This window comes from Crinia signifera, chromosome 8 (assembly GCF_055691185.1).
Source record: "Crinia signifera chromosome 8, ASM5569118v1, whole genome shotgun sequence".
NCBI classification, from domain to species: Eukaryota; Metazoa; Chordata; class Amphibia; order Anura; family Myobatrachidae; genus Crinia; species Crinia signifera.
In genome coordinates, this window is record NC_139224.1 from 60,045,497 (window position 1) to 60,110,570 (window position 65,074).

The 65,074-nt window shown below is 43.6% G+C and overlaps 1 protein-coding gene across 1 annotated transcript; it reads left to right on the plus strand.

Moving 5' to 3' along the window:
* Window positions 1–22,664: 22,664 nt before the first annotated feature.
* Window positions 22,665–59,786, plus strand: CBX7 (chromobox 7). Its single transcript, XM_083156520.1, has 6 exons — window positions 22,665–23,583; window positions 24,729–24,772; window positions 42,115–42,180; window positions 45,223–45,289; window positions 45,400–45,763; window positions 57,449–59,786. The coding sequence occupies exons 1-6, from the start codon at window positions 23,515–23,517 to the stop codon at window positions 57,604–57,606; spliced, it is 768 nt and encodes a 255-aa protein (XP_083012646.1). The 5' UTR covers window positions 22,665–23,514; the 3' UTR covers window positions 57,607–59,786.
* The last annotated feature ends 5,288 nt before the right edge of the window (window positions 59,787–65,074 follow it).

Here is a 65,074-nt window from a genome sequence, read left to right on the forward strand (position 1 = left end):
AAATCTGTGCTGCAAAATCCAAAAATCACTCCTTCCCTTCTGAGTCCTGCCATGCGCCCAACTGGTATTTTTTGGTCACATGTGAGGCATTGCCGTACTCGGGAGAAATTGGGGCACAGACTTTGGGGTGCTTTGTCTCCTTCATTCCTTGTGAAAATGAAAAATCTTGAGCCAGAAGTGCATGTTTGTGTAAAAAATTGTAATTTTTCATTTTCACAGCCCAGTTGTACCAGAATTGGTGAAACCCCTGGGGGTTTGAAATGTACACTATACCCCTAGATGAATTCCCTGAGGGGTGTACTTTGCAAAATGGGGTGACTTGTGGGGAGGTTCCACTGTATTGGTGCTTTGGGAGTCTTGCTAATGCAACATGGCACCCACCATTCATTCCACCAAAATCTGTGCTGCCAAATCCAAAAATCACTCCTTCCCTTCTGAGTCCTGCCATGCGCCCAACTGGTATTTTTTGGTCACATGTGAGGCATTGCCGTACTCGGGAGAAATTGGGGCACAGATTTTGGGGTGCTTTGTCTCCTTCATTCCTTGTGAAAATGAAAAATTTTGAGCCAGAACTGCATGTTTGTGTAAAAAAATGTAATTTTCCATTTTCACATCCCAGTTGTACCAAAATTGGTGAAACCCCTGGGGGTTTGAAATGTACACTATACCCCTAGATGAATTCCCTGAGGGGTGTAGATTGCAAAATGGGGTGACTTGTGGGGGAGGTTCCTAACTTTTAGCACTTATGGTGCCTAGAAACCTACATGGTGCCTAAAAAAAAATCTCATAAAAAGGAGGCTCCAAAATCAAGTAGGTGCTCCTTCTATTATGAAGCCTGTGGTTTGGTCAACGTGCACACTAGGGCCACATATAGGATATTTTTGAAAACAAAAGAATTGGGGGAATCAATTTTTAGTCACATTTCTCTAGTAAAATCTACTGTATTCGTTAGAAAAATGTATTAAAATTGAAACTCTGCAAAAAAAAAGAAATTTTGAAATTTCACCTACACTTTGTTTTAATTCCTGTGAAACACCTAAAGGGTTAACAAACTTCCAAAATGCTGTTTTGAATACTGTGAGGGGTGCAGTTTTTGAAATGGCATCATTTATGGGGGTGTCTCACATAAAAGTCCCTCAAAGTCACATCAGAACTGAACTGGTCCCTAAAAAAATCAGTGTTTGAAATTTTCTTGAAAATTTGAGAATTTGCTAGTCATATTTGAAGCCTCCTAGTGTCCAAAAAAATGAAAAGGAGGTTGAAATAATGATTGCAACATAAAGTAGACATATGGTCTTTGTTAGTTATTAACTATTTTGAGTGGTATGATTATTTGTCTCACAAGCAGAAAATGTGACATTTTGCATATTGCTAAATTTTCCATTTTTTCACGATATTTTGGTATTTTTCACAAAAAAACACAGACTGTATCGACCAAAATTTACCACTAACTTGAAGTACAATGTGTCACGAGAAAACAATCTCAAAATCACTGGGATAAGTAAAAGCAAAAAAAAGTTATCCCCACTTAAGTGAGACATGTCAGATTTGAAAAAAAGGGCTCTGTCATGAAGGCACAAACTGGCTCTGTCATGAAGGGGTTAAAGCACCTGTCAGCAAACATATATTTTTTTAAACTCATGTATGTTCATATATAATAGCATGGAACTCCGGATAAAATCTCACGATCCCAGGGCGCCTTACTCCTCAGACTTGTAGGGGTATATTTACTAAGATGGGAGTTTTCATTGAAGATGGGATGTTACCCATAGCAACCAATCAGATTCTATATATTAGCTTCTAGAAGCTGCTAAATAAATAAGTAGAACATGACTGGTTGCTATAGGCAACATCCCATCTCCAATAGAATACCCATCTTGATAAATGTACCCCATATACTCCCTCATGACATTCACAAGACGTAGGAGAAAGAATTCAAGTGTCACTCCACTGACTACAAAACTCCATTATATTTAATTAAAGTGTGATTTATAAGCCATATAGCATGTCAATGTTTCAAGGCCGTAGCCTCTTCATCAGGACAGGTGGCATTTGCTAGTGCAAACCAAAACTTTTGGTGAGAACTTGCACCTTAATTCTTTCCCCTACACATTGTGAATGTTCTTGCTAATAATTGTAGGTGCAACATTAAAGCTCACACCTTATATTACCAGGGCTGCCGAGAGGGGGGCGGGCTGGTACTAATTACCGGGGCCTGGGTTTGCTGGAGGGTTCCGGTGGTGGCCCTGGTCTGCCCCCCCACCTTCCCCCACACATACATCATGTGCTGTGCTTACAGCAGGCTCAGCATGAGCGTCTCACTGACAGTGTGTGGGCTCAGGGGGGACAATAACACCCGCCCCCCTCCTCAACGTCAGAGTGTTTTATCAACCCCTAAACATTTTGGGGCATGGCCTAATCACAGGAGGTGGTCACACTTCCCACAATTAGGCCACACCCCCAAAATAGGGTTGCAAGGGCAAATATTTAAAATAGACCTATAATATATTATCCCTCTGCCAATTACACAGTACACCCTCTTTATAACCTTGTAGTCTGCCACCACCTGAGGTAAAAGGGCCACAGCTCCACAGATCACTTTAGTTGCAAATTGATTTTAATCCCCAAAATACTGAAACTGGACCCATACTGTAGTTTTTCAATACCTTCTAAAATCTATCACACCTCCCTAGTGATGTCATACCTTTCCAAATGTACTACGTCTACTTCCCCTCTCTTAGAAGCCCTACACTGGCTCATCTTAATCTTTTTAGTTCTCACCCTCACAAAGCACTCACTCATTTACATCTCTGACTTATCTCCCTTCACACTCTCACATGCCCTCTTTGCTCCACAAATGCCTGCTGCCTCTCCTGCCTACTGATTACTTCCTCCTTTTCCTGCCTTTAAGATTTTGGCTGTGGTGCTCCCAACCACCTGGAATTCTCGGCCACTCCCTATCAGACTCTCCCTCTCTCTAAAAAACTTATAAAGGGTACTTAAGACCCACTTCATCATACGCAGCCATCTCTCATCCCAACCCTCTGCTCCATGCTCACTGTTGACCTCACCTCTCAACACTGTCTTCTTTCCCTCCCTTTTAAAATAAAATCTCTCACGAGCAGGGTTCTCCTACCCTAATTTGTTTTCCTTTCCTAACTTAGTGCTCCTTGAAGACTAGGTGATAGACTTAAGCCCGTACACAAGGGCCTATTTCAGCTATAATTGCTGGGGATATGGTCGCTGAGTAACCATATCCCGAGTATACAGTGCAACTATCGATGGAAGCGCTCTCCCTGTTATGCTGGCCACCTAGGCGCTGGTAGTAATTACTGAGGACAGGGAGCTGGAAGTCAGGCGTGAGCCCGTAGCCAGGACCGCTGGTTAGAATGACCATGGCGAACTCTATATACTGACTCTATTGAGCACCTCGGGCAGATGACAAACCCCTGTGAAAACTAGTCTTCACCTGTGACCACCACATTCGAAGGAGCAATTTAGGCCAGCTCCAACCCCGATGCAGCCAGGTCTTAAGGAAGGAAAAAGAGTTTGCGATCGTCAGAGGTGGGCTCAAGAGGATACTCCAGCTAATGGGCCTAACTTAAAAATTACCCCTATCTGCTGGCACCTGGCCAAGGACAGGACTGCTACCCAGTCGCATGCACAAGAGGCAGAATACGGGGAGTCTCAAAACAAAAGAAACCAGAGAAGCGAATCCCCAAAACCAAACCAGGACTGAACGGGGAGCCCTACCTAACCAAGGAACTGAAATAACGGGAGATGGGGAACTGAAAGTAAAGAGCTGGTAACCACTAGCAAAGAAGACAGGCTGGGCCCACGGCGGGGCAAAGTCCAGAATTCCCAAATAAAATAAGGGGCTACACAGCCGAATAAACAAAAGTATACTGGTGGACTGCCGAAGGAATAATAAAGAATAAACAGGCTCCACAGGAGCACTTACGTGAACCAAGGCTGGGAGGAACAAACAGGATAGATCCAGGCACAAAGGAGAACTGAACCAGGGCAGGCTGGAGCAGGCGACCAGGAGCAGGATCCAGGACCGGCATAAGTTTGGGGAGAGACTATAACCGGCGCCATGTTGACTGCATCCATCCCTTAAAAGGGATAAAGCCACCAATCCACGACCGCCGCCAAAACCAGCCCCCAGCCTAAATTAATATCAGGTGGCCGAGCACGTCCCTCGGTGTCCCTCGGTGTCCCCTGTTGCCCGGCAACCGCTGAGCGTCTGCAGGGGAACGCCGAGGGCTGGATGACGCGATCCCCTGCCGGGCGGAAGCCACGTCACTCCGCCAGGCAGAAGTGATGTGTGGACGCTCGGCGGTGCCGGGCGGAAGTGCCTTGTGCACCCTCCGTGCACCGGCCCCCCGACGCCAGGCGTCCCAGGTCCTGACACTCCTATGACCCGCCCTAAGGTGGTCGCTGGTTGGAGGTGCACGCTCCTTTGACCATCGGCTTCCCCAGAAGAGAGTTTCGTTTTTATCAGTGACCATCTCTGGTAGCTGATGAAAATGGGACAGCGATCATATTTCTCCATGTGTACGGAGCTGAACTTTCCAGGTTTAAAATCTATCCATGGCTCAGCAGATGTGGTAAAATCAAATTGACTGTTGTACTAATAATGTCACCTGTGGCCAAGCATGGAAATACTTAAGGTGAGTACACACTGGTCGATATATTGTTAACAATATGGATGATATAGATTTTGTTAACGATATATAGTATGGAATACAAGAAAGTTTCAACCAAACGGTGCGCAATAAAGTACCTTGTGCAGCTATATATAAATTCACACAGTAGAATAACACCTGTAACTACTGGCAAAAAGACAATGTAGATAGAAAAGATTGTGAATTTAAAGGAACAGCGCTCAAGGTGACAATATGTAAATAATGAACGATACTTAAGCTCATATAGGTACTGGTTTAACTGGTTTCACAGGGTATAGTACCAAGTTGTAGAATTGGCTGGTTCTCCCCTAGTGATGAAACAGGGGAGACACAATACAACAAAAAATAGTGCAGATCAATTGGATAAAAAAATTTTTTATATAGTATAAAACGCTCAATATCGTTCACAATGCCCGCAATGTTAACTAACTACCCTTTTTGTCTTCTGTACATGCAGCTCAATCTAACAATATCAACAGAGGCTGCATGTACTGTATGGAGCGGGGGGCAGGTGACGTCACTGACCGATATTGGTCAGTCTGTATGTACTATATTGTTATCCCGCAGCACCACAGATAAAGTTAACAACATCAGTGGCATTAGGGATCACTAAGTGTTCACCCAGCTTTAGTGCTGTTTAAAGAAGGCATTTCATAATGATTGATATACTGTACTCCATACTCCTTACATCAGCATCTAACCCTCAGTAACTGCCACCCCTGATCCCTCTTACAGTGTTAAAGCAATAATATTTATATATCATGTACTTTTCCTGTATTGTCTTGATCATTTTGTACTGTACTTTGTTTGGCACTGTAGCACACATATTTTATTGTAATAACACTTTAACTTATACTTAAACTATCTTAACAAACCATAGCTGCCTACCCTCCTGCATTCTGCAGGAGACCCTGAAATAACAGCAATCTCCCTCTTTCATTTATTAGTCTAGCAACCTCATTTCACCTAGCCCACATTACACTGTTACATTTTTTTTTGGGGGGGGGGGGGGGGGGGGGAAGGAATGAGAGACAGATACATTTACATTGAATTATCAGCACCATTTCCCAGCACTTTACCAAGTACAGTAGCACTTACTGACTGGTTTGGGGCTCATCTACATTTGGATATTAGTAATTTTAAAAGATTGCTCTCAGATGTAGCAGTACACACCAATGATTGTAGATGCCACGTTCACAATCTCTTTTCACAATCTCTACATATATGGAACTTTGGGTGGAGCATAGCACGCCCCCTCAATGGGGCGCTGTGCAAAATTTTACTACCAACTACAATCTCCCTGAAATTAGTTTTCAAAAGTAGGCAAGTATATAACAAGCTACAAATAATGGCACAGGCACCAAATTATAGATTTAAAGGTCAACTGGAATCTATTGAATTTCTGACCTAATTTTATATTGTGGTCTATGGAGGACGGCAAAAGAAAGGTGCTACCAAACGCCAGCTCCAGTCAATAAATCTAAACCACCAAAACAGAGGATGGGACTGAACATTCGCTCCTACTGCATAACCTGTATTGAGCAGGACCCACCACTCCTTACCTTGGCAAAGCATTGACGATCCCGCAGGGAAATTACTGTTTCTCATCTGCAGGGGAAGGACACGCTCGCCTCACAATTACCACTTATTTAAACATTTGATTGATGGCTGATAGCGACTTCTTGCCCATCTGGCTTTTAATAGCTGACTATTCAAAAAATATGCTTAAAAATTTAAGTAAATTGAAACACAAGAAAAAATATCTGGGAGCATGGGAAAGGCTTCAAAATGACAAGAGGATGTCAGGGGCACCATCTATATATACCCCACTAGGCCTACACCCACAGCTTATCTGACAGGTCAGGCTAATTACAACCTATAACCAATAACAAAAAGAACCTAATGAAAAACTACCTAGCAACTGCTTTAACATTAACGAATCACACAAAATCAGTCAGCCCTTTGCAAATCTAAAGAATATAATAAAATCGTAAACCTATAGATTGTAAGCTTGAGAGCAGGACCCTCCTACCTTTGCCTGTCTGTAAATACCCTGCTTGTTGTATCACTGTCTCCTTTTGTAAAGCACAACGGAATATGCTGCGCTATATAAGAAACTGTTAATAAATAAATAACACCCACTGGCTAGCTTTTTATGACCAAGGTTGCATTCCAGCACTGCCTTCCTAGTTGTAACCACATTATTTGTCATAGTTTAAACTGTGAAAGTATCTTAAACATGACTGCACTGATATATGTGCATACCACAGGGTTCATAGAACCCCAGTATGGTAGACTCCCAAGTTATAGCAGGTGAGCTCATAAACCTAATATGTATTACAGCTGTATTAAAAATATTATTTTAGCTGAAACACATTCAATATTCAGCTGTTTTGTTCTCATCTAGTGTCTGATAGTGTCTCCGAAATACTGCCATCTGTTTGTCTTGTGAGTCTTGTGAGCTGGCATACCCTCCAACATCTTAAGGGCAGAAATCGGTACACATTCAAGAAGGGGGCATGGCTATGGATAAAGTGGGCGTGGCCACAACCCCTTTTTTCGAATGTTCACTTGGCATTTTTTGGTACCCGCCCCCACCCTCCACATCTAACACACGCACAGAAAAAACCGCAGGCACTGCTTACAGGTGGGTGTTCCAGGGAAGCTTGGGAAGTTCCTGGAGGAGAGGAAAGGAGCTGCGCTGCGCACTGCAGATAAAGTACTGTATATACTCGGGAGGCAGGCCAGGTTCCCGGCACCCGGCCCCTCTGTTAAGGTCGCGGGCGGATGACACGTCACGCCCGCGACCACACACTTGAGCCCCAGTCAGCGTCACAGCCACCCAGCCCCCCTGTGGTCAGGGACAGATGTGACACATCACTCCCGCGACCAGCAGAAACCGGCACCCACAGTCACGGAGCGGGAGCAACAGTGCACACTGTTTTAGCTCCGCTCCTCCATTCTTTGACCCCAGGAGCCAGACTCCGGAGACAATGGAGAAGTGGCAACTCCATTGGCTCTGGCAGTTAAAAATCGGTACAATCCAGCAGCTGGTTACTGCTCCAGCTCCACACACCTGGTATGTAGTTTTATATTCTCGTTGGCAGATTGCTCTGCCTCCTGAACTCTGATCCCCTAGTCCCCAGTACCATTTGGTAGGTGGGATTATCTAGTTTTTAATTCCATTAAAATCTAATAAATCAATTTCCGTGAACTGGAGATATCTACAGTCAAGCAAGCTGTACTCACACCAGAAAATTATGAATAATAAGCCCACTCCACTATACACCCCTCCTCTGCATATTAAACATCCTCTACCACCCTGGAAGTTATGGATCAGGGCCCCTTCATTCAGCCCAATGCCCCCTTCTCCCACCCCATCTCCCACCATCTGTGCAGTAAAGGGGTAATTAGTGGAAATTACTGATCCAGGCCCTACATGCTGAGCGGTTGATATATCTGCAGGACATCAAAGCGTCCCCCACCCCTACCGCTGGAGAATCGGTAGGAGCCCCAATACATTGCTATGTCCAGGGGTCTACACTGCTGTTGACGCCCCTGTATATGTATAATATATATATATATATATATATATATATATATATATATATATATATATATATATGAACGGTGAGTTTTTCTTATTGTATTGCTGCACTGACGAAAATAATCTAAAATCATTGAAACGTTGGCGTCTTAAACAGTGTCCTCTTCTGATTGTTATCCAAGTGCCGCCGATCCACAGGTCTAAATAGGACACGCTGCTTGTGTGCATCGTGTCCACGGAAGGCACCGGGCCAGATACTTTGTATGCAGTGAGTGCTGGATATATCTGTTCTAAATAGCGGGGATTACCTTGGGATTTTCCCTGCAATCTACTGTGCACCCTGGTGGATATAATCTCTTGTCAAGGGCTCTCTTTTGCCAAACTTATTAAGCGTTTGGACATTGAGTAGTGCATTTATTTGCACATTGTTTTTAACCAATACTACACCACTACCGGGATGTTGGAGGATGGAGTAAGTAGGCTTCAGAGAGAATTGCCCTGGAAGTGGGGGATATATTATCTTTCTCCGATGTTGAGGCTACCAAGATACTTTACACTGAAAAGGTGTTTGATACAACAGATAACATCCCTTTACATGATTTGTTTAGGGACTGGATGAAACTCAAACGGAGAGAGACAGATTTCTATTATTATGGGGTCACTTTGTCCGAGTACTTCTCTGCTAAGAAAATTCCACGCGGTTTCCGCATTAGGAATATACCTATGATTGGGCGTAATAACGTCCAATTTTGTAAATGCTGGTGTGCTATTTTAAATAAGTGTTCCCTGGATTTAATCCTGCTCGTGGTCGAGGAATCGACATGGGAATTAAATGTGACCAAGGATAAAATCACACGCTTTGAGGAGCTACATAAGCAACAATATGTACCAGGGCACAACTAAAATTGCCAGACTGGATGTTAATGCGAGGTGGGTCCATCTACTGGGAGCGTTCAGGAGGCAGGTAGCATCTGACTCCTGAATGCTCCCAGTAGTCGGACCCACCTCGCATTAACATCCAGGCAACGGCATCTCACCAACCCTACATACTCCCAAAAGGAGTTGTAAACATTTGTAATAAAGGTGATATACTTTTTATATTTTTAAGCGGCATGCTATACATATCCATATTATTTTAACATATTTTCTTCACACTAAACAAGCGCTCTATTTTTATATGTACCCAGATTATTGCAATTATATAGAGCTGCTAAACCAGAGTGCAGCATATACTCTTTTTCTATATAAAATTGCCAGACGGCACAACAGGAGAGGGGGCCAGTGGCGTCGGCTCCAAGGGGCAAAAACCTCCGACCCGCGGCAAGTGGACTTAATATTTAATTTGTCCACCAGTGTTCTTACCGATGATGAGACCCGCGTACTTAACAAGGATCTCAATTTCGTGCCAACAACGAAGTATGATCCCTTTAAATGGAAAACTGAAGTTTACAAATTAAATAGACAGCTCAAGTTGCAGGAGCATTTCAAGACACAGACTATTCCAAAAAAGCCAGCTACCATTCCCACTGAGCTGCTGAAATTAAAGGAAAAGTCTAATTTTGATCCAATTAATAACAATGCATCCATTAAATCATTTTCCCGTATGATGGAAGTTTCCTTGAATACATCTGAGGCCAAACAGGATAAATATCATTCCAATCTCACCAAAGGTGAATGGTTGGCGCTCAAGAATCTGTAAAAGCGGGAAGACATTGTTTTTCGGGCCTCCGATAAGGGGGGCTCGATTGTGATTCAGGATGTGACAGACTATAAAAAAGAAATCGCCAGACAGCTGTCTGACACATCAGTATACTCTAAATTGAGTGGGGATCCCACGGTCACATTTAAGCGTGAACTTGACAAATACCTCAGTGAGTCTCAACATGCTGGTAACATCCATGCAGATGTCCGAGATCTTTTGATGACTGAACATCCGATAAGGCCGCTTTTGTACACTCTACCAAAAGTGCACAAAAGCCTTGTGGATCCCCCCGGCAGACCTATAATTTCTGCCAGGGGTTTCATTTTTCACAAAGTGTCTATGTATTTAGACACCTATTTACAGTGCTCTGAACATGTGTTACAGGATACCATGTCTTTATTATTGGTATTACGTGATCTAAAAAATGTGGAGGGTGTGTGTTTGTTAGCCAGTATAGATGTGACATCGCTATATACGTGTATTCCCCATAATCAGGGTATATCTGGCCACACGCCACCTGATATCTGGGAATCCTGCTTATTTGGGTCCCAAGATAGAATTTTTTTGTGGGCTCCTTGAATTGGTGCTCACTAGAAACTATTTTTACTATGATGGTAATTTTTACCTACAATTATCGGGATGGGCTATGGGGGCATCGGTAGCCCCCCGCATATGCTAACACGTATATGATTTCAGTTGAACAGGATACATTTTTCTCATCTAGAGCAGTACGGGAGAATATTATATATTACTCCCGCTACATTGATGATATGATTTTATTGTGGCGGGGTGACAGAGATTCCCTGAATGAAATGATATCAAATCAAAATAGGAGTACCAGTCCTGTCAAATTAACTAGCACTGTATTTGATTCCACTATCGATTTCTTGGATGTTAGAATAGAACTAAGGGATTCTACATTGAATACATCCCTATATGTAAAACCAGCAGACAGGAATGTACTTTTGCCCCCCTCCAGCTTCCATCTGCTGTCAGTACAAAAGGGGTTACCCCTGTCTCAATTTCTCAGGGTGAGGAGAATTTGTAATAGAGATGTAGATGCTGACCACCAATTGGATCTCATGATCGATAAGTTTGCCAACAGAGGCTATGAGCGAGCTGAACTTGAAAAAACTAAACAGAGAGTGATGCAGAGGACAAGGGTAAGCACTTTGATTAAAAAACCTAAAAAGTACATGGGAGATACTATGATCTGGCCTAATAGATTAAATACATCTAGTTATTTAGCCAGATCGTCCGTAAAAAAAACATTGGCCTATTATTGCCTCGGACACCTCTCTAACATCACTCAAAATTAAAAAGATTATGCCCAGCTACTCTAATGGGAAAAACATTAGGGACTTTGTTGTGCATCCAGATGTGACTAACATGGGTAAATGTTCCTCTTCAATTTTGGGGGGGGACACCTAAATTAGGCTGCTACAAATGCACAGGTTGTGTAACATGTAGTTACATGCTAACTGGCAATTGTATTAAACATCCTTCAGAGCCAAAAACCTTTAAAATACAACAATATCTGGGATGCACTTCTACCTTTGTAGTATATGTACTCATTTGCCCTTGTGGCAAAATGTATGTGGGCAAGACTGATTGCCAGTTCAAGGTCAGAATGGCGCAGCATAGGATGGCGATTCGGGCTGCCATCCTGGCTGGGACCAGCAATCAGCCTGTGGCCAGACATTATGCAGAGGCAGGACCACTCCCCCACAGCTATTAAACATATGGTGGTGGATCATGTACCACCGTTGCCCCGTGGAGGTAATCGCTCCAAACTTCTGCTACAAAAAGAGACCAAGTGGATATTCCTATTAGGTTCCCTTAGCCCATTTGGTTTAAACGAGACAATGGGATTGCAATGTTTCTTGTAATGTTTTCTGTAACTTGCTGTTATCTTATGCCAATACTGTAATGTCTATTTTAGCCTGGTCTGCCCTTAAACAAGATGGTGGTGATGGTATGCACAGTGGGTGTCTACTTCCGGTCGCAAGTGCGGCTGAGTCCGTTTCCGGGGCTGGGCGGAAGTTTGGTGAAGGGAAGCACTACAAGAATTGTGAGTTTTTCTTATTGTATTGCTGCCCTGACAAAAATGATATAAAATATTGAAACGTTGGCGTCTTAAACAGCGTCAGCTTCTGATTGTTATCCAAGTGCCGCCGATCCACAGGTCTATATATTTCAAGTGAAAATAAATAGGATGCGGGTCCCGGCACTCTGGCAGATGTATTTAGCAGAGACTTAGGTGCTCTTCAATCCCGCTAGGGAGATGTATAGCAAGTGAAACACTAAAGTCACTCTAAGATTTTTAAACTGCACGGCGGCAGTAATCAAATAAAGCAAAAAACACAAGTATAGTGCAAATCTTCTGGAGTGCTGGATCATCCAACTATTATATATATATATATATATATATATATATATATATATATATATATATAAAGGTTTCCAAAACGGCACTCAAAAAACTTATATAATAACATAAAAAGATTTCATTCAGCTAGTAGAAAGAATTTCTTTACGGTCAGAACAGTCAAACTCTGGAACTCTCTTCCCAGAGAGGTGGTAACGGCTGGCTCATTAAATGCGTTCAAGGCAAAGTTGGACAAACATTTACTGGAGAAAAACATCCATGGGTACAAATAAGAAATATAAATTGTCTGTAAAATACCAGAACCTACCAAATCAGCAATGGATATCTATACCAGGTTGAACTAGATGGACGCAAGTCTTTTTTCAGCCTTACCTACTATGTAACTATGTAACAGTGGTGGATAGAACAAAATAAATGGTTCAGGTGTTGCGCTAAAAAATACCAAGCTGCAACTCTGAAATGTCTCTCCTGTTAGTTTATGGGAAAAAAAGGGAAGATCAGAGTGCGCTACCAACTGTACCACCTAGCATTAATCAATATACAACATGATCCCACAATCATTGATTTGCCGTAGTCGGTTAGAGATGTTCGATAATGAGACGTAGACTTCGTTCAAATGGTATTCTCTTTATTAAAATAATACCAACGCGTTTCGTCAACACGACTTCATTAGGGGCCACGTGAAGAATACATTTCAGATATCAGGTTTTACAACAATGGGGCATTCCTTATGCCAAGTAAAAGTATAAATTCGAATTCACTAAATGGTGGTGAGGACAAACTCAATGAGGTTAGTTTAACTTCACTCCGGACAAGTAAAAAATGGGCCGCATTTATAAGGTTCACGTTCAAAAGTGGAACCACCCCATTAAATGTCCACTTAAGAATGACAGTCCCAGCGGAATAAGGGAATCACCCATATGGATAAAATGCATATATAGAACCACCTAGATAAATGGTTTCATCAAATTTCAGACCCAGCAAGAAAAAGAGGGTGAATCTCCCACAATTGAGATAGAGCAGCTCTCTCCTTGGAGGCTACTCTATCTCAATTGTGGGAGATTCACCCTCTTTTTCTTGCTGGGTCTGAAATTTGATAAAAAATGTGCAAAAAATTTAGGGCATGTTTTTTTTTTTGGGGGGGGGGGGGGGGGGGGAGTGGTGTGGTCACATGGTAGTATCAATTCACATTATAGCACACACCGTAATGCCCAGTACACATTACAGCAGCACACACCGTTATGCCCAGTACACATTCCAGCACACACTGTAATGCCCAGAGCACATTACACCACAAACCGTAATGCCCAGTACACATTATAGCACACACCATAATGCCCAGTACACATTATAGCACACACCGTAATGCCCAGTATATATTATAGCACATAAGTGCTGCTTACCTACATGCTTGATGCCAGGGGTTATATGCTCCTTGCAGGGGTTACATGCTTGATGCCAGGGGTTACATGCTTGATGCCAGGGGTTATATGCTCCTTGCAGGGGTTACAAGCTTGATGCCAGGGGTTGCATGCTTGATGCCAGGGGTTACATGCTTGATGCCAGGGGTTATATGCTTGATGCCAGGGGTTATATGCTTGATGCAGGGGTTACATGCTGGTTGGTGCACGGGGATCGCCACAAGGGGCGGGGGGGCATTTTATAGCCATTGCCGGGGGAAGGGAAGCATTTTGTGCTCGTTGCCCAGGGGTTGGAGAAGCTGGCATGTTGCTCAGCAGGCTGTCAGCGCGGCGGGGGACTGAATGTGGCTGGAAGAGCTGACAAGCTGCTCTTCTAGCCACATCCAGTCCCCCGCTGCGCTGACAGCCCGCTTACCTCTTCTACTGAGAGCGGCTGTCAGCTTTCATAGCCGCATCGTGTCCCGTCCCCCGCGCTCAGCAGCGGCATAGACTTACATTGTGGGGGGAGGGCGGACAGGCGGCCAAAGGACACATGCACGGAATGAGTCTGTGTGTGTCTGTGAATCAACCCGATCAGAGCGCGCAACTAGAAAAACCTGCAGTGATTGGCTGCCGGGTGGCCACTGCGCAATGATTGGGTCCCGGCGGCCGCTGCAGTGATTTGTTCAGGTGCAGCACAGCGCGTCCTCGGGGACCCCTTCAGCTTTAAAAACGGAGTCCCCGGGGACAGTTTTAGGGTAAAATACGCGCTATAGCGGGTTTTTGCGAACACTGATATATATATACATATATATATATTATTATTTATATACATTTGGTCTATCTATAATACTTTAACTGACCCGGCATATACTTTGTCACCTAAGTGTCCATCTCTGTACTTTGCTCCGCCCCTCTGTAAACCTCCTTCTGAAAATCCTGCGTTTGCCCCTGAGCCCTAGCCCATAGAAGCCAAGCTTTTGTGCATGCTCAGTACCACAGCTGGTACTGCGCATGCACTGGGCCCGGTGCCTGACAACTGTATTGTACAGGGGTTGGGTCCCTGGAAGCGGGGACTAGCAGTGGACCGGTCATGATCCAGTAGCATAGGAAGAGGCAGCCCCCCTCCTACTCACTCACAGGTGGCTACTACCTGTAAGTAGAAGGGCAGCTGCAGCCGTTGATGGAGTCTGATCAAAACTTAACAGTGTAGCCTACAACAGCCCCAAAGGCCTGGACTGGTCATTTTTTGAAGCCAGTAGTCATTTACTACATTAGTTCAGTAAACTTATGTTTTCTCTGAAAAATGTCTAGTAGATGCTTTGATCCCGACATGTTTGTGAAGACGTATCTGATCCCAGGCGGCTTTTCACTGATGTCACTGATATCAGCGATGACTACTTTCAGCCTGGTTAATTAGCAGGTTAGTGGAAGCTCTAGACTGGGGCAGATGGCAGGGCCGGTCCGAGCCTAATTATTTTGGTAAAGAAATATAGATTTTAGCACCCCTCACTGTGGATATTGTGGGTAGAGCTGCAATGTGGGTGGAGCATCAATTGACACATAAAAATAGGGACAGTACACGCCGGAGGCACGCGTCAAAAATTTAGGACATTGCCATATAAATACAAATTCCATATAGTACAAATTTACATTACACCACACAGTAGAGCCCCTTTACACACACTGCGCCAGCTAGAGCCCCTTAGACACACTACTCCTGTATTACGCACACTGCAATGCCCGTTACGCATTGTGCTGCACATCATAATGCCCGTTACACATTGTGCTGCACACCGCAATGCCTATTACACATTGTGCCGCTCACCGCAATGCCTATTACACATTGTGTCACATATCACAATGCCTATTACATTGTCCCACACACCACAATGACCATTGCACATTGTGCCACACACCATGATGTCCATTACACATTGTGCCACACATCATGATGCCCATTACATTTTATACCACACATAATAATACCCATTACATATTATGCCACATAAGTGCCGCTTACTTACATGCTCATTGCTACGGGTTTTATACATGATGCCAGGGGGTTTCATGCCCGATGCCAAGGGGGGGGTTTATCCTCATCGCCACAGGGGAGTGAAATGTTTGTTGCCAAGGGGGAGTGAAATGCTCGTTGCCATGGAGAAGTGAAATGCTTGTTGCCTAGGGGGGGTGTAATGTTAATTGCCAATGGGGAGTGATATGCTTGTTGCCAAGGGGAAGTGAATTGCTCATTGTCAAGGGGGAGTGAAATGCTCATTGCCACAGTGGAGTGAAATGCTTGTTGCCAAGGGAGAGTGAAATGCTTGTTGCCACAGTGGAGTGAAATGCTTGTTGCCAAGGGGAGTTAAATTCTTGTAGAGTGGTGACAGCAAGGCAGAGAGTGATGGGCATCCCGGATTTATGCAGAGCAGGTCCTTGACTATTTCTAATCTTGTGCCAGCTCATGAGTTAATCGGAGCTTGTAGTCTGGCAGCCAATCAGGAGCGGCTGTGGTGTTTACCAGATTACAGTAGTCCAATCTGGAGATGACTAGTGAGTCGATGAAGGTCCTTGTAGCATCTTGGCTGAGAAAGGGTCTGAGTGTTGAATGTGTGGTTTCAAAGAGAGTGTCAGAAATCGCGGCGCATGTTTGCATCTGTGACCGTGTCTGCATACCTTACCCGCACCAGCAGCACAAGTCCCTGTACTGCGCTGTCCCTAAATGTTCTCCATGGCAAGATCTGCATGGCTCTTGCCTGGGCTGGGGCCTAGTCAGCATCCCATGCTGATTACAGCCAGTCCCATGCTGCATGGGTGCCGCCATGACACTTGCAGTCACATGACTGAATCTCCCAATAGTTTTCCTGCGACCATAACACTCTGACCTGTGCACCGGACCATGTGATCAAGGTGTGCACAGGTACTTCCTGGAGTTGATTGATGCTGCAACTTACAGCCAATCACAGACGGGCAAGGGGGATATAGGTGAGTCCTCTGGCCCTTCCCCCTTACTTTGAAAAACTAGTCTGATCCCTGAGTACCTCCAGAAGTCTGCATTCTAGGCTCCAGGTTCCCTGTTCCACAGTTCCTGTGTTATACCTGAGAGATCTGCTGCTGCTGTTATCCAAAGCTCCCTGGTTAACCATCTACCTGCCATTGTACCTTCCAAATTGTTTAATACCTACAGCTCCCAGGGGAAGAGGTCACAGCATTCCAGCATCCATCAGCAGAGATTGCTATTGGCTCCCAAAGCCATTACCATCATCAACTCCCCAGTCGACGCAAGCTTTGACTCTAAAGTCTTTCCTGTCTTTCCATGGGTCCCAGACTGTCAACATCCTGCGTCGGCTCCCAGGCCAGGCCTATAATCTACCACTGGCTTACTGCTGCCACAGCAGGGGGCACCAGAGACCCAAGCCCTGACCGAGAGTCAGGAATCAATAATGATTGCCAAGGCAGCATGCTTGGGGTCTAGAGGAGATAGTTGTTCCATAAACAGATAATGAAATTGTGAGAGGCGAGGTTATGCGAGAGGGATGGTAAAATGATCACCTCAGTCTTAGACATGTTAAGTTTAAGAAAGCACTGGGGCATCCAAGAAAAAATAACAGAGCGACAGTTGGAAATACCAGTGAGGAGAGAGAGAATAAGGAGAGGAGAGATAGGTTTGAGTATCATCAGTATAGAGGTGTTATTGGAGGTGAAATGAGAAAATTACCTCACCTGTTGTGTAGAGAGTGAAAAGAAGAGGACCAAGTACAGAGCCTTGGGGGATACCTACTGTCAGTGGAAGTGCAGGAGAGGTGAAGCCATAAGAGGAGACTGAGAAGGAGCAGTCAGATAAGTAGGAAAATAGCTAGGAGAGGGCAGTATCACGCAGACCAAGGGGGTGAAGGATTTCTAGAAGGACAGGGTTGTCTACAGTGACAAAAGTATTGTTTATTCAAGAAGAATAAACAGAGAGTAATGGCCTTTACTTGGCAGCATTAAGATCATTGCAGACTATTGCAAGGGTAGTTTGAGTGGAATGGAGAGGACAGAAGCCAGACTGGAATGGATCAAGCAGGGAATGGGAGGAAAGAAAGACAGTAAGGCTGTTATAGACAATACGTTCTAGGAACAGTAGTAGAAATGTGTGAGGATCAAGGGTAGTTTTTTTTTAAGAATGGGGTTGACACGTGAATGCTTGAAGACAGAAGGAACAGTACCAGATAGAAACATAGAATTTGACGGCAGATAAAACCCATTTGGCCCATCTAGTCTGCCCCTTTTTAACCCTTCAGGTAAGTGGCAGATGAGTGGCAGATATTAAGGAGTTGTGCAAGTTGAGAACAGGAAGAAGGAGAGAGGTAGCAGAAGAGGTGGGAGGGTCTAATGGAGAGGTGGTTATTGGTTGGGGTAGGACCGGATGACATTACTTAGGGCATTATTACTTAGGACATTATTAGGAAATTACTTCATCTCCAGATGCAAGGGGAAAAGAATTTAAAATTGTTGAATTGCCATTGTTACGGAGCCATATTTGAATACACATCCACTGCTGTGGATCACTATCGGACTGTATTCGTGCCTGTATAGAATATACAAATACCCTAATTTTTCGTTCCAAACCGGCAAATAAGCCCCCCATAGTTGAAAATCTTTTTTACAGTATACCAGAAGGGATCTGTGGAATTATGAACTTTGGTAAAATTACACTGGTGTTGTACATGGATAGAACTTTGTTTTAAGGGAATCCATCTTGAATTCAAGAACTGGGCAAGGTGAAATATCCACCATTTTCGTTAAGATTTATCATTAATGTATAACTTCTAATTTTTAATGATTTAGATCATTTCACTTTGTTAAACATATCCACTTTGTTTGTTGTGGGGAAAGGGGAATGGGGATAGACCAGATCATATCCACTTTGTCGAAATATCACCGTAAACTCGCTAACCCCTAATGAAGTCTCACCTGAGATGAAATGCGTTAAGTGATTCAACTTGTTAACATCAATTATGCACTGAAAAGAAAATACTTTTAATAAAAACTATTTTATGGACTTTGTCTTTACATTTTATTTGAAATAACAATTAAAACACAGTTGAAAATATCTATTTGGAGATCATTACCTGTTAAGGCGTCATCCCACAATAGTTTTTATGTTTTATATGCACACGCAACACTGCCCAGTAAAATTACAACTTTACAACTTACATCAGAAGGCTGCAGGGGCACTCCCAGCACAGAGCAAGGCCGTCCCACATGTCATGAGCTGCAATTTGGGCAGATCTGTGTGGGCTACTGAATTAGCCCCCATATGAGCCGATCATTGTTGATGTTGCATGCAGTGGAGTGTTTATTTACCACTCTACATGCAACTAAGTAGCAGAGCACATGTGTGGCGATTGATTTGCCAAAGCACATTCACAAAGGATTTATTCACAAAATCGCAGCTCTTGCGCAAACAAGTGGCAGATAGTGTATGATAGAGTTAACAGGGGAATGACTAGAGAAAGCGTGTCAGGAACATTTTTGGGCTTGCTGAAATCACCTACTGTAAATTTGCAGCTGGAGAGCTACTCAAACTAAGACAGCATAGACTTAGGGACGGGCAGGTCCAGATTTAGGCGAAAGAACAAAACACCGTCCGCGTCAGCTCCTACCTGTAATTTTTCAAGCCTGTTACGAGCTGATTGGTTGGTGGTTTATCACTCTCTATTTTATCACTTTTCAAGCTTAGTACATCTGGCCCTTACTGAGAAGCAATTGTCTCCAGGCACCAGCAGGGGGATCTGAGAGGATCAGCAGCTTCCTATGAGTATCTGATACTCTACTGCCCCATCTTTCCAGGCCTGTGGAACAATCACTAGGGGTTTAGGCACCTGCTGCCCTGCAAATCATTGGCAAATGCAGGATTTTTAGAGGGGGGGTTTCCAAATGTAATCCATAATCTCCCACTCTGCAGGGCATGGGATATAAGTACGGGAGTCTGGGGGAAAGATAACAGTCCTGAAAAGTGGTCTTTTATACACTGGATACTGTATGAAGTACAGTATTAATATTTAACATTACAGATGGTCTATAGCAGGGGCGGGGAACCTTTTTTGTGCCAAGGAACGTTAGTATGGGGGTAAAAATACTTTGGGGGCCATATGTAAACATTTCTCTTACAAATTGTTCTGCTGCAGCCGTCCCACGCTCCGGCGGCTGCTGCTGAATAGGACTGACAGTCTCCGGCTGCTGATTAAGAGGAATCTCGCGAGAACTACCGACCTCTCGCGAGAATTCCCCTGTACTTGACTCCCGCCAAAGCGGGTGGGCAGGCCACTCAGACCGGCTACGGGGGCCGCATATGGCCCCCGGGCCTGAGGTTCCCCATCCCTGGGCTATAGTATGGGCTCAAAGAGAGAATATACTGTCTTGGGAGCAGGAAAGGGTCAGTTTAACACTAAACCAGGTATTATCCACCTGGTGTGCATAAAATGGAAAACAAAACAAGGATAGAGAAGCGCCCCACTGGTGTGATTGATTAATATAAAATATATGGTTTCACCATACCATCTAATTCTGTAAATAGAATGTTCATATGTTTCCTTTGGCTATTCCTCCCGTGCTCCAATAACATAAAATGGGACAAAGAAACTGTACCATATGAGTAATGTGCTCTAAACTGACAATATGAAGTCCATAAATAAAGGGATTGATGTTGATCTATTTTATTCACTTTAGACCGGGTATTCTTCTGTATTGTTTAAAGTTCACCATGTGTAGATAGAATATGGACTTACTTGTATGCTTACATGTATTAAATGGAGAACATACTCATACATTTTTTCCGTATGGACCCAAAGATACCTTTATGAGAGGAGAACCACCTGAATTAAAGTAAGCATACATGTAAGCACCATTTGAGGTATTACACAAGGTGTGTGTGTGTGTGTGTGTGTGTGTGTGTGTGTGTGTGTGTGTGGAGAGGAGTCCCCCCAAAGAAACCTTGGTGAGTTTAACCCCCAGTGCTCTACAGTGAAAAAGTGCCCAGAGCATCAATGAATCCTAGGAAGTGTTGCAACAATATAAATAGGCAGTTCCATGTTAGGAACCTTGGTGATGTTAGCTGCCTGGCACTGGCATCACAGGCCAATTACCATGGGAACGCCCAGCATTTGCATGGGAATGCCCATGAAACGCTGGCCGTTCCCATGGGCACAACTATCCGCCGCCACCCCATGCCCGCAGCCTTGGGTGTGTGCAGTCTGCAAATGCGCAGAAATGACCCTGCACATGCATATACGACCACCATCGGTACCCATTCGACTGGTCTGGTCCATGCGAACGGACCAGAATAAGCCCCATTTATGTGTATGCATGTGCATTCATTCAATAATCGCTCGATCTGCAAGATTTGCTGATCAGCGATCAACTCTGAATCAGGCTCATAGGGCTTGTCCTTATACTGACAGATTTGCATGGTGCTGTTTATTTAGCCCCATTTGCAGCAACACTGCTCTAGTAGTGAAAGCACACACAGATTTCACCGAACCTCTGTGTTTTCGCAGTGCAATGTGTTATTCATAGGGCAACCTAATTGTACAGTACAACAATAAAAAAATCTGTGAAACACCGGAAAACATGTTTGATCAGGGAGACGACCTCTACAGCATAATTACCGCGAGAATGTCCCGGTATTTGGGGATGTTCCCACGGCCCGCAGTGTCCCATGGTGTGGGGGGTGGCACAGTTTGGAGCCCCCCCCCCCTTTTGCCCGTGAATAGACGATGTGTGCATGTGCACAGCGTCTATTCATGCCCACAGCGGCAAAAACGGGGCGTAGCCTCAAGCCCCCAGATTTTCGGCACGCATGCCAGCGTCCCTCCGGCTGCCTCAAAGTTGGGAGGTATGCTACAGTGTGAGAGGAGTAGATGTTACATACATCCCAACATTCCAGGAAGGGCAAAGTGCTCTGTTCCTGGACTTTCTTCTTAATTTATGATGTCCATCACCTGTTTTGAACAGGTTAATTAATAAGAGCAGCACAGACCGTGTAATGGTTAGCATTACTGCATCACAGCACTGAGGTCATGGGTTCGATTTCCACCATGGCCTTAACTGTGCAGAGTTTGTATATTCTCCTTGTGCTTGTGTGGGTTTCCTCTGGTTTCCTCCCATAATCCAAAAAATATACTGGTAGCTTATTTGGCTCCCAACAATAAATGTGTGTGCATGCGGTAGGAAATACAGATTGTAAGCTCCACTGGGGCAGGGACCGATGTGAATGTTCAACTATTCTCTGTGAAGTGCTGCGGAATATGTGTACGCTACATAAATAAACGGTAATAAATAGATATTTCAAAACAGGTGATGGCAATCAAAAATTAAGAAGGAAGTCCAGGAATAGAGCATTCTGTCCTACTGGAAAGGGTTATGTTGGAGGTGTTTATTATTATTATTGTTTATTTATATAGAGCCACACGGGTTCCGTAGCACCTGACAATAAATGGATGAGCAAAAAATAAAAAAATAAAACATGATTTACAATACAAATGCAAATAAGGACAAGTACATGGTAAATAAAAGACAGTTGCAGCACACACTGAAGCAATTATAAAGGTGGCAGAGATATATTCTTAGAAAAGCACTTAGGAGAGAGGGTCCTGCTCGTGAGAGCTTACATTCTAAAAGGAAGACAAACTTGGGTGACACAGCAGGGATAGAAGGGAGCATATGTTATGCTAAAAGCGTCTGCTCATGCTAGGATTTACAGCTCCCCACCAGTTAGTAGCACAACTGCCTACACACACACTGGTCTGTGGCTACCTAGTACCCAGGCTTTCCAGAACGTGCTCTGTGCCCATCACTTCTAGCTCCTTCGTTCTCTCTCTCTCTCCCCGCAGCCGTCACCCACACGAGGCCCCTCCCGCTGAGCGCGGTCACGTGCCCAAGTGTCGTCATCAGAAGGTTTCTTCTCCCACTAGAAACTACGAGTAACGGCCGTTCCCGAGATGCTGCTGCGCGCTCCCTGAAAATGTTGCGCAGGTTGTAATGCAAAGAAGGGCAGAGAGAGCGAGAGACAGCAGTGCCAGCTGAGCAGCCCGATCTGCCTGCCTCACCCTGCGGCTCCAGTCCTATAGCAGCACCCAGCGGGCACGGCGGCAGCACTGCGTACAGCATCTACAGCAGTTTTTGGGAACATTGTGGGTGGGAGGGACGCGTCACATCTGGAGGAACCTGCAGCAGCGATTTGGCGGCGAGAAGAAGAGGGGCGAGAGGCAGCGCTGGGAGAAGCGGGCATCACTGGCAACATTCAGGCACTAGCTCAGAACTTTCAGTTGCCATCGCAAATTAGCGGGAAGATAAGTGAGGGCGGCCGGGACCAGACAGCGTCACCCTAATAAGGCAGCACATCTGCGCAGGTGGCGGCTGAGGGCAGGGTAGAAGCTGCAGGAGAAGCCACCTTTACCAAAATACCCTGGTAGATCTCCAGAATAGAAGGGGGCGTGGGCATCCCATACCTAGCATATCACCAGCAAGGACAGGGGCATAGTAGTGCGTGTTTGCTGGTAAGATTAGCAGAGATACTATTCGTATTTAATAATCTGGTGATTGCAAGTAGTGGCATCTGTGCCCCTGCCTTTAAGGCTGTAGTGTGGCACAGCACCATTGGCACCCGTGCATTGCAGAGGGGGTGTGTCACCGTGCATCTCTCACTCTGCAACACAGGAGCAACCTTCCTCTGCATTAACAAGACACTGTCTACCAGTGGACTGGAGACTACTTGGCACAGGGAGACAACCCCAGAGACTGGCATGGAGCTGTCTGCCATTGGCGAACAAGTGTTTGCTGTGGAGAGCATTCGCAAGAAGAGAATAAGAAAGGTAAGATCTCAGTGGCTGAAGGCACTTTCCTGGAGAGCTGGTCATTGCCTTATGTTTAGCTTCATGTATTATCTCTAGTAGTAGTGTAGCTGGCTGGGACTTGTAGTTTGTGAAACTACAGAAATAACCAGGCAGTGTGTGTCCCTTGATGAAGCTGACCATAGATAGTGAGGCTGATTACAGAAAGTTAGCCATACACTAAGTATGTACATATAAATGGACACATTGGATATACGGCCACCAGTTTCTTGTTGGTTACACATTCACCAATTAGGTACAAGCCATAATGAGCAAGGGATAATTTAGATTACAACCTACAACAGAGCCAATTAACAGTGATGGGCATAATTGGTTACAACTTTGAATGCCACTTCCCTGTGTTATAGATGATATATGTCTTGATGTCACCTTTTTATGTTATCCAGTGTTCTGTATTTGGAACATACTGTGTATAGGTCTCCTATACCTGCTTATATTATAATCAAATGCAATTGTCATATACTTTCATTTGCAATCAATTGTATGGATCAGGCATCACCTCCTAATTCAACAGAATAATACAGAACTTGATTTTGTCAGTTGACCAGACATGACTGCAGTGCACCTTAAACCAGATATTATTCTACTGTACCTATTGCATAGAAAATCAGAACCGCTGGACTCTGATAGAAACATCTCTTACGCTAGAAGTGACTCACTTGCTAATCTTTCTATAGGTGACTAAACCAAGCTGTGACTCATACAGATGACTCACATTACAAATGTTTGTTTTATGTCTTTTTGAGTATTCCCAAGTGCCCAGAATTGTTCCAAAGAACATAAGTGTTGGGAAGTGATTTCAACAAATAGCCTGTCATTTCAGTTTCATAAATGATTGTGTGACTAATCTATACACTGCATTAATACAGTATATGCACTGTATGCTATCTTAAATTAAAAGTATACATACAAGAAATAACCATTTTCCAAATTTAGTATGGTTCAAGGGATTCTGACTGCTCCTTGGGTGCTCCCAGAATGCATTACTTTGCCAAATGTTTTTAGCAGATTTATTTTGCAACGGTCATCTGCTTATTTAAAAGAATGTGTTTTTTCTTTTTTCATTGTGAAGAGATCAATGGTTATTATTTTCTCTGTCTTTCCAGGGCAAAGTGGAATATCTTGTGAAGTGGAAAGGCTGGCCACCAAAGTGAGTAAAATAATTGGAAATAAGCCTTGAGAGATAAATATAAGTAGTCAGATGGCCTGTTATTATAGTAACTCACCCACACACATACAGTACCAGTGTTACACTATAGCACATGTAAGCTCACGTTCCCCATAACCACAGCGCACTTGATTGTACAGTTAGCATGAAGCATCTTTGAATTCTCCCGCCTTCTGGTCCTGTGTGTGGTTAGAGGGAGGTGATTTCCTCTCTGTAATAAGTGTGCGTTCTTCCTCTAGCCCCACAGTAGGATTCACAGCACTCACTTCACCATTTATTCTGTTTGTAAATGGTATTTGGTTTATGAGCTACAATAAAGTGCTTATTAGATAAAATGCATCATTTAGTTATGTAATTAACATGAAGACTTGTTTTTATAGTCAAATTATCCACTTTGCAGTGATTATCATGTATCACCAACCAGTAAAGGTGATAAATAAATTGTATGGCCGTATTCTAATTATTAATAACATTATTAATTAGTTATACTAATCGGCATATTCCAAGTGTGGTACATGCTGTGCAAATAAACAGCTGTGTAATATTGGTTATTGTTGCCTTAGTAGTAAAACTATGGCCAGGACAATGTTCTAGTAATGACTGTTATGATTTGGAGTGGCGATAACTGTTTTGGTCCATTAAGATAAATGATGTCCTACAGGAACAGGTTGATCATAGGAATGGTTTTGATTGTACCCTCTGGTTTCTTTAACATATTATTTATGGTGTTTAAAGTGTCATTAGATGCTATATCACATTGTCAGAACTGGGTTTTGCAACAGCCAAAATAGCTTTACATTTAGAGACTATAAAATGAAATTGCTATTGGATAAATATCTGACATTATGCAGGTCTGTGTTTTGGGGCATTTCTGAATCTGACTGTCTGAGAGCCAGCACAGCATCACTGTGAGCTGTGTATGTGCGGTCTCTTGGCATGGCACTGCCTGCTTCTAGATAAGCACTGCCTATTGAATACGTCTTGTTTATCACCTCTAATCTGACCGGGGGAGTGAGAACTCGGAGGAGGGGGAGCTGAGAGTGACGCATGAGTCATATGTTCACTTGTTTACTTCAGTCCTTGCTGCAGTGTGTGCAGGAACAGCAGGAAAGGTGTGCTACGAGTTACCCTTCGTTTTCTAGGATGTTACATCTTCATTATTGCTGCAAACCAACATTACAGCAAAGCTATTGACTACAGCAAAGCTATTGACTTTCATATTTCTGCAGATGGTCTAGAAATGTAAATACTAAACCCAACCAGACGATTGTCAGTTTGTTTTCAGTAAGGGTTTGCTTTTGCAGATGTTTGTGACATTTATCCCTATATGAATACTAATATGTAATAAGATGTAATCCTTTTCAAGACACACAATGTATTTGTATACATCCTTCCTAAGTTCTTGGAAAAGCAGGAGCAGAACACGGTTACTACTGCATAAAGCTGCACCGTCATCTAGTAAAATAAAGTTACTCTCCGACTAGCTGGAATCCTGTTTTTTTTGTAGGGCTTCTCCATTCCGCACATCCCTGACTGAAGAGAAAGTCATAAGGACCAATCGCAAGTCCCATCAAAGATATTGTGGATTGTGATTGGACCTCCATCTTACCCTGACCTGCACTGTAATACTAAAGTGACAAGCTCAATTGATCACCTACGCTGTATTACCGTAATAGCAGAGCAAGGATAAATAATTGAAAAGCCCTTTGGTCTCTGGCTAGGCAAAGGGGCTCTTTAGTTATGTAGCATAAACTTTCAAATTGATGCCATATGTATATATTAACACAGACAATAATTATAATAATATCATTACAGGTTGAGTATCCCTTATCCAAAATGCTTGGGACCAGAAGAATTTTGGATAAGGGATTATTCTGTATTTTAGGAATATTTTTATGTTTCAATTAGGTATTTTGAGGTATCTTGCATTTATGCTGTAAAAACACATCAACCACATGAAATGCACACACACATATATTTTATTTGTGCATAAAACAAGGTTTCAAAACATAAAATAAAGTTTGTGTCATATTTCAGGCACTGGATTTGAATGCCAAGCAATCATATTTTTTTGCACATATTTAGTGCCGGTTACATATCATGTCCCCAGTAGTGCCGGTTATAGATGTCCCGGTAGTGCTTTTACCTCCCCCCAAAAATAATTGCATTTTGGAAACTGATAAGGTATAATTTGGATAAGGGATGCTCAATCTGTATTATCAAGATCTGTATGTGCATTTAATGACACTGGAGAAAACTATAGGTAATACAGGGGTTCATGTATCAAGAAGTGGAACAGTTGCTTATAGCAACAAATCTACTTGTGCCTATTATTTGATAGAATATACATAATCAGTGCTGCCCAAAAGCTGACTGTTTGTTAGGGACCACTGGCCCATATCACTCTTTGCGCTGCTTGATATATCAAACCCAGAGTTCTTTTCTGACGAAGACCAACCAAGTCCATTGATCGTGGGTAAATGACTTCAGATCATTTTCCGGCAATAACTAAAGTGATTCATATTCCTGGACTATGGCCCTGGCATTTTTACCGGATATTTTGCACATCTCTCACAGCAATGTTGGCACTCACACACTTGTGATATAAGGTGCCTTACTCCCCAAACTTAATGTGGTAAGTTTTATATATTGCAGACAAGAAAAACAGGTTGGTAAGTGGTCTGTGCCATTTGGACATGAACTAATGGCTACAATCTGGGTGGAATTGTATGTTCTGCCTGTGTTTGTATGAGTTTCCCAGAGGCTGCAACGTTTCATCCACAGTTCACACATGGTTGAATAATGATTTTTTTGAACTGTTAAAATGATATTGCTTTTGAATTAGCCATGTAACCCTTTTATGTATTCTGTAAGTTCTTGTTGGGACAATTTGGCTTAACTTGATGTTTAACCATCATAATACTGCAACTCTCCAAGAGATTCTCATATTATGAATAAAGGAAGACTGGTTGTCTCACTATAACATCATAGAAACATAAAATTTGACGGCAGATGAGAACCATTTGGCCCATCTAGTCTGCCCCTTTTTTATCCTTCAGGTACTCTCAACCCTTTTTAATTCTTATTTCTTTGTAAGGATATTCATATGCCTATCCCAAGCATGTTTAAATTGTTCTACTGTCTTAGCCTCTACCACCTCTGATGGGAGGCTATCACACTTACCCACTACCCTTTCTGTGAAGTAATTCTTTCTAACATTTCCCCTGAACCTACCTCCCTCCAGTTTCAGTGCATGTCTTTGTGTTCTATTTCTTCTTTTCCTTTGAAGAAAATGTCCCTCCTGTACTATGTTAAAACCCTTGATATATTTGAATATATCTATCATGTCCCCCCTTTCCTTTCTCTGCTCCAAACTATACATGTTAAGATCTTTTAGTCTTTCCAGGTAAGTTTTGTGATGTAGGCCATGCACCATTTTAGTTGCCCTTCTTTGTACACTCTCTAATGTCCTTCTGAAGATATGGTCTCCAGAACTGTACACCGTATTCCAGATGAGGCCGTACCAATGACCTATAAAGTGGCATTATTACATCCTTTTTTTTCTGCTACGGATTCCTCTCCCTATGCAACCAAGCATCTGACTAGCCATCCTCATTGCTTTGCTACATTGCTTTCCTGCCTTTAAGTCACTTGAAATAGTGACTCGTAGATCTCTTTCCTCCTCAGTAGTTTCCATTATAGTACCCTTGATACTATATTGAGCCTTTGGGTTTTTGAGTCCCAAGTGCATAATTTAGCCTTTTTTTTTTTTTGCATTAAATTGTAGTCGCCATGCTCTTGACCAATTCTCAAGTTTACTTAGATGATCAGTCATTTGATTTACCCCTCCTGGTGTGTCTACTCTGTTGCATATCTTTGTGTCAATTGCAAAAAGGCATACTTTCCCTTCAATACCATTTGCATTATCACTAACAAAGATATTAAAGAGCACTGGTCCAAGAACAGATTCCTGGGGTACTCCACTGGTAACATGTCCCTCCATAGCATGGGTCCTCAAACTGCGGCCCTCCAGATGTTGTGAAACTACAAATCCCAGCATGCCTTGCCACAATTTTAACACTCCCTTATAGCAAAACTGTGGCAAGGCATGCTGGGATTTGTAGTTTCACAACATCTGGAGGGCCGCAGTTTGAGGACCCATGCTGCATAGAATGCACTCCATTTACTACAACTTTCTGTTTCCTATCCTACAACCAGGTTCTTATCCATGTAATTTTTATAATCCAATCCCACACTTTTAAGTTTATTTAGCAGCCTGCGATGTGGGACAGTGTCACATGCCTTACTAGTCTAGATATGCCACATCTACAGCCTCCTCTTCATCTATTATTTTGGTCACGGAGTCAAAAAAGTGAATAAGATTTGTTTGGCATGATTTCCCTGCAGTAAAACCATGCTGTTTTGGATCCTGTTGTTTAATTTAAGATATTCCATTTCCATTAATTTCCCTACTACTGATGTAAGGCTCACTGGTCTGTAGTTACTTGCTTCTTCTTTGCTTCCGCTTTTGTGCAGTGGAACTACGTTTGCTCTTCTCCAGTCCTCTGGAACTGCACCTGTATCTAGTGACTGCTTGAATAAATCTGTTAATGGCGCTACCAACACATCTTTTAGTATCCTTGGATGCACTCCGTCTGGCCCCATTGATTTATCCACTTTCAGGGGTAGATTTATTAAGCTTGGTGAAGTGATAAACTGTCTGGTTTTTATCACCGGCCAATCAGCTCCTACCTGTGAAGTTACAGGCTTGTTTTGAAAAATAACAGGTAGGAGCTGATTGGCCGGTGATAACAACCAGACAGAATATCACTTCACCGAGCTTAATAAATCTACCCCTCAGTCTTGAAAGTTCTGTTAGGACTTTCTCCCTAGTAAATGTACTTCCATCTACCTTATTTTTATGACTGTCCTTGCAATTTAACTGTGGTCCCTTCCCTTCTCCTTTTTTATAGTGAATACGGAGCAAAAGTAATTATTTAGATCTGCAATTGCCATGTCTCCATCCACCAAATTCTCAGTGTCTGTCCGCAGTCTTATTATTCCTCCATTTGATTTTCTCCTTTCACTTATATATTTTAAAAAAGGTTTTGCTTCCTTTATCTACTGACTGACAGCCATTTTCTCCTCAGCTTGTGCCTTGGCACGCCTGGTCACTTTCTTAGCCTCCTTGCATCTGGCAAGATACGATTCTTTGTCGTTATTATTTTGAGTCTTCTTGTATGTCCTAAAAGGCCATCTTTTTTTGCTTTTACACTAGTTGATACCTCTTTAGTAAACCACACCGGCTTTCTTTTCCTGGTACTGTTTTTTTAACCCTTTTGATACAAAGGTCCGTTGCCTTCCGCTAATGAATCGTTTAAACATCTCCGCATTTTTGCAAAGTCAGCCTTCCTAAAATCCAACACCTTAGTTTTTGTGCGACTGGAGTTGGACCCTGCCTTAATACTAAACCAGGAATGTCTAAACTATGTGAAACTACAAGTCCCATCATGCCTTGCCACGGTTTTGCTATTAGGGAGTGCTAAAAATATTGCAAGGCATGCTGGGATGTGTAGTTTCACAACAGATGGAGGGCCACAGTTTGGACATGCCTGTACAAAACGATACTGCTTGATTATCACTGGATCCTAGGTTCTTACCCACATATATGTCTGATATCCTGTCACCATTTGTGAGTATTAAATATTAAAAACATCCATTTACCAAAAACACTGAACAAACAAAAACAAGATAACTATTTTATATATTTATCTGTGTGGCTAGCATAGACTCAACATGGAGCTGAATAGTGGCCCCACCCATACCCTACCAGCCTCCCTTCAGCCACCCAGTCAGCACTGTTTGACTGCCCACCACCCCCATGTTTATTGCTCCCTATGCTTGCAGGTCATGATCATATCTCATCCTGTGCAGCTATCTGTCCCCACACACAAACACTTACTGCCCCCCTTCATAATTGTCCTTAATGATAGGGGAACAGAGATGAGTTACTGGGGTGGGAGGAATTTGTAGATTGAATATGAGGTGGATTACAAAAATAAGAGAGGAGGTCGATAGAGATTAAAGAAATGCTAAAATATTGTAGCAGAAATGAGACCGGCAAGAAAAAAGGTGGTAGAGATGAGAGAAGCAGAGATGGTAAGGTGGGGGAAGACACCTGCCAGAACTAGGATTGGCACTTTTTTACTGTGTTCCCAATTGCAACACACCCTTGGACCAAATCGCACTAGTGTATGGACACCTTTAGACTTTTCCATATGCCCTCGCAACATGTGCCGTGTGTGTGTCTATACAATGTATATGCACACAAATACACAAACACTAGAAGAAAATAAACATTAACCCCTTCATGACAGAGCCAGTTTGTGCCTTCATGACAGAGCCCTTTTTTTCAAATCTGACATGTCTCACTTAAGTGGGGATAACTTTTTTTTGCTTTTACTTATCCCAGTGATTTTGAGATTGTTTTCTCGTGACACATTGTACTTCAAGTTAGTGGTAAATTTTGGTCGATACAGTCTGTGTTTTTTTGTGAAAAATACCAAAATATCGTGAAAAAATGGAAAATTTAGCAATATGCAAAATGTCACATTTTCTGCTTGTGAGACAAATAATCATACCACTCAAAATAGTTAATAACTAACAAAGACCATATGTCTACTTTATGTTGCAATCATTATTTCAACCTCCTTTTCATTTTTTTGGACACTAGGAGGCTTCAAATATGACTAGCAAATTCTCAAATTTTCAAGAAAATTTCAAACACTGATTTTTTTAGGGACCAGTTCAGTTCTGATGTGACTTTGAGGGACTTGTATGTGAGACACCCCCATAAATGAGGCCATTTCAAAAACTGCACCCCTCACAGTATTCAAAACAGCATTTTGGAAGTTTGTTAACCCTTTAGGTGTTTCACAGGAATTAAAACAAAGTGTAGGTGAAATTTCAAAATTTCTTTTTTTTTGCAGAGTTTCAATTTTAATACATTTTTCTAACGAATACAGTAGATTTTACTAGAGAAATGTGACTAAAAATTGATTCCCCCAATTCTTTTGTTTTCAAAAATATCCTATATGTGGCCCTAGTGTGCACGTTGACCAAACCACAGGCTTCATAATAGAAGGAGCACCTACTTGATTTTGAAGCCTCCTTTTTATGAGATTTTTTTTTTAGGCACCATGTAGGTTTCTATGCACCATAAGTGCTAAAAGTTAGGAACCTCCCCCACAAGTCACCCCATTTTGCAATCTACACCCCTCAGGGAATTCATCTAGGGGTATAGTGTACATTTCAAACCCCCAGGGGTTTCACCAATTTTGGTACAACTGGGATGTGAAAATGGAAAATTACATTTTTTTGCACAAAAATGCAGTTCTGGCTCAAAATTTTTCATTTTCACAAGGAATGAAGGAGACAAAGCACCCCAAAATCTGTGCCCCAATTTCTCCCGAGTACGGCAATGCCTCACATGTGACCAAAAAATACCAGTTGGGCGCATGGCAGGACTCAGAAGGGAAGGAGTGATTTTTGGATTTTGCAGCACAGATTTTGGTGGAATGAATGGTGGGTGCCATGTTGCATTAGCAAGACTCCCAAAGCACCAATACAGTGGAACCCCCCCACAAGTCACCTCATTTTGCAAAGTACACCCCTCAGGGAATTCATCTAGGGGTATAGTGTACATTTCAAACCCCCAGGGGTTTCACCAATTTTGATACAACTGGGCAGTGAAAATGAAAAATTACATTTTTTTACACAAAAATGCAGTTCTGGCTCAAAATTTTTCATTTTCACAAGGAATGAAGGAGACAAAGCACCCCAAAATCTGTGCCCCAATTTCTCCCGAGTACGGCAATGCCTCACATGTGACCAAAAAATACCAGTTGGGCGCATGGCAGGACTCAGAAGGGAAGGAGTGATTTTTGGATTTGGCAGCACAGATTTTGGTGGAATGAATGGTGGGTGCCATGTTGCATTAGCAAGACTCCCAAAGCACCAATACAGTGGAACCCCCCCACAAGTCACCCCATTTTGCAAAGTACACCCCTCAGGGAATTCATCTAGGGGTATAGTGTACATTTCAAACCCCCAGGGGTTTCACCAATTTTGATACAACTGGGCAGTGAAAATGAAAAATTAAATTTTTTTACACAAAAATGCAGTTCTGGCTCAAAATTTTTCATTTTCACAAGGAATGAAGGAGACAAAGCACCCCAAAATCTGTGCCCCAATTTCTCCCGAGTACGGCAATGCCTCACATGTGACCAAAAAATACCAGTTGGGCGCATGGCAGGACTCAGAAGGGAAGGAGTGATTTTTGGATTTGGCAGCACAGATTTTGGTGGAATGAATGGTGGGTGCCATGTTGCATTAGCAAGACTCCCAAAGCACCAATACAGTGGAACCCCCCCACAAGTCACCCCATTTTGCAAAGTACACCCCTCAGGGAATTCATCTAGGGGTATAGTGTACATTTCAAACCCCCAGGGGTTTCACCAATTTTGATACAACTGGGCAGTGAAAATGAAAAATTACATTTTTTTACACAAAAATGCAGTTCTGGCTCAAAATTTTTCATTTTCACAAGGAATGAAGGAGACAAAGCACCCCAAAATCTGTGCCCCAATTTCTCCCGAGTACGGCAATGCCTCACATGTGACCAAAAAATACCAGTTGGGCGCATGGCAGGACTCAGAAGGGAAGGAGTGATTTTTGGATTTGGCAGCACAGATTTTGGTGGAATGAATGGTGGGTGCCATGTTGCATTAGCAAGACTCCCAAAGCACCAATACAGTGGAACCCCCCCACAAGTCACCCCATTTTGCAAAGTACACCCCTCAGGGAATTCATCTAGGGGTACAGTGTACATTTCAAACCCCCAGGGGTTTCACCAATTTTGGTACAACTGGGATGTGAAAATTGAAAATTACATTTTTTTACACAAACATGCAGTTCTGGCTCAAAATTTTTCATTTTCACAAGGAATGAAGGAGACAAAGCACCCCAAAGTCTGTGCCCCAATTTCTCCCGAGTACGGCAATGCCTCACATGTGACCAAAAAATACCAGTTGGGCGCATGGCAGGACTCAGAAGGGAAGGAGTGATTTTTGGATTTGGCAGCACAGATTTTGGTGGAATGAATGGTGGGTGCCATGTTGCATTAGTAAGACTCCCAAAGCACCAATACAGTGGAACCCCCCCACAAGTCACCCCATTTTGCAAAGTACACCCCTCAGGGAATTCATCTAGGGGGTATAGTGTACATTTCAAACCCCCAGGGGTTTCACCAATTTTTATACAACTGGGCAGTGAAAATGAAAAATTACATTTTTTTACACAAAATGCAGTTCTGGCTCAAAATTTTTCATTTTCACAAGGAATGAAGGAGACAAAGCACCCCAAAATCTGTGCCCCAATTTCTCCCGAGTACGGCAATGCCTCACATGTGACCAAAAAATACCAGTTGGGCGCATGGCAGGACTCAGAAGGGAAGGAGTGATTTTTGGATTTGGCAGCACAGATTTTGGTGGAATGAATGGTGGGTGCCATGTTGCATTAGTAAGACTCCCAAAGCACCAATACAGTGGAACCCCCCCACAAGTCACCCCATTTTGCAAAGTACACCCCTCAGGGAATTCATCTAGGGGTATAGTGTACATTTCAAACCCCCAGGGGTTTCACCAATTTTTATACAACTGGGCAGTGAAAATGAAAAATTACATTTTTTTTACACAAAATGCAGTTCTGGCTCAAAATTTTTCATTTTCACAAGGAATGAAGGAGACAAAGCACCCCAAAATCTGTGCCCCAATTTCTCCCGAGTACGGCAATGCCTCACATGTGACCAAAAAATACCAGTTGGGCGCATGGCAGGACTCAGAAGGGAAGGAGTGATTTTTGGATTTGGCAGCACAGATTTTGGTGGAATGAATGGTGGGTGCCATGTTGCATTACCAATACAGTGGAACCCCCCCACAAGTGACCCCATTTTGCAAACTACACTCCTCAGGGAATTCATCTAGGGGTATAGTGTACATTTCAAACCCCCAGGGGTTTCACCAATTTTGGTACAACTGGGCTGTGAAAATGAAAAATTACATTTTTTTTTACACAAAAATGTACTTCTGGCTCAAAATTTTTCATTTTCACAAGGAATGAAGGAGACAAAGCACCCCAAAATCTGTGCCCCCATTTCTCCAGAGTACGGCAATGCCTCACATGTGACCAAAAAATACCAGTTGGGTGCATGGCAGGACTCAGAAGGGAAGGAGTGATTTTTGGATTTTGGAGCACAGATTTTGGTGGAATGAATGGTGGGTGCTATGTTGCATTACCAATACAGTGGAACCCCCCCACAAGTGACCCCATTTTGCAAACTACACTCCTCAGGGAATTCATCTAGGGGTATAGTGTACATTTCAAACCCCCAGGGGTTTCACCAATTTTGATACAACTGGGCAGTGAAAATGAAAAATTACATTTTTTTACACAAAAATGCAGTTCTGGCTCAAAATTTTTCATTTTCACAAGGAATGAAGGAGACAAAGCACCCCAAAATCTGTGCCCCAATTTCTCCCGAGTACGGCAATGCCTCACATGTGACCAAAAAATACCAGTTGGGCGCATGGCAGGACTCAGAAGGGAAGGAGTGATTTTTGGATTTTGCAGCTCAGATTCTGGTGGAATGAATGGTGGGTGCTATGTGGCATTAGCAAGACCCCCGAAGCACGGTGAAATGATGAACCTAATAATCCATAGATGTGTGGTATATTTTGAAACACTCCTTTATACATAGGCCGGGTTTGTCGGGGCAAGTTTCACAGTGGAAAATAGTTTCCTTTCTTATTCCCTTTTTATAGCAAACTTTGCACCTTTTTTGTGTCCTGCCCTTTCTTGCAGTGGAGGGGATTTCGTTGGGAAAATGCTGCCCTGGTACAATACGGGGGCCAGTACTAGAAGTACTGGGGCCCTCTGCCTGCTGGTTCCCAAATATTAGGCCCTTTATGACTTCCTCTTGAAAGTGCATAAATGTCCCCCTCTGGCCGGTGGAACGTAATAGCACGTAAGCGTTATACAGTGCCATCTGGATGATATACACGGCCAGCTTCTTGTACCAGATATTTGTTTTCCGCAGGGCACTGTACGGCTTCAGTACCTGATCTGAAAGATCCACTCCGCCCATGTACTTATTGTAATCTAGGATACAATTTGGTTTTGAGGTGTGGGTACTGGTACCTCGTACAGGGATGGAGGTGGTACTGTCTCCATGAATTGTTGTCAGTATAAGGACATCCCTCTTGTCCTTATATTTGACCAACAACATATTTTCGGTGCATATTCCCCTGCTTTCACCCCTTCTCATTACTTGGGCAATGTGCGTTTTTGGGAGGCCTCTTTGGTTCTTACGCACAGTACCGCAAGCTGCTGTACCTCTTGAACCAAGGGCCTTAAACAGGGGGATGCTGGTGTAAAAGTTATCCACATAGAGGTGATAACCCTTATCCAGGAAGGGGTGCATTAAATCCCAGACAATTTTTCCACTAACACCTACGAGGGAGGGGGGGCATTCTGGCGGTTCAATTCTTGAATCCTTCCCTTCATATACCCTAAACTTGTGGGTGTACCCTGTGGTGCTTTCACACAGCTTATACATTTTTATGCCATACCTTGCCCTCTTACTGGGAAGGTACTGGCGGAATTTAACCCTTCCTTTAAAATGTATAAGGGACTCGTCGATGCTAATACATTTATCAGGGATGTATAGCTCTGCAAATTTGGCACTGAAATGATCAATGACCGGCCTGACTTTGAATAGCCTGTCAAAGGTGGGATCATCTCTGGGTGGGCACTGTGCATTATCGGTGTAATGTATAAATTTATGGATTGCCTCAAAACGAGCCCGGGGCATGGCCATACGGTAAAATGGGGTGCTGTACAGAACATCTGTACTCCAATATTGCCTAATTTGTGGCTTTTTTACTATGCCCATATGAAACACCAGACCCCAAAACGTCATCATCTCTACTGCATCTACAGGGGTCCACCTAGCAAATGATGACGTGGGGTTTTGAGCAATAAACTGCTGGGCATATAAATTAGTTTGGTCCACCATTAAATTTATAAAATCATCAGAGAAAAATAATTTGAAAAAGTCAATTTCTCTGAGACCTGTGGAATCAAATTGGATTCCTGGCATGGCCAAAAACTCAGGAACCTGGGGCTCAAAATTGTCTGGTGGTGGGGTCCATACGAGATCAATTATTGGGGGGGGGGGTCTCAGCTGCTCTACGGGGGCGTCTTTGAGGGGGTCCCTCATCACCAGAGGAGGAAGAGGAGCTTAAGACGAATCCTTCAAATTCCCCGCTTGCCTCACTGGCTGTGTCAGAATCAGAAGCAAGCATGGCATATGCCTCCTCCACTGAATACATTCTTCTGGATGACTGGGATGACATTTGGGATGACATTTGGGATGACATTTTTATTTTTGTGTTACTGGTAGTGAAATGTTTCAACACGTGTATAGTGTAGGGGGGGGTACAAACTTTATTTCAACCCGGGGGGTATGTAGTGTGTAGTGTGTATGTAGTGCAGAAAAAAAAAATACTTTATACAAAAAAAAAAAAATTGAAGGGGTTAAAAAATAAATAAATTGATGGGGTTAAAAAAACAAAAAAAAAGGTCCTGCGCCAAAAATTGAGCACAGATGTTGGTCAGTAACGTCCGTCACTGAACAGCGCTCAAAGGCAACAGGAATTTGATCAAAAAAAAAAAATAAATAGATCAACCCTGTGCCGAAAAAGCTGATCAGTTAAGTACGTCACTGATCAGCGCACAGTGGCCACAGGACACCCACAAAATCACAATGTGTGTAAAAAAAAAATTAAAAAAAGACCACACAGCACCCACAAAAAAAAAAAAAAGGTGATCAGTGATGCGACACTGATTACCAGTGAGGGGCAGCAGGTGCACAACCTTTGGTGCAACTGGCAGCAACTGACAGGTATATATAAAAAAAAAAAACCTCTGCGCCCCCAAAAAGTTGCTGATCACCTCAGATATAGTGATCAGCACAAAAGGCGGGGGTAGCAGACACAAAATATACACTCTCTGTCACTATCTCTCTCTATCTCTCTCTATCTCTCTCTATCTCTCTCTATCTCTCACTATCTATCACTATCTATCACTATCTATCACTCTAGGACACTGCAGCAGCAGCACTGACAGTTATATGTATAAAAAAAAACCTGCACCCCCAAAAAGGGGGGGTAGCAGACACAAAATATACACTCTCTATCACTCTCTGTCACTATCTCTCTCTATCTCTCTATCTCTCACTATCTATCACTATCTATCACTCTATGACACTGCAGCAGCAGCACTGACAGTTATATATATAAAAAAAAAACCTGCACCCCCAAAAAGGGGGGGTAGCAGACACAAATCTCTCTATCTCTCACTATCTCTCACTATCTCTCACTATCTCTCACTATCTCTCACTATCTATCACTATCTATCACTCTATGACACTGCAGCAGCAGCACTGACAGTTATTTATATATAAAAAAACCCTGCACCCCCAAAAAGGGGGGGTAGCAGACACAAAATATAGCTCTCTCTGTCACTATCTCTCTATCTCTCTCTATCTCTCTCTCTATCTCTCTATCTCTCTATCACACTGCAGCAGCAGCAGGAAGTCTCAGGAAGTCAGATCCAGGAAGCGTCCAGCACGCTACAAGCAGTGATCAAGTGATCAGGTAAGGTATTTGCAAGGATCAGGTAAGTATTAGCAAGGATCAAGTCAGTATCACGGCAGATAGGCACGGTGACCGCTCTGCACGCTATTCCAGACCGGAATGGCGTCTGCAGCGCAGTCACCGTTAGTTTAAATGTCGCGCCTTGGCTGTGATTGGTCCGTGGGTCCCACGGACCAATCACAGCCTTGGGGGCAGGTGGGGTGAGGGTGGGGTGAGGTGTCATCGTCACCGATGACCCCCTCATGCCCCCTGACGCCCGGCGGTGATTGACACCTGTGTTACCGAGCGTCTGATTCGCTGGTAACACAGGAAACCGCTGTGAATGGCTGTTCACACTGAACAGCCAATCACAGCGATCGCCGATGGGGGGGCGGCATCGCAGCCCCCCCTGGGCACGCAGGGACATGTCTGCTGTCAGGGACAGCAGACATCGTCCCTCTGTCACTGCGTCTCGAGACGCAGTGACAGTTTAAAGTCATGACGTATATATACGTCATGTGTCGGGAAGTACTTCCCGGCCATGACGTATATATACGTCAAATGTCGTGAAGGGGTTAAAGAATATATGAAAAATATTTTTAAGACTTTACAGATCATAAGTAAAGCATTTCATAAAAATATTTGTAAATCTAGCACTAGAACTACAGTAGCACTGGCATTAATAGGCTCTTAGTGCAAGGACACTATACCCCTGGCAGACAGCCACTACTGCTGGCAATAGCCGTGTCCTTGCCGGTGGGCTCCTTTTTTAAAGCGTGAAAAGGCCCTAATGATTTTGTTAAAGGAAAATGATGCTTACCTGTCATCTTCATATTCAGTGATAGGACACTGAGCACATTTGTACCTCCATTCTACATGTCACTTTGGATTGGCAGCCTCAAGCCATGGAAGAAGGGTGAGCAACCACACCAGGTGATGTGGCAGAGGCAGGGTGCAGTATGACTGATGTTGAAGTTGTATTCTATGCACCACAGCAGCAGTTACTCGCACCTCGGGGGGAAATGTAATGGAGTGCAAGAAGCTGGAGGTGCAGGAGTTTATAAGAGAATAGCAATGTTTTTAAAGCTGGTTTTGCCTTGTAAATGCTTGCCACTTTAAAAATACAGCCATTGACTTCTTTTGGGTCTGTGGGGGACCATCAAATGCAGATCAAAAGCAAGGACCGCAAAGTACAAAAAGGAGCATATACTTGAACCCTTTGTGTAAAATTAGGAGCTTCTGTTTGAAATTTAAGCCACAAATTTAAAAGGGCTGATTGTGTTAGAAAATTACAGCAAGTACAACCATTGTCCTTTTAAATTTCAGATTTAAACAAGACAGGAAAGGCTGGAGTTTAGAACTAGGTGCTTACTACGGTAAATAAACTCCTTAGGGGTAATTCTAATGGTTTGGGTTATTTTTGGTTATTTTTTTACCCTGCATCCAACAGAGTGATTCAATTGTTGTCCCAGTCGGGTGTGCAGACAATGGGTGGACATTATTATAATGGCCCTAATTGTAGTTGATTCGGATGGATGCGTATTTCGGACAGGAACCGAGTGTTCTTAGCCCCGCCTACCGTACGGATCGCTCACACCGCCCAAATGCGATAAGACGCCAAGGGTACGGCCTGCGAGTGGATGTTTCATGTGAACACCTCCTCAATCTGTGGGAACCTCCCCCATCCTCCGATGGTCGCCAACCATCGAATGATTGACCGAGTGGTCAGGCAGCACCGAGTGCTACAGAGCACTCGGACACTTTTCCGTATGAAAGCAGGGATATGGGAGGGCAGCTGACATCTGGCTATGTCAGTTGTCCACCCCCCACACGTGCTTCACGGCCGCATTACCATGCGTACGCCCAGCATTTTCATGGGAACGCCCATGAAACGTGGGGCATACGCATATGGTAATGAGGCCAAATAGCCCTTCACGCCCTCTCCACCCCCTGCTCGGGTGGTTCCGTACGATCATTTTCTGCTACGTGTTCGGATGTACGAGGCGTTCGCACATGCACAGTTACGCCTCTGCACATGCTCAAATACCAAACATCGCCCACGCGACCGCACACTGAGCCGCCCGACTCAATCAGAATAAGGGCCTATGTGCGGAAAGTTTTCCAATAATTTTTCCTGTCTTTCCTGTCCACATTTTCACTCATTTTTTTTCTTGTCGTTTTGGGTTTAGCAAAGTAACTATACCCTGTCCTATACTCCTGCACCTTCAAGGCAGGGCTTGACCCCGAAACGTTGGTTACTTGCTGCACCCTTGTTATGCCTGTATAAAAAAAGAAAAACTTCTCTATATTCTCTGAGTGCCGCCATCTTTTCTGGGATCATTACTTTTGTATTGGAGGGCACCTCCAGCATTTTTTTTGTATTGTAGATAGATCTATAGGTGTATGCACTGTATGTGTGTGATATAATGTCACAGAATTCAGGACACAGACGAAGGGCAAGGTTTCAGGTGAAAGAGTATGTTTTAATGGCAGCAGACACTGCACTTCAACATATACACACAAAAGCCCTGGACATAGTGATAAGACATACAGGAGAAAACAAATGATCCAGCTCCCAAGTGCTACTGTCAGTCTGCTGTAATATCATGCAACCACAGTCTGCAATATTTGCGGCAAAATCCTCAAACACCCGTTTCTATGGGGATGCGAAGCTGCGAAGTGTATCAACAACGGGCAGCAGCGCTTCGCATCCCTGGGCTATCGCCATTCTGTGATACATTCAGGTGATAGGATTGCATTTTACAATGCGATCCTGGGTGGTAATATTCCGCCCAGATTGGGTTGTAATTGCGATCAATGATAAATGGGCCCTTTAAACTCTTTCTGTCTTCTAGTGCTGTCTTGCAGCTGGGGCTGTGCAACCCTGAAAACATAATCTTCCAAACCTTTAAAAATACTGCACAGAATTTTTCAAAAGGGGCCCATACACCTGCCGTGTATCAGGGCAATTCTCCGATCCCCTGACCATCATGCCTGAGGCGAGAGGCGGGTCACTGAATTGGAACTTTTTAAAATGCTAAATATCCACGATCCCCCTAAGGATTGCCAACCAGCACATCCAGAACCAGCGGGTTGGGGGATCGGAGGATCATCAGTGCAGTTGTATCGGGCCCCATTCAGTCTCCCTTAAAAGGAGTTCATCCCACAGGATTGTGGGTAAAAATTACAGAGCTGCTGGGAGCCTGTGTCATGCTGGTGTGTGTGTGCGCCTGCCTGCCCAAATGGAGTTTCGCCAGATGCAACCTAGTGCACCATAGAGGGTTAGGAGTAGTCATACATACATACATACATACATACATACATACATACCAAAGAAACCATTATAAAGCTTGTCAAGAAGTGGCCAAACATGTAATAAATGAGTATAATTACTGACCTACACGGTCACTTGTCTGCATCATGTGACCACATTAATCATTGTTGCTTATATAAATCTGTACCAATAGTATCAGTAAGTGTACTGACACTGCAGCATTGTGACATTTATAGTAACTTTCATATACAGCCATATAATCTGATTTAATGCTTTAATGCATATTTTTCTTGCAGGTACAGTACCTGGGAACCAGAAGAACACATTCTGGATCCACGACTTGTATTGGCATATGAAGAAAAGTAAGATATATACTGTTCACCTTTTTTTTATTATTCGTGTTTGTCATGCAGTGTTTTATAAAAGAGGAGCTTCTAGATGCCCCATTTCTCTTAGCTTTTGTTATTAATATATTATTTACAAATGCAACGGAATATGCTGCGCTATATAAGAAACTGTTAATAAGTAAATAAGTAGTATAAAAAACATTATATATGTGCTTGCACTAATTTTTGTGATTGCCTACATCCTGTGATGGGTACTCATGGAAATTTGCCACAAAACGTCCTGTTATACTGTACATTGCTTCTCATTGTCTGTACTGCTTCTATGTGCTTACAGTAACTCATGCTTCTATTTTGCAGTATCGTACACAGTGTTGTTGTTTTGAGGGTGGGGGGAAATATATATATATATATATATATATATATATATATATATATATATATATATATATATATATATATATATATATATATATATATATATATATATAAACATTGCATTTTAGATATGCTTCAAACATACACTATTGTTGTTGTTCTTATTTATCTGGCAGTATTGTTGTATTCTCCCATACATCATGTCCCTTCTGCACTGTAATTTACATGTTGGACATATACATTGGAGTGTGAATATGGAATTACAGTACTGCATTCTATATGTAAATATTGGCCATGTAGGAGATCTGTGGCATTGGAAAAACTAATACTAATTCATATATTAATAACATAATAATATGCTTGAATGTTTCCAGGATGATGCTGGTCCTGCAGAGCAACTAACTTATTTACAGGGGCCTTGGACTAAATAACCTGTCCTGCTTTAGTCCATGTTGGTGTTTGTGTGCATGCACATCTTCACACAAGTCATCTGAGACCATGTACACTGGGTTAAGGAAGTGAGAGTATGACCAGTCTTTTACTCACCTCTTAGATTTCTATTTAATCTGGATCTCTTCATTACACGCCGCACAATTATAGTATCATACTGGGTGTTGCTCCGTTCTGGCACAATTTCCAGCATATAGTATAAATGGAACATATGCTGTATGATAGACTGAACGAGTTCACAAGCTATAGGGAATTTGGCAAGTACAATTACGTTAAGCATTCTGCTGAATAGGCTCATCACCAACTAGATAGCGTTCCTGCCCATTGATACTGGTTTACTGACCATAAAGTTCATTACTGTGAGTTAACCATTTTAGTCTTGGATAACCTACAGTGCCATGATAGTTTGCTTAGGAATGAAGACATACAGTATATTGTAAATAAATGCCTGCTAAATATTTAACAAGAGAATATCTGTCTCCTGTAGTTCAGTGGCCAGTTTAGTGTTTCAGTAGAAAGGAATAAGGAGGAGATATGTGTGTTTCATGGTTTAGTACCTGCCACCATCGATATTACTTCTAAAAATCTGTATAAATACTTGATATGGCTGAAATGAAACCTATTTTAATCTCTAAAATTAGTGTGTATACCGTTATGATCGATGTACAGTATGCCCAGGATGAGAACATATTTATGGGTTGTATCTGTCCCCTTTCTGTAATGTTACCATCTGGATGCGTGCCTGTTTTTGACAGGCTATCCTTACACCAGTGGTTCTCAAACTGTAAGTCCTGACCCAAAAATGGGTCCCGACCTTCTCAGCATGGGGTCGCGACTCCACATTACTGACCATCAGGCTGATGACTTTTCATCTGTCAGTGATTTAAGGAGTCTGACAAATCGGTTGAATTGTCTATTTTAGACTCCTCCCATAATTTGTGCCTCCACAATGCTGCCTTGCATGTGCTATCTGCTGACTACACATGTGATGTGATGACCTTCTGCAGTCACTTGCTGGGTTCCTGTAATTATTTTTATCGTCTGATGGGGTCCCAGAGCAAAATTTGCACATGACATGTTGCTTTAGGATGGTAGATGGCAAGTGTGTGGTATAGTCCACCTTGGGTGTTTTAGATCACTTTTACTACATAACATTGGGTATACATGTACGTATATATAAGAAAATTTATATCTGTTCTCTGTAGCAGCAGTTATCTAATCCTTGTTTGTACTTTACCAAAGTAAAACTTAATTTGTAAGATATATTGTGAATTAGAAATGAGCAAAAAGGGCTTCAATTCGATTTATTAACAAGAAAACAATTTCTAGGCATATTTGTTAGTGTTATTTTGCTATAAGCATTGCTTTCCTATAGAAACATTTGGAAGTTATTACCTGTAGTCTGTTATCATTGTAGAGGGGTTTTGCTGATTGAAATCTACTCAGTCAGAAGGTTCAAAGCTGCTTTTACAATGCAGAAAAGCTATTCAATGTTTTGCACTTTTAAGGCCGATCTGGTTGAAGTAAATTACAGTATTAAGCTTTCCCACCACAGCACTAACTATGTGGAGTTTGTATATTCTCCCTGTGCTTGCTGCAGGTACTGCAGGCATTTTCTTCCCACAATCCTGAAATAACTAGTAGGTTAATTGGCTCCCAACAAAAAAATAGCTTTAAGGTGCCCACACACGGTGCGATTCTCACATGTGATTTGAACGTCTAGTTTAAGTCGCATTGTGTTTATTTTGCCATGTGATGCGCACTCTGTGTAGGGAATCCCATGCAATATGTACTTTACATATTTAAATGACCTATTGTAGTCTAGTCCAAATCTTATGTAGTCAAATCTCAAGTAGCTCAAATAGCAATGTATAAAGTCCAAATTGCGCAGCACACATTGTATAGCACAAATCTCAGTGTGTGTGTGTGCACCATTTCAGTGTGTAAGTGAGTGCATGTACAGTACATGTGTGTACAGGAGACTAGATGGGCAAAGTGGTAAATTGACAACACAGTCTGTGTTTTAGTACTACTCAGAACAAAGGTAGAGAATATGTTTGTTTTAGTTGCATATTATGGCTTTGTCAATTACATTGTAAACGACTGGCATTCCCTTAAATTCTAGTGTATAGCTATAATAAACATACAGTTAATGCCAGTCTACTGGGTGATCAGACATAGAAACATGAGTCGCTGCATATAACATGCTATCTTTATTTGTTGTTCTTACAGGGAGGAAAAAGAAAAAGCTTCTGGTTGCAGAAAACGAGGTCCAAAACCTAAACGCCTTCTGTTCCAGGTATGTTGTGACGTTTTTATCGCAAAATCTGGTTATTTCTATTTAAGCATATGGTGAGCTTAGGAAATGGCAACCCAACATTCTATGTTGTATATTCCTCTTGTCTCCAGAGGTTGTATGGTATGGACCTACGCAGCGCACACAAATCTAAAGAGCGAAAGCTCTGCTTTTCGCTGTCTCGGAGATTCAGTGGTGGGCTCGGCACTAAATCAGCAGCAACCTCTTCAGTGCCAGAGAAAGCAAAGTCACTGCAGTTCCCACTCAGCAAGCAGCGCAAAGGGCGAAAGTTTCTGTGCCTCTCCCGCAAGAAGTTTCTGCGGGTGCCAACCTTCGAGCCACTGAGCCGAAGGTCAGAGTTCTTTGCCAAGGAGGATGAAAAGGAAGAAGCACAACCCATCCCTGAGTGGCAAGAGGAAAAACCTGCTGAAGAAGAGAAGCATGAAAGCAAAACTACTGATGCAGTTGATATTGAAGGTGGGATATTTCAGCTTGCAAGCTCCTGTGAAACTTTATTTTTTATTTTTTTATTTTATTGAGACATCACCTATAAAAAATACATTGAGCATATGGTTTCACAATACATATTCAATAGTAGATATATGGCATCCAATATGTCCAACCATCACATAGAGCAAGCAAGGATTTCATAGAAGAGAATGACATTTGACACCCACCGTTTTAGTCAGTAAATAGGGGGGTCTTGGGCTCCTGTGACATTTTACGTATTGTTTTTTTTTTTAACAAATTCTCACAGTAATTGTTCCATATTTGGGTTCATTTACTAAGAGAGGAGTTCTATATCAGGTGGGATGTCGCTATGGGCAACCAATCAGATACTATCTATAAACTTGAAGGTGTTAAAAAAAGAGTTGATTCTGATTGGTTGCCTATAGCAACATTCCACCTGATTATGGAACTCCTGTTTTGTTGAATTTGATGCAAATAACTGGGATAGTATTAACCACTTCATGGAATAGTTTTAAAACCTCATGGGCAATATGTACTGTAATAGTCTGCTAGGTGCAGGCTTTCCATGAATTTCTGTGAGTCTGCCCATATTTTTAAAGCGCCCTATTGATAACTTAAAACCAACCTGGTTTTCTTTGTGAAAGATTGCCACTTTAAATATACGGTAGAAATTCTGAAATAGTCTGCATCTGCAGGCTATTACATATTGCTGCTCTATGTCGCACATCTGAAATACAACAAATGGGAGGTTTAAAAAACGTAATCCTTCCTACCACAACTGTCCATGACTGTCAGTGGTTACAGAATCAGGACACTGCCCCTGTTACGTGTATCCTGGCCTTAACGAATACATTGTAACCACATAAGTGGACAGGTCACTTCCTCAAGATACTGCTCATGTCCGTTCCTGCATATGTGAATATTTTGATGATTTCATTGGCTAATAAACAGGTTGCAAATCGATGAGTAGACAATAGCGATTATCAAAATAAGATGGTCACTTTAAGTCATTAATCTCACCATAATAAAAATAGGGGGAATCAGAGTCCTCCTGTCATGTTTTAAAAAGAAAAGGCATGTTTATTTCTGCTGTATATTGCAAAAAAACTTCATTATTTTTTTTTTATTATTATTACTTTCATGTGTTACATTAAAGAGTGAGATTCTGATATAGTGGATTTGGCATTCTTTAGTTTTTTTTTTCCCTGGCTAATTGCCATAAAATAAAATAAAAGGTTCTTTATAAAACTCAAACATATGTTTGTGTAGCTTAAGAATTGTAATGTTTATTTCCATGGAATATCACGGAACCATATAAATCAGTCTAGAAAGAAAAGTGCAAATCACTGACAGATGGGTTATATATTCTAAATGAGTAAGAGATTCTTGACATGTTCAAAGAAGCGATGAAGAATACAATCTGCAGCATGTGGTGACCTCCAGTGCAGAATATTCCAAGCTTCTCCCTCTTGTTTTTCTTTTACGTCACTTGTGGGCCACTTGTCCTAAGTTAGGGGTAGCCAACTCCAGTCCTCGAGAGCTACCAACAGACCACGTTTTCCAGTGGAGCTAAATACTTCACTCGTGATTTCCGTGAGGAGACCTGGAAAACATGCACTGTTGGTAGCTCTCGAGGAGTGGAGTTGTCTACCCCTGTCCTAAGTTTTTGGAATAAAAATGCTTGGCCTTCCCTCGCCACCCCCCCCCCCCCTCCGACTGCTCTCCCATTTCTAACTGTTGGTTATATCTTCTTGATGTCTCACAGCTTTCTTGAACTTAACATGTCTAAAAATGAACTAATTTTCCCCTCCCCACCTCATTCTTCCTGTAACCAATGCTATAATTCTTTCCATTCCCTGAACATTCATGCTATTTTTATTTTCTTGTATGATAATACCATATTGTCAAATTCTGTGTCTTGATTGGAAGCAAAACTAAATTTCCGCCAATGACAATAATACCCCTTTTACACCAACGAAAAACCCAGGTCGGACCCAGGTCAGTGTTGGTGTAAATGGGACCAACCCAGGTCCATTGACACTGGTCTCCTACCCAGGTCCTGACCAGGGTTGAACACTGGTCGGACCTGGGTCGTGAGCGGTGTAAATGGTCCCAACCCAGGTCAGGACATCTGGGTAGTGCTGAAAGGATACCAGAAGTATGGGACGCCTTTCCGTAAGTCAGTACCATGCATTCCACAGTGCATTGCAGCAGCAGAAGACAGCAACCCGTGCGGACAGTGCACACAGGCTGCTACCTGGCACTACACAGTTGGACCTGCCACAACCCTATCTGGCACTAGGATGCAGCGCTGTCAGGCAGTAGTGGGACCAAGAGCTTAAAGGAGGAGGGTGCGTGATGTGCCTCCCACTCCAGTGACTCCATTTTTTAAGGGATATATACTCTACCTACAGAAATCATTTATGTTTGTTTTAGGGGGACTGGGGGGAGGGGTATGGATTGTATGGTCGACCTAAAGATTGTCGACAGTCATAAGGTCGACATACTGCAAGGTCGACATTTGTCTAGGTCGACATGGGATAAGATCGACAGGTCATCAGGTCGACACAAGCATTAGGTCGACATGGTCTAGGTCAGTGGTCTCCAACCTTTTTTGGGTCGGGAGCTACTCGCGACAAAATAAACCGCCCGAAGAGCTACTAAAGTAAAAAAAAATTAAAAATCTGCATAATATCCCAAAAAATGCCCTTTACACATAACGCCACAAACTGTAATGCCCCAGACACATTATGCCACACAATGCAATGCCCCAAAACATACCTCCCAACACTGGAGGCAGAGGAGAAGTCATCTGCGCGTGCCGTAGGCACGCGCCAAAAATTAGAAGGTTCAGCTACTACCGTGGAACTCCTGCGAGGCTACATCCCCCATTTTTTCCACTATGGGGGCATAGTCAGCTCTCTAAGAGCTGTAGCCACATGGGGTGCGGCCATGGAAAATGGGGGTGTGATACACATATGCCCTCAATAGTGCAGTGCCAGATACACATGACCACAATAGTGCAGTCCGTGATACCCATTATAAATATGCCCCGCACCGTGATGCTCCATTATACAAATGCCCCACACCGTGATGCTCCATTATGCATATGCCACACACACACAATGCCCATTATACAAATGCCCCACACCGTGATGCACCATTATACATATGCCCCACACCGTGATGCACCATTATACATATGCCACACCGTGATACTCCATTATACATATGCCACACACCGTGATGCTCCATTATACATATGCCACACCGTGATACTCCATTATACATATGCCCCACACCGTGATGCTTGTCATGATCCCCCTTTGGGCACCCCCACCTGGATCATGAGGGGGTAGGCACCCCAAGATTCCTAAATATAGCCCAGAGACCCAGACACTCTCTTACCTGAATTAACAACATTTTTCCAATACAATTCCCTGCCTGCCATCTCATGGGAGCCGTGCCTCTCACACTAATAGAGCCTTCCACAGGACTGTGTGTTCTATAGTACTAGGACCGGACTTTATTACATACCAGATGCCTGCCTGCGATGGGTAATAGTACCGCGTGTTTATAAGTATTGCGCCCATCAGGGCATATACTCCTGAGCCTGATATGTCTCTATCACAGTAATGTATGGTTTATTGCATGTGTGTAATATCTTGTTGGCTAATGCGGACAGCCGACACCCCCCTATCTCATCCCCCTCACAGGAAGCATCAGCAAGCTGAATAGGCTGAGACTTCACAACCAACAACAGGGTCTGTTTTGACTTCACACCTGGGCCGCCCCCTTATCAGCAATGGTTCCTGGCCTTTTGTTCTCCCCGGGGACTTGTTATAGACTGGCCGGCACCAGACCAGCAGGGGGCCAGAGAGTCCCAGAGAACAGCAAGTTGGCAGGGCTACAGCAGCAGCCAATCCCTACACAGGACTCAGGGGCATTTACATCTCAGGCTTCAAGCAACAACCAATCCGGTCGCAGAACTCAAGGATAAAATGGGCTGAAACAACAGCTCTGGGTTCCACTTTCTGCATCCATCCAGGATCCCTGACCCGGCGAGGCAGGATCCCAGGGGAGGAACTGAGTCCCCTCCAGACCCCACCAGGCCATCAGCAGTGGGCAGTCGGCCCTGGCGCAGTGGACCCCATACCACAGCCAGCGGTTTCATCCAGCGTGCCAGCACCCCGACGGCACCCACAGGCCAAGCGGCTGGGATTCATCACCTGCAGGACCAGCAGTGGGCAGTCGGCCCTGGCGCAGTGGACCCCATACCACAGCCAGCGGTTGCATCCAGCGTGCCAGCACCCTGACGGCACCCACAGGCCAAGCGGCCGGGATTCATCACCTACAGGACCGGCAGCGGGCATCGGCCCTGGCTCAGTGGAGTCCGTACCTCCGCTGGGGTTCTGCATTTCCCCCTCACCAAGGCTACACCAGCCTCAGCTCAGAGACTGCCCAAGGTGACTATTGACTGTGGAAGGGAAGGGGAGGTGTTCACTTTTGTGTGGTTCTGATATAGTTAGTGTGTGCTGTGTATATTGTAGGCTACCTGTATTGTGTAGTGTTAGTGGTGTGGTTATGGTTTTCATGTACTGTTAATATGAAATAAAGGTGCGTTTTGTACCTTGCTTTTGTGGCCTTACTGTGTGATCCGCGAACCGAGGTTCTCCCGGGACTGTGCAAATGCTGTAAACACTGCCTTTCTCAAGGCGGATACGAGCGATAGGCCCCCCCATGCACCCATGAGCCCGGGAGTCCTCACAATTGGTGGCAAGCAGTGGGGATCACACAGTCCTGTAGACCAGGCAGAACCAGGGGCCCGTATCGTAATACGGCCAGGTTCTGTTGGCGCAATAGCCCATAACCAGTAGTATAGAACCACACAGAGGTGAGCTCTTGTAACCCTAGCAGGGATGCCGGGGAGGAGAAAAAGGATAATTTGTGAGGGCATTAAGCGAGGGAAGAATTCCGCTTAAGTGCCGGCTTGTCCAGGGGACAATCCCTGCAAGCGAGGGAACGGCGGAGTGTGCCGTGGCCCAGAAACGGAAGCTGACGTAAGGGGGTCCAGCAAGTGACGCTGACCAAGCTCTACGAGTGCAGCCCGTGTGGAGAATGGCTCCAGGAAAAGGACAGAGACGTCCAAAGAGAGGCAAGAGGTGCCCACAGTCACCCAGAGCAGTGAGGCTCATAGATGAGGAATCGTCATGGAGTCTTCTGGCTGAGGAATGGGACTGGAGAAGCCCATCCACGCTGATGCAGCCCCTCTGGGAGGATTGGGAAGCAGCATATCGGTGGATTAATGTATGGACAGGTGCTACTACAGAGGAGAAAGCAGCTTACCTGACCGATGAATTTAAGCAGTATGTATCTGAGGCTGCTGCAGGAAACCTGCTGCATACGGTGGCGTGGAAGGCTTTTGTCACAGAAGTAAGTAGCGCCACGCATCAGCTAATGCACAGAAGCCGGGTCGCTGAGGCCAGCGTGCCAGCACCGGGTAATGTGGGTCCTGGGAAGGAGCCCGCAAAGAGAACTCAAAGGGAGGAGGAGTTGATGGTGCCACCGGGGTGGATGACCGAGGGGTCCACTACCGAGATCCCAGGGGAGGAGGCAGAGGAACTGTGGCCTGCAGAATCTGGAGCTCCATTAGCGAGAATGAGTCTGGAGGACCTAACTGACGAATGGAGGCTACGATGCAGCACACCCCCTGAAGGCCGCTCACACTGCACTCTCATCCGATGGGTGTACGAGCAACAAGAGGACCCGCTACATGCATTCAGCGTGTATAGGAACTATGTCCTGTGTCCAGGAGTACTGAGAAGTGTCCAGGAGCAGTTGCAGTGTCTCCTGCACTGTTATGATAATGCAGAGAGGGTCGCCCTGGCACAGGGACAGCTGAATTCGCCAGAGTGGCTGGACCAGTGTCAGAGGGTGGAGGCAGAGGAACGTCGGCTGCTGCAGCTTATGCATCCTCAGAGAGCCACAGAACTAGATCCCCCACTGACACAGGGAGAAATCACAGAACTGTTCCCATTCAGTGAGTTGGGAAATGAGGAACTAGCTGTGGAGTGCCCCTGTGATATCGCACCAGGGACCCCGGACTCTAAAGGAGCCCTAACATCATGGACTGTGATTGTGGCAGATGGATATCGGGGAGGGGATATTTATTCCCCCTGCATTGTGCCAAGTAGTGTGGCGGAGCTGGGCACTGTGGCCCCACATGGGGATGATGGACTGGTGCACACGGAGCCCGGGATAGATGGAGCAGTGCCAGTATACAGTGCAGGGGCTGCCCCAGAGACTAGCCCCAGAGCAGAGCAGATCTCGGAGGCTGGGACTGTGATGGCTGAGTCCTCGCCACAGGAGGTACAAAGCAGTGGCCAGCCACTGCTCCAAGCAGCTAGCCAAAGGATGGGGGTGCACCCAAAAATGGCACCCCAGGAAGAATGGCAGTACATCTTCCCTTTTGCAGACGTGGGAGATGGAGACTTTGAAACTAGTGGCCAGGGGGTCTACAATGATTGTGCCCCAGCAGAGGGGGCAGTACTTCTCCCCTACATGACCACCAGCGGCCCAGCGAATGAGGGCATCTTGCCCCAGGAGCCCCAGCATATTCAGCAGGGGGAGATGGAAGGAAGTGTGTCTGGGGTGCGCTCTGCCACTCTACCACCCCAGGAGGATTATCCAGGACTGTTCCCACTTAGCCATCAGAGCCAGGAGGATCTGGAGTCAAAAGGCAGGTATGTGACCGGGGTGCCAGAGCAGGGAGTAGAGGCTGGGGTGCAGCGCTTCTGTGAATCCCCTGCAAGAGTGACTGACTGTAATTATGTGCCCGGGGAGCCGCTGCAGCAAACAGGCAGCCAAGCAAGCAAACATGGAGGGGATGGTCAGAGGCATAGCTCAGCACCCCCCTGCGCCTCAGAGGAAGACACCTCACCACCCAGCATGGCACGAGCAAGAGAATGTGAGTTTGCACCTGGGGCTGTAAGGGAGATGCCAGCAGTGCTGCCGTACAATGCCACCCCACCAGTCCCTCTCATCGCCAGGCTGGGGAAGCAGTGCACCCTGGGGAAGATGGAAGTTTGCCCAGGGGAGGCCCAGCAGTTATTGTTCAAAGGGCTGGGGGAGGTGTTCGACCCAAAGGGGGGGATTGTGGGAAAATCAGGGGGAGACTTGCGGATACCCCCTGCTTCTCTGCAGCCATTGTGTGAAGGAGAATCCTCAGGACCGCTGCCTACTGCTGAGGGCAGGTGGGGGCAGAGTGTGCTGAGGCCCTGCAAGGTGGATGAACAGACATGGATGGAAGGTTGCCCAGGGGAGGCCCAGCAGCTTCAGGGGCTGGGGGAGGTTTCAGGCCCAAGTGGGGTGACTGTGAAGGCTTTTGAAGTTTTGGGAGAAGCATCGTTGTTACCCACTGCTCCCCTGCAGCCAACGTCGGCGCTGTTGTCAAGAGCAGAATCCGCAGCCAGGTTTCCGGATTGTAGCCTGTGTACACCGATCGGGCCCCTCCCAGTTGCGCCAGAGGCGGAGGGAGGAGGGCCAACCAAAAAGGCAGGAGAGAAGGAAAGATTTCCACATGACAGGGGCAAACCCTGTAACTGGGGTACTGGAATGCGGGTTACACATGGTGAACTGCTGACCTCGGACCCCCCTCATCCAGAGCAGGAGGAGCGGAATCACGCCTCCAGGAGATCACTGGGCCCGGTCATCCTGACTGGCTCCGATCTGGGAGCCAGCCCCTCGGACCGGATTTAGGAAGGGGGAGGTATGTCATGATCCCCCTTTGGGCACCCCCACCTGGATCATGAGGGGGTAGGCACCCCAAGATTCCTAAATATAGCCCAGAGACCCAGACACTCTCTTACCTGAATTAACAACATTTTTCCAATACAATTCCCTGCCTGCCATCTCATGGGAGCCGTGCCTCTCACACTAATAGAGCCTTCCACAGGACTGTGTGTTCTATAGTACTAGGACCGGACTTTATTACATACCAGATGCCTGCCTGCGATGGGTAATAGTACCGCGTGTTTATAAGTATTGCGCCCATCAGGGCATATACTCCTGAGCCTGATATGTCTCTATCACAGTAATGTATGGTTTATTGCATGTGTGTAATATCTTGTTGGCTAATGCGGACAGCCGACACCCCCCTATCTCATCCCCCTCACAGGAAGCATCAGCAAGCTGAATAGGCTGAGACTTCACAACCAACAACAGGGTCTGTTTTGACTTCACACCTGGGCCGCCCCCTTATCAGCAATGGTTCCTGGCCTTTTGTTCTCCCCGGGGACTTGTTATAGACTGGCCGGCACCAGACCAGCAGGGGGCCAGAGAGTCCCAGAGAACAGCAAGTTGGCAGGGCTACAGCAGCAGCCAATCCCTACACAGGACTCAGGGGCATTTACATCTCAGGCTTCAAGCAACAACCAATCCGGTCGCAGAACTCAAGGATAAAATGGGCTGAAACAACAGCTCTGGGTTCCACTTTCTGCATCCATCCAGGATCCCTGACCCGGCGAGGCAGGATCCCAGGGGAGGAACTGAGTCCCCTCCAGACCCCACCAGACCATCAGCAGTGGGCAGTCGGCCCTGGCGCAGTGGACCCCATACCACAGCCAGCGGTTTCATCCAGCGTGCCAGCACCCCGACGGCACCCACAGGCCAAGCGGCTGGGATTCATCACCTGCAGGACCAGCAGTGGGCAGTCGGCCCTGGCGCAGTGGACCCCATACCACAGCCAGCGGTTGCATCCAGCGTGCCAGCACCCTGACGGCACCCACAGGCCAAGCGGCCGGGATTCATCACCTACAGGACCGGCAGCGGGCATCGGCCCTGGCTCAGTGGAGTCCGTACCTCCGCTGGGGTTCTGCATTTCCCCCTCACCAAGGCTACACCAGCCTCAGCTCAGAGACTGCCCAAGGTGACTATTGACTGTGGAAGGGAAGGGGAGGTGTTCACTTTTGTGTGGTTCTGATATAGTTAGTGTGTGCTGTGTATATTGTAGGCTACCTGTATTGTGTAGTGTTAGTGGTGTGGTTATGGTTTTCATGTACTGTTAATATGAAATAAAGGTGCGTTTTGTACCTTGCTTTTGTGGCCTTACTGTGTGATCCGCGAACCGAGGTTCTCCCGGGACTGTGCAAATGCTGTAAACACTGCCTTTCTCAAGGCGGATACGAGCGATAGGCCCCCCCATGCACCCATGAGCCCGGGAGTCCTCACAATGCTCCATTATACATATGCCACACACCGTGATGCTCCATTATGCATATGCCACACCGTGATGCTCCATTATACATATGCCACACACACACGATGCCCATTATACAAATGCCCCACACCGTGATGCACCATTATACATATGCCCCACACCGTGATGCACCATTATACATATGCCACACCGTGATACTCCATTATACATATGCCCCACACCGTGATGCACCATTATACATATGCCACACCGTGATACTCCATTATACATATGCCACACACCGTGATGCACCATTATACATATGCCACACCGTGATACTCCATTATACATATGCCCCACACCTTGATGCTCATTAAACTTGTGCCACACAAATGATGCCCATTACACATATTGCACACAATGTCCCACAGTAAGGCTAATAAAAAAATGTAAATTACCTGGGGTTCATTTTTGTTGCCAGGGGTTAATGCTCATTGATAAGGGGGTCACTGCTTGCCCCCTCCACTATGCCCGTCTTCAAATGGGCATAGTGGGCAGTTTCACTACAATAAATAAATTAGTCATTGCTGCTGCTGCCGCGTTCGGAGCTCAGCTCAGCTCCATCATCTGGCTGGCTTATGGAGTCCCCCACACCATGCCTGAAGTCATATTTGCAGATCTGACAGTGAACACAGCGCTGCAGCGTTACCCGGAAGTGCCGGGAGCGCTTAGCGCGGTGCTCCCTGTCAGACGCTAGAGGTCAAATATGACTTCTAGCGCCTGCTGTCTCCTCTGGTCCCGACTCCCCGTACAAGGACTACAGCGCGGGGGGGGGGGGGAAGCTGACGGCGGCTGTAGCGGCGCGAGGTGGCGGCTATAGCGCCGCAAGCCTGCGGCAACAGCGGGCGGGCGGGCGGACCGGGCAGGCAGCAGTGGTCGAGCCACCCGTTTCGCTCAGGCGAGCTACCGGTAGCTCGCGAGCGACGGGTTGGCGACCACTGGTCTAGGTCGACAGTCAAAATGTCAACATGGGGCTTTTCACTGTTTTTTTTTTTTTTTTTACCCGAATGTCGACATGGACACAGTTTTAAGTGTCCATGCACTCGGCACACTATCTTATTCTCCCACAATGCCCCAGTGCAGTGATGGCTAACCTTGACACTCCAGCTGTTGTTGAACTACACATCCCAGCATGCCCTGCATCAGTTTTAGCATGGCCAAATAGTAAAACTGTAGCAGGGCATGCTGGGATGTGTAGTTCAATAACAGCTGGAGTGTCAAGGTTAGCCATCACTGCCCTAGTGGATATTAGGGCATGAAATACCGCCTGTCGGCTCATTAAACAGTGAAAAATCCTATGCCGACCTAATGCTTGTGTCGACCTAATGACCTGTTGACCTTGTCCCATGTGGACCTTGCAGTATGTCGACCTAGTGGTGTCGACCTAATGACTGTCGACCATCTTTAGGTCGACCAACTGACTGCTGCTGCATCACTGAATATAACTTTTTGACAAAATATTTTTCTAAATAAACCAACCAACATTTTTCAATGCTAACTTTTCATGTCTTTTAATTTTTATTTAAATCATTGAGGGAAGGTTGGCTGGCAGTTTATCAGTCCTAAAATTGACTTTTTTAATGTCATCCATAGGGAAAAGCAGGGCTGACCCAGGTTCAGTGTAAATGGTGCAGACCCAGGTCCGACCCAGGTTTAAGTGCTGTGTAAATGGGGTATGAAGCAGGGTCCGACCCTGGAAACTTCCGTGTTCAAAGACCAGGGTCCGACCAGGGATTTTGGTGTAAAAGGGGTATAAGTGACTCTAAGCTATATACACCTACCCCTTCACCATTTACATCACTGACATCTCCCTTAGCACTCCTGTCCGTCCACTGTGCTCCGCTAATGCATGCCACTTCTCCTGTAGACTGATTACCCCCACCCACCCACGCACACACACACACACACACACACACTCTTATCTCAAAGACTTTTCATGTGCTGTTCTCATTATCTACCTCTCTCTCTGACTCTCCACCTATCTACAAAAACTTCAAATGGGCTCTCAAGACTCACTTCTCTTCCAAACCCAGCCAAATCTCACCTTAACCCTCTGTTCCATGCTCACTGTTTACCCCATCTGTGTCATCCCAGTCTGCTCCTTCCCTTTTGGAATGTAAGCGCTAACAAGCAGGACCCTCTTTCCTCATATGCTTTTCCTTGTTGTCCTTAAACTATCTTTGATGGCACCAAACCTGTGGTTTTCTGCCATTCTGATACATACTCCAGTGTCGTCTGTTGCAGCTATGTGTATGTACCCTGTACTTGCCCTCTAATGTATTCAACTGCAAGTCAACTGTAACCACGTTTGGGAACCTCTGGTATACAATAATACTTTATTATTAATTTTATTTAAGATATTTATATAGTACCTACATGTTGGTTTATTGTGTCCCGTTCGCAATAACATCATAGTTTATTTTGTTTTGCTACAGATGACACAAAGTCTGCAGCTCCACCTCCATGGATTCCTGTCCTTCCTAGGCCCAGTGAGGTCACTGTTACAGACATCACCTCAAATTCTATCACGGTGACTTTCCGTGAGGCTCGGGCTGCTGAAGGCTTTTTCCGGGACCGCAGTGGCGACTGCTAGTTTCATCCTTCCTTTTCTACTGTATCATTCTTGTATTCCTCTCCCTTTCTCCCTCTGTATTGAAATTTGAAGACAGCAAGTAACTGTAACCAGAGAGTATTCCCTCTCTAACAGGCCTGTGTACACATGCAGAACATTAATCCTGTTTGAGAAAGGGTGGGATCGATCTTAGAGTATTTTATGCTGGCTCCACAAAAAATGGCACTGATTTGTCAAAATGAATAGGTATGAAGTTGTCTCTACTAGTTCTCTATGACAATCGTATATCCAAATGAGTACAATATATAGATATTGCTTCATATCGTTTGAAGCATTGTTAAGTCTGAAAGATTGGCGCAGAGGCATGGGTAGGTTGAATTTGTTCCACAGCTACTATGGGAGTATACAAAAAACCGCTTCCTATGTAGATGTACAAGATGGTGTATTTTATAGTCCGTGGATTTGCTAGAGTCCTGGGGACGATCTTGTAATTTAGAGTCAATTCTTGTAATTGCAAAGAAATTTAACAGAACATACATGCCACCAATTCTCACAGATACTAGTATGCTATGTATTTATTACATAAAGGGTAGCGAAGTTATTTAATGTCATTCAGTGGCACGGCATATTCTGCTTTAACCCTTTGAGTGCCAACATCTCTGTGAGAGATGTTCAAAATATCCGCTAAAAATGTCAGCGACTCACATTTGTTATATAAATTCAAATAAAAAATGTGGTTTAAAGAAAATTGTATTTCCTATATAAGGTAAACGTTGCAGGTCATTATGATGAATACAAAGGTTTGCTTGCCAATTTTCACTCCTATTTTGACAAATTCACTTGGCACTCAAAGGGTTAATGGTACAAGTTTTCGCTACATCATGTTATACGAAATGGGATCCCTGTATTCATACAGCATCCTGTACAGACAGTTGTTTTAACCGCACTTATACAGCTTCTTGTACTAATTCGACTAATGTATTTGCACTTCCAGCATTCTGTAATATTTGCAGATGCTTAAACAATGTTTGGTCAGTATAGTGTATAAAATCCTGACTTTTAAGGTTTATACACATTGTACAATATATATATATACATTTGTAATGGTATTCGCACGGCCACCAAAACTATCTGCTTCTGTTCTTGTGAGCTTTACCTGTATATTAGTGATGGACCACTTGCACAGTATAGCATACTAGTCCGTTATATTTCTGGATGTCACTTGCTATCCTGTAGTAATGTGATGTATTATTCATTACATTCTGCACTGCAAATACAAAATGTAAACGTGTATTTATAACTCAGACTAGATCCGTGTTTCAGATTCTCATACATATACCGGTGTGGTTATAGAAAATAGAGGAGTTTACCATAATATGCAAAGGTGGACACAGGGTAAACCTTATCTGATGTGAGTTACTGAGGTTGAGTTAAGCACTTTATACTGCACTGCATAAAATAACTATTCGAGAAGGTTAAAAACTGGTATTTTAGGGTGTTCATTAGAGGCTCCAAAGTAAAATGATGTACCACCCTAGGGTGGCAAAACAGACTTTGATGGAGTGAGGCAGCTAACTACCAACTACAGATACTATAGCAGATGCACCCTGTGCTACTATGCTAGTTTCATCTTTGGTGTTAATGATGTATTCAGTAGTACTAATGTGTGTTTAGGGTCTGATTACTAATTTAAGAGTTTGCTTTTTTTGTACTGTTGATACTCAGTTTATTATGTTCCTATGCACTATTTCGGGGAAATAAATTTATATAATGGGAAAATTTATATTTTCTGGGTTTGAGCAATGAATCAAGTTGGGGAACTTATTTTGTGCCCAACTTCATTGTTTTAAGCTTGTGGATTTATGGTCCATTTCTTACTTACCTTGAATAAGACTTGCAAGCATATCCCTTCTTGAAGCTGAACATAATATAGCACTTAAGTACTAATTAAACAATGCTAAATAAGTTCCTCTGAAACCAATTGTAACTAAATTGTTAGACATTAAAGATGTTTCATATTAAAGCGTGAACCTGCATTAACCCACAGCACTAACATTCAATCTCAAATTTCTGATTGGTAGCCGTGAGTTACTACAGGCTTGCACTTTGTTCGTAACTAACCTCTTATGTTTCTATGGTTACCTTTTTTTATAGGTATGTTTTAATTTTATTAAATAGTATCCATAAAAGATTATACAACTTATAGGAGGTAATGTTTTTTTTTTTATAGTGTTGCTGCTTTTGTAATGTTTGATTATATTAAGTCAGGGATGGGGAACCTTCGGCCCTCCAGCTGTTGTTAAACTACACATCCCAGCATGCCCTGCAACAGTTTTCGCATGGCCAAATAGCAGAAATGTAGCAGGGCATGCTGCGATGTGTAGTTCAACAACAGCTGGAGGGCCGAAGGTTCCCCATCCCTGCATTAAGTTATAGCTACTGACTGCTTTCTCCTAATAGCATTCATCTTCCCTTATTCAATCTTCGGACATCTGGGCACTTGGAAGGTTTTACATAGTGAGCTGATAGCATAGGAAAGTAAATTACATGATGGTTCATGTAGCTGGCTGCATTATTTGTTTTTCTGATATGTTCGTATGTACTGGAAGTAGGCTGTCCAAATGTAATATTTCAGTAGCTCGGCTACGGATATTGAATTAAGCCCATTCCTCAATTCTCTTAAATTTAAAGGAGCCTGCTGCTCTTTAATGAGATACAGGGGAAGCATGGTTGTATCATTATGTATATATTGCTATAAATACAAATGCTATATTAGAATAATGTTATTGTTAGCGCGTAGGACCAAAAAGCTTAAAATGCTAATTTCATGTCCTTTTACCTATACTAAGTATAATTTGTATCTGCATTGTATCTTTGAATGATATTTTGCATTATTAAGTACATGGCGAATCTGTATAAAAGAAAAAAAAGTTTAAATAATTATGAGTAATCAGAAGTGTCATAATCTGTACTGTACTGTGTATGGTGTAAGATTTTGCGACATAGTTGTTTAAACATTTTTAGTCTAGGATGTCTTTCTTTTGGCATCTTTGAGTAATTCTAATTTCTTTTCATTAGTGATTTTTTCCTGTTGACCTCCCAAGTTTTCTATTTCACACACTGTTTTTTTATTTTAATTTTAGCAAATGTAGTTCTTCCTGCCACCACTATTCACATGATTTACTCAAGGGCTCAAGCTACACATTTTAGTTTTCCTTTAAAAAGGCTCTTTTTTTTAATGTTCTAGGTGTACATGATATAATACAAGAAAGCCCTGCGATATAAATGTGCTGATACATATGCTTTTCAGATACCTTGTGACCGGTACGTTAAGAGATATTTAGGATTGATCTACTCATTAGCATAAAACAAACAAACTTATTCTATAATAGACATCCACATCACAGTGCCCACTTTATTAGGTACACCAAGGGTACCCAGTGGTTTATGCCATTATTGCTCCTAAATCTAATTTTAAATGATGGCTTGGTCTCTCTTGGTTGCAGAATGAATTTGCTCTAGCTTCACTGCCTACAAGGCTACCATTTCAGCAGACAGTGGTTTCACTGGCTGAAGTAACTGCTATCTGTACATATAAATGCATTAAAAAAGAGAGACCAGTTGAGCAATTGACGTTATTGAACTATATTTTTCTATTGTGTATCGATGAGCAACAAACAATATAGGGTACTTCTATGTTAGTTGGACACCCACTAAACTATTTGCTTAGTTTTCCGCGTCCCCTCACGGGGCTCGCCACGATTCAGGCGCGGTGGCTCGCTGCGCTCGCCACACTATATAAAATCAACTACATGCCGACATGGATCGTGGGTGCATGAGTGTAGTAACTATAGTGGGCGCCCAACTAACATATAAGTACCCAATAAATATAGTTCTGAAATGTTGAGTTCATTTATACAATGTTTTTATAAAAATATACTTTTTTTTTTTTTTTTATAATTATGCCACTGCTTTCTGACTGAAATCTATTTTTTATCTTTCAACTGTTTATTAGCCATTTTATAGTTCACAGAAGAGGACTATATTTAAATATTCCTAATTTATGCTGGCTACTCAATTCAGTTCTTCAGCTCGGCCCAATCATTGAACTACTAGGCCCCAAAGCTATCTCATTAGGCACCAGTCCATGTGTTAGAATCGCAGGAGAAATTAACCCCAAGCAGTCTCCTTCCTCATTAGCAGTATACAAAATATCTTATAGTCTTGCTTTTGGGGAATGCAGATCATTGCGTAACCTAGTTTTTCATACTGCTGGCTAGAATCTTTTTAAGTGTTCAGAGTGAGGCACCACATTCTATACTAGTTATTTGGCTTCATAATAAAAAAACAAGTTCAAATTAGCAATTCTGCATGCCAGCTTTTAACATAGTCTAGTATACCTAAGAAAAACGGTACTTATGTAGTATCTGGGCTGCCGATTTTGTGATTGTATGCCTTACCTTAAGGCATACAATCAGATGCGATGCGATTCAATGCGATTTTGCATAGTTTTCAATGTTAAGAAGGTCCTGTTCATTTCCCCACTATCCAAGTGGGCATAGAGTTGATTTTATATAGTGTGGCGAGCGCAGCGAGCCACCGAGCCCGAAGCGTGGCGAGCGAACGCATATTTCTTAAAAAGTATTCTGTGTCCCCTCGCGGGGCTCGCTACGCTCGCCACGCTTCGGGCTCGGTGGCTCGCTACGCTCGCCACAGGTTTATATCCAACTCCATGCCCACTTGGATAGTGGGGAAAGGAAAAGGACCCCTTTTTCCCATTGAATTCTATGTTAAAATGGACTCAGACCATTTTAACATTGAATCCTATGGAAAAATCTTGACCATCGCATCGCATACGATTTGGTTGCATGCGATACGATCCAATCCGATTTCTAAATCGGACGCCCAGATACTACATAAGTACCAGAAAAACAAATATATAACTCCACAATCACAAATTCATCTGAAAGTTCTCCTATTATGTTAAAGTACACCAATATTTTTTTGTGGAAATTACTTTTCTAGTATCTTATATTTTGTGCTCCATTTCTCTGCAGTGGATTGCTATATTTCCCAGTATGGATTGTTCACTGCAAAGGAAACCCCTATCTGTGCTGGCTTGTGTGGCTAATAGTGGATCTCCGGTGTGCTAATTAGCAGGTGTAATTTACCGCTGTTTATTGGATATTGGTCTATGGCTTTGTCTAGAATAGGCTGCCAAACTTGTTTTTAGTCCTCAAGAGTTGCGTGTAATTGTGGATCTCTTCTCTGTAGTGTACCAATTAATTTGGGTGCCGGGGACGACTCACCGACAGTCATTACTCCGACGTCGGAATCCCAACTGCTCCCTCGTGGGGGTACACGACCCCCATGGAGGGAGAATAAAATAGGTGGCGAGCGCAGCAAGCCCGCAAGGGGCTTCATTGCGCAAAGCCCCCCCCCCGCTGTGCAGTCGGGATTCCAACGTCACACTAATGACTGTCGGAATCCCGACTGTCGGTGTGTTCTCACACCCATTATTTTCTGGTGATACCGGAGTATTATAATGTGTAAGACTACTAGAGTGCTGTATAGTATGACTTAAGGAGGGGCCATGCTATGGTAGCATTATAACATACATTTAGTGAAATAGAGAGCCTTACTTTAGTGAAGATCTATTTTTTCTTTTCAATTATTTTATGATCAAGATTTTTAGGGTTTGATCAAGCTATAAGTTTACAATGGTAGTTTCATTCTATGCATTTGGATTGTATAGATGAGCATAGTTTCTGAATGTGTTCTCAATTATTACTTTTCACCATTCACGATTGTTAAGTTTCTTCCTATTTCACTTTGGCATACTTATGAGCTATGTATTAAGAAAGGCACACGTGCTGTAATCCACAGTCATCTTAACCTGCACTAGACGGTTTGAAGCTATAGTTATTGATGATTGGCTGCTAAGGGGTTATGTACATTTGCATCAAGACTAGTAGTGAGTTCCTGTTTTTATGCTGAGTTGATTGGAAATAGTCTGTAAACCCGTCTTCCATAATGTGTGTGCGTGATTATATATAAGAAGTCAGAGTCTGGCTAGTCATGCTCCAGAGTTTTGACTATAAAAGTGTTAGGATAATACAAAGAAACTTGTAAATATCATATTTGTAGTATTCTTATCATATGTGTTATTCTAACCTTTTTATTATTGTCAAAACTCACCAAGTCATATATAGTATGTATGTAAATCTGGCTCCGATACTATCTAGTCTCTCCCTAGCCATTGACCTCACCACACGCACACGCACGTGCACACGGAAAAGAGCACAGAACAGGTGAAACACCCAAAGCTGCTAGTTTGTCATCCTGCTCCACTGTGCTCCTATATATCTCCCTAGCAGCACCAACCAACACTGGTTTTCAATTTGTTCACAATTTCTTGTGCTTTTTTTTTTTTTTGAAAGATTATTGCACTTTATGTACAAACTTGCTGTAAGCAGTGGTTTATAAATATTCTATAAATTATTACAAATCTAGCACTTCAATTATTGGACAATACATCATTTTAAGTAATAGCTGTAGTATATGTAGAAATACCGAAATAGTTTTTTAATGCAACAATATCCATAATATTGTTTTCCCCAACAATATTCATCCTGGCGGTAGTTTGATGACTAAATGTTTAACTTACAACATAAAACGAAGTTTATTGTTGCCAAAAAGTAAAGCAGACAGCTTGCGTTCCAAAGAGTTAGTAAAGCCTTTGTTTGGTATATTATCTTTGTCAAAAGTTTTGTATTCCAAAACTGAATAATAAATATGAAATAACGGGAGTGTTTATTCCTAACTATATAATCAGCCATGCTCTACTCCTCATGACAACCTGCTGCCAAAGAGGGATACAATCACTGTTTGGATGGATTGATTAATACAGGGGCAGGAAAGGTAATTTAACATTAAAGCTGGGTACACACTGGGTGATGTCTCATTAACCGTATCCGTATTGTGCATATAGTTAACAATACGGATATCTCGAACATCGGCCAGTGTGTGCGCTCAATCTTGTTAATGCGCAATCCAGGGCATCGTTACCGACACACCCTGTCATCTGAACATGCAGCTCAATGTGACATTATCATTAGCGACTGCATGTACAGAGTGGGTGGCATCACTGATCGATATTGCAAACCATATCGGTCCGTGTGCATGCACTATATTGTTTTCCTGCAGCACTGCCGATATAGTTAACAATTGCAGTGGCTGTGGAAATCGCTTAGATTGAGCATAAGGCAAATGACTGCAACCTCAGCTTTTTGACCTATATCCGACCCTACTATGACACTGTCCTAATGGGGGAACTGTAGCACCTTCTAATAGGGCATAAAGCTAATGCTTTACTTTATTTTATTTTTTTAAGTCTACAGTAGAATATAAAATTTAATACAGACCAATTAATTTTACATTTCTGAATTTTATAACCGAACATTTACATTTTGGGGAAATTTAATAGGGT

Excerpts from the sequence above, each read along its gene's own strand:
- CBX7 (XM_083156520.1), top strand. The coding sequence starts at position 23,515 with ATGGAGCTGTCTGCCATTGGCGAACAAGTGTTTGCTGTGGAGAGCATT. Across the intron at positions 23,584-24,728 it reads GCAAGAAGAGAATAAGAAAG|GGCAAAGTGGAATATCTTGT; the intron begins GTAAGATCTCAG and ends CTGTCTTTCCAG. Across the intron at positions 45,764-57,448 it reads TGATGCAGTTGATATTGAAG|ATGACACAAAGTCTGCAGCT; the intron begins GTGGGATATTTC and ends GTTTTGCTACAG.